The sequence below is a fragment of the Liolophura sinensis genome, chromosome 11 (assembly GCF_032854445.1).
Source record: "Liolophura sinensis isolate JHLJ2023 chromosome 11, CUHK_Ljap_v2, whole genome shotgun sequence".
NCBI classification, from domain to species: Eukaryota; Metazoa; Mollusca; class Polyplacophora; order Chitonida; family Chitonidae; genus Liolophura; species Liolophura sinensis.
The window spans coordinates 1,202,675-1,274,763 of NC_088305.1; the positions used below are offsets into that span (position 1 = coordinate 1,202,675).

The 72,089-nt window shown below is 40.0% G+C and overlaps 1 protein-coding gene across 1 annotated transcript; it reads right to left on the minus strand.

The window, feature by feature from the left end:
• Positions 1-18,279: 18,279 nt before the first annotated feature.
• Positions 18,280-40,992, minus strand: LOC135477791 (tRNA (cytosine(72)-C(5))-methyltransferase NSUN6-like). Its single transcript, XM_064757994.1, has 10 exons — positions 40,919-40,992; positions 39,504-39,608; positions 38,711-38,804; positions 36,133-36,292; positions 34,855-35,015; positions 33,117-33,157; positions 30,811-30,940; positions 26,836-26,993; positions 20,894-21,019; positions 18,280-18,752 (listed from the first exon to the last, which is right to left on the minus strand). Exons 2-10 carry the CDS (start codon positions 39,540-39,542, stop codon positions 18,591-18,593), a joined length of 1,071 nt encoding a protein of 356 aa, XP_064614064.1. The 5' UTR covers positions 39,543-39,608; positions 40,919-40,992; the 3' UTR covers positions 18,280-18,590.
• Positions 40,993-72,089: the final 31,097 nt, after the last annotated feature.

The window sequence follows — 72,089 nt, forward strand, 5'->3', positions numbered from 1 at the left end:
ACATGTTAATTGCTGTACAATGTGAGTGTAAGAATCTTAAAATTGTTACAAGCTATAACTTAAAGTGTTAGATTGCAAGGCTTCTTAAAATTTATAATGTTAAACGCCCCGTGAAGGCTATGATCTTAATGTGGTCCCCGTCGTATAACCGAAATATTCTTCAGTGCTGCGTAGAACACCACTCAAATAAATACATAAAATGAAATTAATTATTTAAAATTTCAGTAGACTTAAGACTTTAGACTTCAGTAGATTTCACTGCCCTCGAGAAGTGTTACATACAGTGTGTTCGCAATTGGAAAGGACCATATTTTTACAAGGTTTCCTCAAAAAATAATTTAACAGGTATTATGAACTAAAGCGACAACATGTTTTAGAAGCTGTTTTTATTCAGCTCTTATAGAAATTTTAAAAATCAAAATTAACTTAATAGACTTGTTCGTCATTATCGTCATATGTATTAATCAATGCGTTCTGTAAGTAATATATTTGTAGTTAAAATATGAATTAAGAGTTTTGGACGTAGGACAAAAATATGTGTGTTGTAACACGATGAATACTGTGTTGTAAATAAAAGCATCCTAAATATAGTCTGAAGGGCATAAATTTTTATTTTCGTGATACTGAATAACCGCGATGACGCAGTTCAATGTAAACAAAATCGGGCACATTGTAATCAGTTTTAACCTCTCAGGCTCAATTTATTTTAGTAACCCGAAAAAGCAACTTTTCCCGCTACTGTTTTGCCTTTTAGCCATATGAGCGCAAGGTACGAGTGAAGCGACATCGTGTTTCCCGTTGTTTTCCTACAACAGCCATTATTATAGATAAAATGCTGAAGCCTTAAAGTACTCTGACTGCAAGTTTCGATTTCGAGATTAGGCCTACACATACAAATATAAATCAGGTGTTGGTCTTATGTACAGCATTGCCCTTTAAAGGGCAAGATTAATTTCGTCACCCTGCATGACGTCATGGGGAAACATTGACGTTTATAGGCCTGAACTTCAACACCTCCCGCCCTCCACGCCCCTTCCGCTCGCCTTTCAACACACAGGCACCACTTTAACGCACGTGTTAATTTTCGTGTGATATCACATGTAGGTCTAAAGATACAGTTAGTCAGCGGTAATTAAGAACACGTGATCGACTTGCTCTGCCTGAATTTCGTACGATAATTCGTGATTATAATCAAGGCCTACTCCCATGTCTCAATGTCATAGTGCGATAGCTCGTGGTTATAATCGAGCTTGTGTACTCATTACGCGATGCCATACATTCGGGCTGAACTGTCGTGTAGCACAATCGCTTATCTGAGGCAGTGCGGAAGAACCCTGTTACAGTGTATCTGTAAGCTGCGTAGGCAAATTGTCAATAAAATCCAAAAACCTTTCTCTTTCTGACCTATAACTCCTGACATTTACACATGTCACAATTACCCCCCACCCCCACCCCCCTCACCCTTTTTGTCCGGAGATCTATATTCTTTTTTCATTTTGCTTGCCTTGCGTGGTGTATACGCTCAGGACGTAAAAACTGAGCAAGTCACGTTTCCCAACTACAGGCACAAACACAACTGCAAACCACAAACTCACACTGCTGTGCTAGGATTACCGCGGACACGACGAGATAACTACTCACAGCTGAGGAAATAGTACATGTACTAAATGGCATTTTATTGCCTAAGCAGGTCGCAGCAAGGAGCACATTACATACACCCTAAAGATTCCTTCGTCGTCACATGACTGAAAAATTGTTGAGCACGTTAAACCCCAAGCACTCACTCACTCACTCACTCATTCACTCCTAAGCAGGTCATTTCTGAAAAGTTTCAGTCGTGAGGAGACGCACAGTGTGGGTTCAATCCCGGCTTTGTACAGACAGTTAATTTCCCTTTCACTGCTTATGGGGGCCTTGATGACAATATATAAGCCGTCGACGACGCTCGTGTGTCCGTTTGGGCGATGTAACTTTCGTTGAAGAGCACTCTCCTGCCATGAATACGATGTGCATATCTGTGCGTAACATGTGGGTGAGTTCGTCATTAACTTGCCAAATGTGGTTGGTGTACGCTACAGACACTCCGGATACTCCTACCCACCAATATGGCGTTAAGGAAAATCAAATAAAATAAATCCCACTTGTCGGAGGTTATCTGTCCATATCGATTATTATCATAATATCCTCCCTAGAAAACTGATTGTCAGACATCTTTTGACTAAGCACAAATTAAATAAATAGAATCAATTTCTGCGAGTCATTTATACGTATATAGCCTTGATATCTTCATAATGTGACAAGTGTGAACATGTTATTTTTAAGACATTATGATATAATGTTGGACATTACTAAAGTGTTAACTTGCGGTACAAATATATATATGTATACATTTATTTTCCACAACTATGCGTCATATACAAAGACAGACAGTAGTTCCAGGACAAACGTGTTTTCTTAACATTAATAGTGACTTTTTATTTAATTAATTTTATTGTTTTTTTTTCTCACGCAGTACTCAAGAATATTTCGCTTATACGACAGCGGCCAGTATTATGGTGAGAGCAAACCGGGCAGAGCCCGAGGGAAACCCACGACCATCCTCAGGTTGCTGGAAGACATTCACACGCACGGCACAATAGAGGAGTAACCCAACATCATATAGCCTATCTACACGTCTACATAGCCAGGAAATGAAATCTGAGTGTAAATAACACTTATCATGTGATTTAGACCACGTCAGGCTACATGCATAACGGTAACACGTCAGGCAACATTCATAACGGTAATACGTCAGGCTACATGCATAACAGTAACACGTCAAGCTACAGGCATAACGGTAATACGTCAGGCAACATTCATAACGGTAATACGTCAGGCTTCATGCATAACAGTAACACGTCAGGCAACATTCATAACGGTAACACGGTAACACGTCAAGCTACATTCATAATGGTAATACGTAAGGCTACATGCATAACGGCACTACGTATGGCTACATACATAGCGGTAACGCGTCAGGCTACATGCATAACGATAACACGTCAGGCTACATTCGTAACGGTAACACGTCAGGCTACATGCATAACGATAACACATCAGGCTACATGCATAAAAGTTACACCTCAGGCTACATGCATAACGGCAACACGTCAGGCTGCATGCATAACGGTAACATGTCAGGCTACATGCATAACGGTAATACATCAGGCTACATTCATAACGGTAATACATCAGGCTACATTCATAACGGTAACACGTCAAACTACATGCATAACGGTAACACGTCAGCCTACATTCATAACAGTAACACGTCAGGCTACAGGCATAACGGTAACACGTCAAGCTACATTCATAACGGTAATACGTAAGGCTACATGCATAACGGTAACACGTCAGGCTACATGCATAACGGTAACACGTCAGCCTACAATCACAACGGTACTACGTATGGCTACATGCATAACGGTAACGCGTCAGGCTACATGCATAACGATAACACGTCAGGCTACATGCATAACGGCAACACGTCAGGCTATGTCCATAACGGTAACACGTCAAGCTACATTCATAACGGTAACACGTCAAGCTACATTCATAACGGTAATACGTCAGGTTACATTCATAACGGTATCACGTCAGGCTACAGGCATAAAGATGATACCTCAGGCTACAGGCACAACGGTAACACGTCAGGCTACATGCATAACGGTAACACATCATTATTCTCATTCTAAATAAGAATAATAATTAAATTCACAGTACGGTGTTAAACACCAGTGAAATAAACAAATTAACAAAATGACAGAGAGATGCTATGGTCATAAATTAGAACTAAATGGTCTTTTGGAGAGTGCGTTTTTTTTTTCCTTTTTCACAGCGGAGATATTTCTCATTTTCAGAGTATAATAGCTCTGTCAGTTCCACCTCTCATTTGAACAGCATCTTAACGTTTACTTATTTATGTGCCTTGATGTTTAAGGCCCTATAATACTTAAATATGTTTCACTTATATAAGACGCCTACGAAGTTTGTAGGGTAGGGGAAAAAAATGGAGTGACTGGATGAAAGCAAAGTGATGTGAGTAAACAGCCCTAAAAATCTTGTTGACATGACATTTTGAACAAGGAGGAAATTAAAATCACAGCCTATATATCGTCAAAAGGGAAAAGTTGTACTTTATAGACATAAACCCGCCTTTTTCTCAGTGTGGAGTTCATGATTTTCGTTCCCAGAATACGTCCTCGTAGTTTATTTATTTATTTGATTGGCGTTTTACGCAGCATTCAAGAATATTTCACCTCTACGACGGCGGCCAGGATTATGGTGGGAAACTCGCGACCATCCGCAGGTTGCTGACAGACTTCTTGCGTGGCCATGGATGGGATGTGCCATGTTAAAACAAGAGGAAACATGTCACGTCACTCGTACATCATGACATCATCACCGGCCCCGATAGCACGTTTGGTAGAGTGTCCGTTTGGAACGGTAGATCAAGGGTCGATTCTGGGCCGGGTCACACCTAAGACTTTATAAGAGAAAGTTGTAGCTTCCTCGCTTAGCGTTCTGCATTAAGGCGATAGTGCAGCGACTGGTTGACCTGTATCAGTATAATGGCTCGGGCAGGGCAACTTACTTGCCTTCGGTAAATCGTCTCAGTGAAGCAGCAAAAGTTAAAAGAGCGGTGGAAATCCGCCCTGTCCTTCGTCGTCATATGACTGAAAAATTGTTAAGTACGACGTTAAACCCCAAGCACTCACTCACTCACTCGTACCTCATGCACATATGGTTAAGGGACAAACCAAGATTCGGGTATGCTTTTAGTCTGGTGTTGTCTGTTCTTTCAGACCACTTCAGTGGCTTAATGGATAGAGCAACCGCCTCCAAGTCCGAGACCCGGTATCAAACCCGGTTCGGGTCATACCATAAAAAAGGTACTAGATGCTGCCTCACTAAGAGGTTAGGGCAAGGAAGCAGGACTGGCTGGCCATGATACTTCAGCGGCGGCTGCATTTGATGGGATGGACTCTCCCTGTCACAAGAAGACACAGTATATGTTTACACACCTATGGACTCCTCGTCGTAATATGACTGAAAAATTGTCAAGTACATTCGTTCATTCATTCCTTTCCTTTAACAGAACTATTTTGGAAACGATTGTGTTCTATGACTATAGTATTATTTCAGTCACTCGGCCCCCAGAGATCTGGGCTCAGTCCCACTTGCGTCGATTGTGGATTTTTTCATCTCTCATGCTTCCATTATGGCCAGAAGCCTACTCTACAAAAATTAATCTGTTAATTTTAACAGAAAGTCTGTTGTCTGAGTGGTGTTGATAGAAAGTCTGTTGTCTGAATGGTGTTGATAGAAAGTCTGTTGTCTGAGTGATGGTGGAGTGCATTCTGTTGTCTGAGTGATGGTGGAGTGCATTCTGTTGTCTGAGTGATGGCGGAGTGCATTCTGTTGTCTGAGTGATGGTGGAGTGCATTCTGTTGTCTGAGTGATGGTGGAGTGCATTCTGTTGTCTGAGTGGTGTTGACAGATTAATTTTTGGAGTGCACAGTCCGCTCTTGTATGGTCTAACATGAAATTTCCCGGAGACGTGGTGACGAAGAAAAGACGAAAGGGAAAGTTCGATGAAAAGTTGACAAAGGCGATTTTCCCCAAGCATAGAGAGATGTGAATAATACGAAGAATACAGCGCTGAATTTAGCTATACACATGTGTGGTAAAGTCTCCAAGCGAAAACATAATAGCAACAGTAATCAGATATAGATGTAATAATGCACAGATTATTGTCAGTCACGAAAACTATGTCTGACTTCTGGCCAAAACATGCAGCGGCTCTTAAAAAATAATAATCTGTTAAATTTAACAGAAAGTCTGTTGTCTGGGTCATACCAGAATGTATTCTGTTATTGCAGCAGATTATTCTGTTAAATATAGCGCACATATTCAAGATAAATATTGTAAAAGACTAACAGGATATTATGTTGAGTGTGACACAGTGTCATATTATAATAACAGAATACGTTCTAATAATACTGACAACAGACTGTTAAAATTAAAAAAAAAAGTTTTGAGTGTGGAAAATTTAAGCGAGGGCAAGATCTCACCTTCCATCACCCTCCCCCACCCCCCGCCATCACCCCGGAGATACGTCGGAGAGTGTGACTTTGTGTGTGGGTGAACACTTGTTCTTCAGGCTATATATCAAGATCTCTTTTTATTTTTAGATGAACGTTCGGCCGGAGTGTGCGTGGAAAACCCCGTGACGTAGCGGATACTGCGCTATTTAACCAGGTCGTGATACACAGTTTCTATCGGTCAGTTGAGGCCGAGGTCGAGGTTGGGGGTGTTGCTGTTGTTGTTAGACTTCTTGGATAAAGCTAAGCCATGCCCATGTGCCACAGGTATTACCGGGAAGGTGGTAGACCGGAGATCCGATCCCCAGATGATAAGACTCCTTTCTTAAGCTTTCCCTCTTCACCGCCAGACGTACCCGCCGTGAACGATTCATACTCTGTGTCTGTATCTAACAGCCTGCAGACTTTGTCTCTCAACGCATCCACCTGGCTACGCAATAACAGTTTGGCAAACTTCACGGACGGACTAAATAATTACGACTCCAACAGCGGAGGTTGGCTGCACTTTAACGACATTCAGCTGATTAAACTGGGCATTTTGATAGCTGTGATAGTGGTTTTGCTGCTGTCTGCTTGCAGACTCGTTATGAAGACATTTTCGAAATTTGCCGATTCAGGTTTGAAGGACGATGGGGATTTTGCTTGACGACAACTCCGGCGACGCGTTGCTTAGTGTTTACAACACCCTATGTTGTTTTGACACTGTGTTTACCCGAAGTCTTTTTTAGTCCGGGATCACGTCGTCTATACTGACATTGAGTGGCTCCCGCTACCACAAAAAATTCAACAATCTAATCGGAGAAAAACAAATGGCAAAAGTCATTCCCAGGAATTTATGTTCGTCCCTGACACCAGTTCAAATGTAGCTGTATTTTGAAGTGTTCTCCATCCTCGCACATGGATGCTTTATGCTGAAAGATGAACTCGGCAACATATCATCAGTTCATTAGGTGTTATATATCTGAGAAATTATTATCATTCAGAGAGGTTGTGATAACTGTGCCTTTTTTCTGTAGGCCTACACCAGATTTAAATATATTGCTGTGTATCTTACCGGAATGATTTCGTGGCCGAAGTGGATAGCATGCCAGCGCGGTGCAATGGCCCATACAGGAGTCTCTCACGAATTTGTCGCTGTGAGTTCGTCCAGCTCATACAGGCTTCCTCTCCGGTCGTGCGTGGAAAGGTCCGTTAGCAACCTGCAGATGGCCGTGGGTTTCCCCCGGGCTCTGTCCGGTTTCCTCCCACCGTAATGCTGTTGTATAACTGAAATATTCTTGAGAATGGCCTAAAACAATAATCAAATAAATAAATAAAAGGTATAGTATGTTATTATGTTGGTGCCATGCTTTTCTTCCGGTTTTGACGTGGTGTTAATCTAATACCGTGATGTTACATGTAATATCTATGTAATTATTCTGCCCCAGTGTTAGTGCCAACAGTTTAACACGTTACACCGCGTTATGCATAAGTCGAACATGACGCTAGATTACGAGATATTGAATATGTATAAAGTCGAACATAACACCAACATGTAAAAGTGTTAATTTGACATACGATAGCGATAGACATATTCTAAGCATTTTGTAAAAGTGTTAAATTTCCAAAATCTTAGTAGGCGTTAATCTAACATTAGAAACGTTGTTTTCTTTTTTGTTTTTTCGTCCTAATTTCGTACTTTGTATACTTTCTTAATTGGTTCTTTGATGGTCTGTGTTATACGTCGTTTTGGAAATTGGCCGCCTTTCGGTTATTGACCTAGAACGTCTTGATTGTTTGATCGGTAGTATACAAATGTCTGTTTTGACGAACAGATTACCCCCTCCGCCGCTACCAAAATATTGGGCATTTCCCCCGCTACCAAAATATTGGGCATTTCCTCCGCTACCAAAATATTGGACATTTCCGCCGCTACCAAAATATTGGACATTATGATAGTTATGTATACATAACATTTAAATTTTAACGGATTATGTACAGATGGATTTATTTGAATTAGAGGTCAAAAATTGATACTAGTACGGAGTAAATCGTGAGGAAACCTCGATTATAAAAGATTTTATCGTCAGTGCTATGTAATAAGATGGCTTTATCTGGATATCGTCGTTAAATTCAGGATAGTGGGGTTGAAATTTAATGTAATACATAATATGACGTTACCCACCAATTATACCGTACCTCTTAAATGGGGAACGTAATATATAGCGTCACTGTCTTAGCAAAATCACCGTTATATAGTGTCTGTGTCTCAGCAAATCACTGTTATATTGGGTCATTGTCTCAGCAAATTCACCGTTATATAGGGTCATCGTCTCAACAAATTCACCGTTATGTAGGATCATTGCCTCAGCAAATTCACCGTTATGTAGGGTCATTGTCTCAGCAAATTCAGGAAATTATTCAGGGAATCTCTTTCAACCTTCTATGATATGTGCTCGATTTACAGATATCACCCTGCACTTTGGAAGAGTCTTTTGTGGCAGAAAGTTAGAAAACAAAAATGGCCTTTATTATAATCTGAAACTGTTCCTATGGTTAGGTGTGGCATCATTTTTTTCAGCAAATAGATCGTACCAGGCAATCGTCAGAACGCACATCAATAGGCATTTAGAGTTTGTCAAGGCGTTTGGGTCAAAAATTACCCGCGGCAATACGTTTTCCTTCAGATATGTTCCTTAGCATTTCGTCCGTCGATTTACGTCGATCGGTAGCTTAGAAGGCCACGTGGGGCCCAGATTGCCGGATAAGCTGACGGATTTGGGATCAGGTTTGGCTGAACATAGCCTTGCCAAACCTAACGTCCGAGCAATCTCGAACTAGATGTACGGTACATACATCTAGCACCCGTGCATCGTGTTTATTTATTTATTCATTTCATTGTAAACAGTCCAACAAAGGTAAGTTCCCCTCAAAACGTCGTTTGATATCTCCCTTGATATGTACCAGATCGCAATGAAATTGCGTACACCATCCCAGTAATCCGGCGGACGTGGTATATCAAGGATTAACGTGCAGGTACAGTTGTGCACTAATATCAAACAACGTTTTGGGGGAAACTTACTTTTTTGTATTGTATAGTGTAACGCCTCACTCAAGAAATTTACTCTTGTACAATGATGGTCAGCTCTCTGGGTAGAAGAAACCGCAGTGCTGGGGCGTAAACCAGCAACCTTTGGCTCGTTACTGCTGAACTTTCCTATGTGACGTACAAGACTTGGTACAAGACAAGAAGTATTTAACGAACTTTAGACTGTACAATGCCCCGCAAGCTTTGAGGACGGAAGTGTGTGGTACATTTTGCTCGTGATCTTGTTTAAAATTAAGTACAGTCCATGACGTCATCACGATAGAGTCATGCTTGTTGATGTCTTATAGTTGTTTCTTTTTTTTTAAATTTTCATTTTTTACTTTAACTTTTATTTTCTTTCTTGAAAACGCCGTTACTGCATGTCTGTCTGCCAAACGCTGTATGTTTTTAGGAATACAGAATCCACGCCGCATGGCTGACTGGCTGGCTAACAGTCAGCAAGAAATAAAATGTTCATTATAATGATCACGAACAAACAGTCTTCTGAAATAAATACAAGCACTGAACAGATACATATTTAGTTATCGACAAATAATATTCTAGCATGGTACACGGCTTGAATACTGATTTCACTTAGTCGCCTAGATCGACTGAGAACTGTTGACTGCTTCTCTTTGCATGATTCCATTTTCGCACTTTATATACTTTCTTAGCTCTTTGAAAGTTTGTGCTATACGTCGTTATGGGAATTAACCTATCAATTATTGACCCGGAACGTCCATCTTGGTCGAAGGCTTGTATAGGAATGTCTGTTTCGAGGCATAGATTCTGTGTTTTACGAGAATGCACGGGTACATGTTAATTGTGGGCGTATTGTGTTGTGTTTTGTTAACCAAACCATTCCGTAGATGTCACACACTTTTTAAGTAAACAATGTACACGTGTACACACACGTAATGTCCCAATTCAGTTGGTACAGTGTCTGCAGGGATTGACAAAAATAAAACCTTGTACAAATCAACTTATAGTGCTTCCCCTTATTTTAAATGCATCGTACCTTTCAATACGTGTCTTTTTCTTTACACGTATTCATTTGACTGGAGTTTTACGCCGTACTCAAGTACATTTCGCTTGTATATACGACGGTGACCAGCGCTAAGGTGGGAGGAAACCGGAAAGAGCCCAGGGAAAACCCACAACCATCCGTAGTTTGGTGCATGCTTGTTGTTTTAATTCTGCAAAACACTGCTTCGGAACAAGGACATCCGTGAGCTCTGATTGGCATACTGGTTTCAACACTTACCTTGCAAACCAGGGTCGAGTCATACCAAAGACTTTAAAAATAGTACTTGTTGCTGTCTCGCTGGGCACTCAACTTAAGAGGATATGGCAAGGAAAGAGGAATGGCTGGCCCGGAGTCAGTATAATGTGATTGAGCGGCGTGCCATGTCTGGTGTCTTCGGCCTTGGTCGGCGCTGTCAGAAGAAGACACGGTATATGTAAACAAACCTTACAAATCTTCGTCGTCACATGACTGAAAAATTGCTAAGCACGACGCTACATATATGTACACCTACAGGACAAAAACCTTCATGATTAGCATGGTTCATAACTCACACCTTACAACCCATGGTTAGTATGGTCCATAACTCACACCTAACAACCCATGATTAGTATGGTTCATAACTCACACCTAACAACCCATGATTAGTATGGTCCATAACTCACACATAACAACCCATGATTAGTATGGTCCATAACTCACACCTAACAACCCATGATTAGCATGGTTCATAACTCACACCTAACAACCCATGATTAGCATGGTTCATAACTCACACCTAACAACCCATGATTAGTATGGTCCATAACTCACACCTAACAACCCATGATTAGTATGGTCCATAACTCACACCTAACAACCCATGATTAGTATGGTCCATAACTCACACCTAACAACCCATGATTAGCATGGTTCATAACTCACACCTAACAACCCATGATTAGCATGGTTCATAACTCACACCTAACAACCCATGATTAGTATGGTCCATAACTCACACATAACAACCCATGATTAGTATGGTTCATAACTCACACCTAACAACCCATGATTAGCATGGTCCACAACTCACACCTAACAACCCATGACTAGTATGGTCCATAACTCAAAACTAACAACCCATGATTAGTATTGTGCACAACTCACACCTAACAACCCATGACTAGTATGGTCCATAACTCACACATAACAACCCATGATTAGTATGGTCCACAACTCACACCTAACAACCCATGACTAGTATGGTCCATAACTCACACCTAACAACCCATGATTAGTATGGTCCATATCTCACACCTAACAACCCATGATTAGCATGGTCCGTAACTCACACGTAACAACCCATGATTAGCATGGTTCATAACTCACACCTTACAACCCATGGTTAGTATGGTCCATAACTCACACCTAACAACCCATGGTTAGTATGGTTCATAACTCACACCTTACAACCCATGATTAGTATGGTCCATAACTCACACCTAACAACCCATGATTAGTATGGTCCATAACTCACACCTAACAACCCATGGTTAGTATGGTCCATAACTCACACATAACAACCCATGATTAGTATGGTCCATAACTCACACCTAACAACCCATGATTAGTATGGTCCATAACTCACACCTAACAACCCATGATTAGTATGGTCCATAACTCACACCTAACAACCCATGATTAGCATGGTTCATAACTCACACCTTACAACCCATGATTAGTATGGTCCATAACTCACACCTAACAACCCATGATTAGCATGGATCATAACTCACACCTAACAACCCATGATTACCATGGTCCATAACTCACACCTAACAACCCATGATTAGCATATTCCATAACTCACACCTAACAACCCATGATTAGCATGGTCCATAACTCACACCTAACAACCCATGGTTAGTATGGTCCATAACTCACACCTAACAACCCATGATTAGCATGGTGCATAACTCACACCTAACAACCCATGATTAGTATGGTCCATAACTCACACATAACAACTCATGATTAGTATGGTCCATAACTCACACATAACAACTAATGATTAGTATGGTTCATAACTCACACATAACAACCCATGATTAGTATGGTCCATATCTCACACCTAACAACCCATGATTAGCATGGTCCGTAACTCACACGTAACAACCCATGATTAGAATGGTTCATAACTCACACGTAACAACCCATGATTAGCATGGTTCATAACTCACACATAACAACTCATGATTAGTATGGTCCATATCTCACACCTAACAACCCATGATTAGCATGGTCCGTAACTCACACGTAACAACCCATGATTAGAATGGTTCATAACTCACACGTAACAACCCATGATTAGCATGGTTCATAACTCACACCTAACAACCCATGATTAGTATGGCCCATAACTCACACCTAACAACCCATGATTAGCATGGTCCATAACTCACACCTAACAACCCATGATTAGCATGGTCCGTAACTCACACCTAACAACCCATGATTAGCATGGTTCATAACTCACACCTTACAACCCATGGTTAGTATGGTCCATAACTCACACCTAACAACCCATGGTTAGTATGGTTCATAACTCACACCTAACAACCCATGATTAGTATGGCCCATAACTCACACCTAACAACCCATGGTTAGTATGGCCCATAACTCACACTTAACAACCCAAAATAAGTATGGTCCATAACTCACACCTAACAACCCAAAATAAGTATGGTCCATAACTCACACCTAACAACCCATGAATAGTATGGTCCATAACTCACACATAACAACCCATGATTAGTATGGTCCATAACTCACACCTAACAACCCATGATTAGTATGGTCGACAACTCACACCTAACAACCCATGGTTAGTATGGTCCATAACTCACACATAACAACCCATGATTAGTATGGCCCAAAACTCACACATAACAACCCATGATTAGTATGGTCCATAACTCACACATAACAACCCATGATTAGTATGGTCCATAACTCACACACAACAACCCATGATTAGTATGGTCCACAACTCACAACTAACAACCCATGACTAGTATGGTCCATAACTCACACATAACAACCCATGATTAGTATGGTCCATAACTCACACCTAACAACCCATGACTAGTATGGTCCATAACTCACACCTAACACCCCTAGTATGGCCCATAACTCACACATAACAACCCATGATTAGTATGGTCCATAAATCACACTTAACAACCCATAATTAGTATGGTCCATAACTCACACCTATCAACCCATGATTAGCATGGTCCATAACTCACACCTAACAACTCATGATTAGTATGGTCCATAACTCACACCTAACAGCCCATGATTACCATGGTCCATAACTCACACCTAACAACCTAACAAGATTTGACTTCGTTTCATCTAAAAAGAAAAAAAAAGAGTGGGTCATTTCAGACACAGGTTTTAATTTTAATGTTCTTGAACAGTTCGCAGAGTAACTTTGGAAGGTAAGATTAATTTATTTTTTGATTGGTGTTTACGCCGTACTCAAGAATATTTCACTTATACGACGGCGGTCAGCATTATGATGGGAGGAAGCGTTCGACCATCCGGGCACACGACGGGAGAGGAAGCCAGAATGAGAAGAACGTAAAACTATCAAAAACTCAGCAGTTTGACTTACAACACCAGCAGATATACGCTGTACAGCCACATTTATGGCCGTTACATATTGTATTCCTTATCATTACTGGCGGGGAATAGGAATTAGTGTAATTAACTCGTACTAGAACTGACAGATGGCGTTTATGTTACATCGCCCAGTTTCGTTGATTCTGTCTGAGGAGGAGGCAAAAACACAAGTAGCATGCTCTCTTGAAACTTCCCCTTCCACGCGTGCCTCGGCGAGTCTGTATTGGCAGTGTGCCCTAAACAATATAACTAGGTAAGCTACGTGTAGTTTACATTTGCAGTCTTTCCCTCGTAAACCCATGGTCTTGCCAGATGTCTCATTGTGTGTAAACTAGTCATCTCTCTTACTTCACGATGGTTTACAAAAGACTGTTCTTTTTGAAGATCGGCTGGCTATCAGACAGTTGCTCTCTCTCAATGGCATTTTGTCTCTTCAGGCGGCAGATCAAACGTGGAGTAGGAGAGATCTTCTAAGTTGGTCTGGAGCGGTCTACACATCAACTAAAGGCAATCGCACAAATCCGTGCTGATGTAAAGGCGCTATTACAGTCCCGTGGTCACGCGCGCGATATAAGACCACACAAAGTAAAACCAAATCAGCGACGACGGTGTGATTGCTGGCAAACGGTCACACGTAACCGGAGAAGCACGGCCTCTTTTCAGTTTACCTCAGCTGTGTCAGCTAGGGTTTTATTCTAAGTGTAAGTGTTTAAATAGTAGCAAATTACGTCCCCTTAGCACCATGACTTAAGCATAATTAAGCGCAGTGATATTACCTGGTCTAGATTGATACTCAAAATGCTGTATTGCCATCACATTTAAAACACATTAAAACAGTCCAGAGGAAAACGATGGTCCATATCAGCGATCTTTGGATATGTGATTGAGGGTGGAACTGCATCACACCATTGATCCTACATGACAACAGGTAATTTCACGCACATTCTGAAGGAATTCCCATATATCGTTTGATCACTGAGGTCGCTGGATCAAATCCCACTCTCGCTCATTCAGCTGCGGTCTTGCCATGATTCTGCCCGGTTTCCTCCATCCATTGTACTTGACCGTTATAAATCCAAACAGTGGTATACTTTAGGTGCGTGGTAATTATCAAAAATCTGGCGTCGAAATCAGCCGTACATGCAAAATATTATTTTGTTAATTTTAACAGAAAATATGTGACCAGAGTGATCCTAGAATATATTCTGCTATTACAACAGGTTATTCTGTTAAATATAACACACACACTCAATTAATTCAACAAAAAATTCTTTTAGATTAACAGGATATTATATTAAATATGACACGGCATTGTGTGATAATAACACAATACATTCTACCATCACCCGGACAACAGGCTCTCTGTTAAAATTAACAGATTCATTTTTTCAGTGTATTAATGCCGTGAACCATCATGGATGTTCCGTGTCAATACCCGAAAGACCATGCAATTTCCAAAACAACAGTCAGCATAATCCAACAACTAAGAAAGTGTACAAAGCAAGAAATTAGGTTGGCTTCAGACAAAGCGAAGCCTTTAACATGCGTTCACACCCTCAGGCCTATAAATATATGGTGTAATTATTGAATGAGCTGTTTCTCCTAAAGTCCAGTATACCGCTGGCTCAATGAAAATAAAACTTCCAGCCGGAACATTAAATTGTTCTCATTGAGTTTTCATTAAATTGCTCCCATAACCATGTTGGGTTGTGGCATTATTACATAGATGTCATTGGCGAAAAAAAAAAGTTATGAGAAGTTTGCCTTAAAAAATTTTGTAAATGTCGTCCCCATCTGGTGGTCAACGTTTATACTACACACAAAGATCTTAATTAAGTACCACTTTGGTTTTCACTGCGGAAATTGCGAATGATTGTGAAACACGTATAACAAACGACAACAATACGATAACAAACACCTATTTTTATCATCGCTGGTTTGGAGCTGAAACAATTGCTTTACAAGGACGGTTCTGGAGTGGCCAGTGTTGAAGTAGTAGTTGCAATTACTCAGTATAAACGTCATTTGGTATGTCTTACAGCGTTTTACATCGATATCAGGCGTATCCGCCGTGAGCCTGGATGACAGCCTGAACCCTTCTCCTCATACCACCTGTCAGCCTCCTGATATTCTGTAGGGGAAGTCGCTGCCATTACTCGTGTAAGGAACTTTCCAATTGAGCCAGATCATGCACAGGTGGATCCCTGGCTTGCACACGACGATCGCCTGGTCCAATTGCACGAGGAATGGCAGCGATACACTACATCTTTTGTTACAGAAGAACATTAATCGCATGTGTACAAAATGCGACAGTTAAGTTGGTTGGTGGGGGCGGGGACGGTGTATTTGTGTAAAGTTATTTGTGTATAAATTGCCGCACAGAAACACTTAATCTGAACACATCCGTTGATCGTCCGTTAGAATTCTTGCTTCCGTATTTTGGCAAGTGAAATCAGTTCTGATTGAGTCTGATTGGTTGTATACTGAAACGATGATTCTCACTGAGTGTTTCTCACTGAAACGAGGACTCTGATTGGTTGTCTACCGGAACTGAAAATGGCCATATACTGAAACATTGTTTCTCACTGAAGTTTTCTGTTTCTGATTCCAGGAGGGGTTATTGGAGCCAGAAGCCGGTGTTACTTCAGATCTACAAACCGACCAGTCAGTACAGTTTGAATCGGACACGGACAGCGGTCCGTTTAACAAAGTTGTCGCAATGTTGTCAGGTGACGTATGTAAGTATGTATGTTTTGGGTTTTACGTCGTACTTATATTTCAGTCGACGAGGAGTCATTACGTGTGGGTACATAAATCTGGGACCAATATAATATCTGCTATATTAGTCCCAGCATATACTGAGTTCATTCTGCCAAAGTTCGTGTTGTAGCCACGGAAGTATCATGCTGAAGACACCAAACATGACACCTCACCCTCACATTACTGTGACACCCATTCAACCAGTTATGTTTCCGTGCTCTAACCTCTTAGTGCTGAGCGCCAAGCGAGACAGCAGCAAGTACTATTTTCACAGGGCGGGTATGAACCCGCCCAAGTTGGATCCCCGGGTCAACCACGGCGATGTACGTCTTCACCATGTCATGTATATGCTACCATAGACGTCAATCCAGGCGCAAATTACTAGGGCTTCGTGAAACTGGCCCCTGAATATTCAACTCCATACCATATATCAGCCTCACTATGTCCAGCGGGGAGCAGCAGTCAAACCAACATACAAGAAACGTAACAAGTTCAAAAAGAATCAATTACATTGTCTTTATTTTCTGGTGCCAACTGTGCGCCAAATTTCAATGCTGTTCGAACTGACGTGAACTGAACGATGAACAATGCTGAGCATTAAGCAAGGAATAGTCATTTAGCAAGGAATCAAGATGGTCATTTAGAAAGTCTTAATGCCCACCCAATTCTGGCATGAATCCCGGTCAACTGTTTACGGTACGGAAACTCAAGCCAGGTCAATGTCCCAACTACTGACGAACATGAACCAACCAAAACAGAGGAAAAGGCCAAAAACACGAGTTTGATGAGTTATTTCCCATGGAGAACGCATGAACCAAGTTTCAATTCAATACTGACTATGAAACTATTGAGAAAATTTTGGAAAATGTGCAAAAAGTAGAGAAAAAGAGCCAGGTTTTTTCCCACAATTTACAAAATGGCACAAGATTTTAACATAATCTGACAAGCTGTGTACAGCTTCAACTAAATACAATGAACTACCATTTCGAAAAACATTGGAAAAACTCTTTTGGACTAAAGGACGAATGGATGAACAGATTGATGGATGAACAGGCTAATGGATGAACAGGCTCACTGATGAACAGAACAACGGATGAACAGGCTGACTGATGAACAGAACGACGGATGAACAGACTAATGGATGAACAGGCTGAAGGATAAGCAGATTGATGGATGAACAGGCTGATGGATGAACAGATTGATGGATGAACAGACTAATGGATGAACAGGCTGATGGATGAACAGAACAACGGATGAACAGGCTGACTAATGAACAGAACGACGGATGAGCAGGCTGACTGATGAGCAGAATGACAAATGAACAGACTAATGGATGAACAGGCTGACGGATAAGCAGATTGATGGATGAACAGGCTGATGGATGAACAGATTGATGGATGAAAAGGCTGACTGATGAGCAGATTGATGGATGAACAGGCTGATGGATGAACAGGCTGACGGATAAGCAGATTAATCCATGAACAAGCTGACGGACGAACAGAACGACAGATGAACAGGCTGATGGATGAGCAGACTGATGGATGAACAGGCTGACGGATAAAGAGACCAATAGATGAACCGACCAATGGACAGACGGGCATACATGTACACTGGTGCACATCTTTAGCAGGGGCTGACAGGACACAAAATTAACATAACCATCACATCAACTAAAAAAAAGAGGTTGTTTTTACAGGCTGTCAATGCAGAAAACTTATGCTAATGTTTAATAAACCATTTTTACCCCTAGTGGTTAATTCTGAAGAGGGAGGGAAATGTAACAGCTGGCTCTATCTTAATCATGGGCAATTCCAATCTCACTGATTATTATTTTCCCCGCTGTCAGACCTAACTGTACATGTGATATGGCTAAGCCAATCAGGCATGTTTTCAAAACATCAATTTTTTATTCCTATATGTCATATTAATGTTATCGTTTCCTTCTAAATTTGGCAAGGAAAAATCCTATGGTATCAGTGTTCCAATCTGAGTGTGTTTTCACAGAAGCTCCTGGGTCAAACCGCTGCAGCAGTTGTAGTTGTTCTCTGGACAGTTTGGTACCCTCCAGGCCTGGCTGACCTACATAGGGAGTCTGCAAGAAAAAAGTACACATCAAGACAAGGGACAAAATAGCAAAGTACACATCAAGACAATAGACAAAATAGCAAAATAGCAAAGTACACATCAAGATAAGAGACCAAATAGCAAAGTACACATCAAGACAATAGACAAAATAGCAAAGTAGGCCTACACATCAAGATAAGAGACCAAATAGCAAAGTACACATCAAGACAAAACACAAAAAACTGCAAAGTACACATCAAGATAAAATACAAAATAGCAAAGTACACTTGCATACAAGAGACAAAATAGCAAGGTACACAAAAATACAAGAGATACATACAAGAACACATCAAGACAAGACACAAAATAACAAAGTATACATCAATACAAGAGACAATACAGCAAAATACACATAAATACAAGAGACAAAAACAAAAGGTACATATCAATACAAGAGACAAAATTGCAAAGGTACACAACAAGAGACAAAACAGCAAGACACACATCAATACAAGAGACAAACTAGCAAAGTACACATCAATACAAGAGACAAAACAGCAAGGTACACATCAACACAAGAGACAAAATAGCAAGGTACACTCAATACAAGAGACAAAACAACAAGGTACAAATCAATGCAATATGCAAAGTAGCAAAGTACACATTAACACTTGAGTCGAAATAGCAGTACACACCAACATGGGGGACAAAATAGCAAACATTTAGAGTACAGATAAGTTGAAGAGACAAAATGGCAAAGTCTTCCCCATTCCCGTATTTTTATTCTACCATAGGACACCTGTCATATTCCTGTTACCTGTTCAATAAAATATGATATTTGTCATTTATTATAAGCAGCTGAAGTTATATTACAAATATTTGTAGATTTTTTACCTTACTTTTACTATTATGATGAGAAATATTATCTCAGATTTAGAAGCAAAGGTTATCAAAGAGCTTGCCTATACGAGACGCATGAATGCAAACTTCAATAATATATTCAATAACATAAGTAAACTGAGTAATCTGTGGTAATTAATATACAAACAGAGCATCAGTGATGGACCATCTTTAATTCTCATGCCCCTGTGCTTTATATACATATAAAACTTCAGGTCAATAGGCCTACATCTAGCACTTTTTGAGATATCACCCCTAACATTTACTTTGACATTAATACTAATACACACGACACAAGTAAGTCATGAATTTTGTAATTTGCCACACTTAATACGCAAACAGCAGATTAATGACCTCATATCATTGTGCAAATCCTGAGCTCAATACATGAAGTATTTCTTAAAATATCACCCCTTACATTTTGTATTATTACATCAATAATAATAATAATAATGATTCAAACACACTGTATTTAATCTGCACACAGTGAATCAATGATGGAACATCCCCTTCATGTTACTGTGTTCTATATATGTGTAAAATCTGAGCTCAACACACGCACTACCTATTAAGATACAATACCTGAAATGTTTAACACTGCTTTCCTTGACGCTGATGCTTGAAGTATGACATACTCTACACCTATACTTTGTACAGGTGAACTATAAATTGAACAGTATATCTGTGTTCATTCTAATAAAGAAAACACAGAATTTAAATTTTTTTAATTTTACTCAGTTCGGGCTATATTGCAAAAAAAAAAAAAAACTTTAGGAAAATTTCTCTTCAATGTCAACTTAAACATATAGAGCAAGTGTCAAGGGAGACCACCTCAGCTTCATGTTGCTGATCAAGAGTTTTCCCCCCTCCTTCATCATGGTTGGTGCCAGACATAAACATACTATTGATGGTTTAGGCCGCACTCAAGAATATTTCAATAATATTTTATTGCCAAGGTGGCCAGCACCATGGTTGAGGGGAAACCAGGCACAGTCTGTGGAAAACCCACCACCATCCATATACACAAATGGAATTTAGAAATCTAGCTTCGTGTTTGTATTTAGTGATCAAATTCTAATGTGACAATATGGTCAGAAGAGACCACCGTAAAATCCCCTGCTTCAGAGACATTTTACTTCATTAAAAAACAAAACCAAAAAATCAGACAATTTTCCAGCACAGTGTTCCAAAGCCTTTCTGACACACATTTCATGTTTCTGTTTTCTTTCCCTTAGAATATTTATAAGATTATAATATTTCTCTCGTTACCTGTTGCTCAAGCTGTAGGTCAGGGTAGCTCTTCAGAACCCACTCCACTTGACCCTCATTCTCCTCAATGGGTAAGGAACAGGTACTGTACACCAACACTCCACCAGCCTTCACTAACTCAACACCCTGTCAACAGATACACATGGAGTCATATCCAACACTCCACCAACCTTCACTAACTCAACACCTTGTCATTAGATACACATGGAGTCATGACCATCACTCCACCAGCCTTCACTGACTCAACACCTTGTCAACAGATACACATGAAGTTATAACCAACACTCCACCAGCCTTCACTGACTCAACACCTTGTCAACAGATACACATGAAGTTATAACCAACACTCCACCAGCCTTCACTAACTCAATGCTCTGTGAACAGATACACATGTAGTCATAACCAACACTCCACCAGCCTTCACTAACTCAACACCCTGTCAACAGATACACATGTAGTCATAACCAACAATACACCAGCCTTCACTAACTCAACAACCTGTCAACAGATACACATGTAGTCATAACCAACACTCCACCAGCCTTCACTAACTCAACACCCTGTCAACAGATACACATGTAGTCATAACCAACACTCCACCAGCCTTCACTAACTCAACATCCTGTCAACAGATACACATGGAGTCATAACCAACACTCCACCAGCCTTCACTAACTCAACACCCTGTCAACAGATACACATGTAGTCATAACCAACACTCCACCAGCCTTCACTGACTCAACACCCTGTCAACAGATACACATGAAGTCATAACCAACACTCCACCAGCCTTCACTAACTCAACACCCTGTCATCAGATACATATGTAGTCATAACCAACACTCCACCAGCCTTCACTGACTCAACACCCTGTCAACAGATACACATGAAGTCATAACCAACACTCCACCAGCCTTCACTGACTCAACACCCTGTCATCAGATACACATGTAGTCATAACCAACACTCCACCAGCCTTCACTGACTCAACACCCTGTCAACAGATACACATGAAGTCATAACCAACACTCCACCAGCCTTCACTAACTCAACACCCTGTCAGCAGATACACATGTAGTCATAACCAACACTCCACCAGCCTTCACTGACTCAACACCCTGTCAACAGATACACATGTAGTCATAACCAACACTCCACCAGCCTTCACTAACTCAACACCCCGTCAACAGATACGCATGTAGTCATAACCAATACTCCACCAGCCTTTACTGACTCATCGCTCTGTCAACAGATACACATGGAGTCATATCCAACACTCCACCAGCCTTCACTGACTCAACACCCTGTCATCAGATACACATGGAGTCATATCCAACACTCCACCAGCCTTCACTAACTCAACACCCCGTCAACAGATACACATGGAGTCATAACCAACACTCCACCAGCCTTCACTAACTCAACACCCTGTCAACAGATACACATGGAGTCATATCCAACACTCCACCAGCCTTCACTAACTCAACACCTTGTCAGCAGATACACATGTAGTCATAACCAACACTCCACCAGCCTTCACTGACTCAACACCCTGTCAACAGATATACATGTAGTCATAACCAACACTCCACCAGCCTTCACTAACTCAACACCTTGTCATTAGATACACATGGAGTCATGACCATCACTCCACCAGCCTTCACTGACTCAACACCCTGTCAGCAGATACACATGAAGTCATAACCAACACTCCACCAACCTTCACTAACTCAACCTGTCAACAGACACACATGTAGTCATAACCAACACTCCACCAGCCTTCACTAACTCAACACCCTGTCAACAGATACACATGTAGTCATGACCATCACTCCACCAGCCTTCACTAACTCAACACCTTGTCATTAGATACACATGGAGTCATAACCAACACTCCACCAGCCTTCACTAACTCAACACCTTGTCATTAGATACACATGGAGTCATGACCATCACTCCACCAGCCTTCACTGACTCAAAACCCTGTCAGCAGATACACATGGAGTCATAACCAACACTCCACCAGCCTTCACTAACTCAATGCTCTGTGAACAGATACACATGTAGTCATAACCAACACTCCACCAGCCTTCACTAACCAACACCCCGTCAACAGATACGCATGTAGTCATAACCAATACTCCACCAGCCTTTACTGACTCATCGCTCTGTGAACAGATACACATGTAGTCATAACCAACACTCCACCAGCCTTCACTGACTCAACACCCTGTCAACAGATACACATGAAGTCATAACCAACACTCCACCAGCCTTCACTAACTCAACACCCTGTCATCAGATACATATGTAGTCATAACCAACACTCCACCAGCCTTCACTGACTCAACACCCTGTCAACAGATACACATGAAGTCATAACCAACACTCCACCAGCCTTCACTAACTCAACACCCTGTCAGCAGATACACATGTAGTCATAACCAACACTCCACCAGCCTTCACTGACTCAACACCCTGTCAACAGATACACATGTAGTCATAACCAACACTCCACCAGCCTTCACTGACTCAACACCCTGTCAACAGATACACATGTAGTCATAACCAACACTCCACCAGCCTTCACTAACTCAACACCCCGTCAACAGATACGCATGTAGTCATAACCAATACTCCACCAGCCTTTACTGACTCATCGCTCTGTCAACAGATACACATGGAGTCATATCCAACACTCCACCAGCCTTCACTAACTCAACACCCTGTCAACAGATACACATGGAGTCATATCCAACACTCCACCAGCCTTCACTAACTCAACACCCTGTCAACAGATACACATAGAGTCATATCCAACACTCCACCAGCCTTCACTAATTCAACACCCTGTCAACAGATACACATGGAGTCATATCCAACACTCCACCAGCCTTCACTAACTCAACACCTTGTCATTAGATACACATGTAGTCATAACCAACACTCCACCAGCCTTCACTGACTCAAAACCCTGTCAGCAGATACACATGGAGTCATGACCATCACTCCACCAGCCTTCACTAACTCAACACCCTGTCAGCAGATACACATGAAGTCATAACCAACACTCCACCAGCCTTCACTGACTCAACACCCTGTCAACAGATACACATGTAGTCATAACCAACACTCCACCAGCCTTCACTGACTCAAAACCCTGTCAGCAGATACACGTGGAGTCATAACCAACACTCCACCAGCCTTCACTAACTCAACACCTTGTCATTAGATACATATGTAGTCATAACCAACACTCCACCAGCCTTCACTGACTCAAAACCCTGTCAGCAGATACACATGGAGTCATGACCATCACTCCACCAGCCTTCACTAACTCAACACCCTGTCAGCAGATACACATGAAGTCATAACCAACACTCCACCAGCCTTCACTAACTCAACACCTTGTCATTAGATACACATGGAGTCATGACCATCACTCCACCAGCCTTCACTGACTCAACACCCTGTCAGCAGATACACATGTAGTCATAACCAACACTCCACCAGCTTTCACTAACTCATCGCTCTGTCAACAGATACACATGTAGTCATAACCAACACTCCACCAGCCTTCACTAACTCAACACCCCGTCAACAGATACGCATGTAGTCATAACCAATACTCCACCAGCCTTTACTGACTCATCGCTCTGTCAACAGATACACATGTAGTCATAACCAACACTCCACCAGCCTTCACTGACTCAACACCCTGTCAACAGATACACATGGAGTCATAACCAACACTCCACCAGCCTTCACTAACCAACACCCCGTCAACAGATACGCATGTAGTCATAACCAATACTCCACCAGCCTTTACTGACTCATCGCTCTGTGAACAGATACACATGTAGTCATAACCAACACTCCACCAGCCTTCACTAACTCAACACCCTGTCAACAGATACACATGTAGTCATAACCAACACTCCACCACACTAACTCAATGCGTCTTTTAGCCATGTTTATTAAGTTTCATACTACACAAGTAGTGTAAAATCAAAGACTTCATTGATACTTAATATTTCGACACACAGTTTGGTGATCATCAGGGGAGGAAATCTTCGTTTTTACACTATGTGTATATTACATAAATCTTGTCACTGGCACTAGCAGATTACAGACAAATATACACCCAAACACCCAATTCTTCAAGACTTACATATTACATATATTAAAAACAACATGATTTTTTTTGAAAATACTGAATTGGCTAAATACAGTGCATATACAGACATTGCTAGATTTGTCCACCAGAACTATGATAATCATTCTATTTTTCAGTATTTATTGCTAAGATAATAGCTGGGTAACAGGTGGATGACACATAAACAAAGCCCAGTGCACACGGACAACATTTGTTCTCAAGAATGTCATTTTGTGGTGCAGGTAACAACACGTCTTCACAATACGGCCATGTGTGGGCAACTGTATGTACATCAAGAATTCCTAACCAACTGGTCTTCACAATTTGGCCCATGTGTGGGCAACTGTATGTACATCAAGAATTCCTAACCGACTGGTCTTCACAATTCTGCTCGTGTGTGGGCAATTGTATCTACACCAAGAATTCCTAACCAACTGGTCTTCACCAATTTGGCCCATGTGTCGGCAACTGTATGTACATCAAGAATCCTAACCGACTGGTTTTCACAATTTTGCCATGTGTCTGGGAACTGTAGGTACATCAAGAATTCCTAACCAACTGGTCTTCACAATTTGGCCCATGTGTCGGGAACTGTAGGTACATCAAGAATTCCCTTACCAACTGGTCTTCACAATTTGGCCCATGCTGTCGGGAACTGTAGGAACATCAAGAATTCCTAACCGACTGGTCTTCACAATTTGGCCCATGTGTGGGCAACTGTATGTACATTAAGAATTTTTAACCGACTGGTTTTCACAATTTTGCCCATGTGTCGGGAACTGTAGGTACATCAAGAATTCCTAACCAACTGGTCTTCACAATTTGGGCCCATGTGTCGGCAACTGTATGTACATCAAGAATTCCTAACCAACTGGTCTTCACAATTTGGCCCATGTGTCGGGAACTGTAGGTACATCAAGAATTCCCTTACCAACTGATCTTCACAATTTGGCCCATGTGTCGGGAACTGTAGGTACATCAAGAATTCCTAACCGACTGGTCTTCACAATTTGGCCCATGTGTGGGCAACTGTATGTACATTAAGAATTTTTAACCGACTGGTTTTCACAATTTTGCCCATGTGTCGGGAACTGTAGGTACATCAAGAATTCCCTAACCAACTGGTCTTCACAATTTGGCCCATGTGTGGGCAACTGTATGTACATCAAGAATTCCTAACCAACTGGTCTTCACAATTTGCACATGTGTCGGGAACTGTAGGTACATCACAAATTCCTAACCGACTGGTCCTTCACAATTTGGCCCATGTGTTGGCAACTGTATGTACATCAAGAATTCCTAACCGACTGGTTTTCACAATTTGGCCCATGTGTCGGGAACTGTAGGTACATCAAGAATTCCTAACCAACTGGTCTTCACAATTTGGCCCATGTGTTGGGAACTGTAGGGTACATCAAGAATTCTGAACCGACTGGTCTTCACAATTTGGCCCATGTGTGGGCAACTGTAGGTACATCAAGAACTCCTAACCGACTGGTCTTCACAATTTGGCCCATGGGTCGGGAACTGTAGGTACATCAAGAATTCCTAACTGACTGGGTTTCTTCACTAGAGTCTTCAAAAGTGGACAACAAATGTTGCCTGTCTGCGGTGCTAGATATTCTGGATGATTTGAATACAGAGATCAGAAAATCCTATTTTCAAGAGAAAACGTTGTTTGTGTGTGTGCCGGGCTGAATGGCTTTTGCTACAGTTACGTGTACATGTACACACAAATCTAAAACATGATGTGCATATGATCATCAAGTATTAACATAAAGCTTACCACTGCTAAAAGTTTGCGCTGGTATTTTGGGTATGACTTCAATTCCTTTGCTGTCATTTTATTCCTGAAGGAAGGCCTCTGTCCTAGTGCACTACACGGAGCGTCCACCAGGACTCTGTCAAAGGAACATGCTGTGAATGGTGGTCCTCCGCCAGCATCTGGTAAAGGGAAGCAACTCCATGTCATCATGTCGCAAACCATGCATGCAAATGAAACACTGGCTGAGTTTTACCCACACAGTTGCAGAGTCAACGTGTATGATGCTGTCCAACTGGACCATCATAAGTCAAGGAAACAGTCACTGAGTTCAGTGATTTCAATATCTCAACTTTCATTTACTTATTTATTTATCTGATTGGTGTTTTTACACCGTCCTCAAGAATATTTCACTTTAAATATGCAACGGCAGCCAGCGTTTTGGAGGGAGGAAACCAGGTCTCAACTTTCAAAAATTAACTCATAATTAGGAGAAGTGTATTTGTCTATACATATGAAATTCACAAATGCCATCTAGTTCAGGGATTGGGTCATTAGTTTTGCAAAAGGATTATGAAAGCTGCTCACAACATTCACACAACGAAGGACGATTCACACAACGAAGGACGATTCACACAATGAAGGATGATTCACACAATAAAGGACGATTCACACAATGAAGGACGATTCACACAATGAAGGCTGATTCACACAATGAAGGATAATTCAGACGATGGCTGTAGAGGACAACAAAGAATGCTGATGATAACACAGTTTGAAGTTTTAATTAATCGGCAGAAAGCCATGTATTATTCTCAGGCTCTTCTCAGTCTCCTCCCACCATAATTCTGTCCGCCGTCGTATCAGTGAAATATTCTTGAGTACAGCATAAAACAAAAATGAAATACATAAATAAATAATTTATCATTTATTTTACATGCTCGAAGCCTTTATAATCCTGAAAGGAAATAATAACACTATCTAACTATTTCAGCATGGAATCGAATCACTTGGACAAGGATTTCATTTATATATTTATTTATTTACTGGACTGAGATCCTACATCATACTCACAAATACTGTATTACCATCAGAAATCATTTTTAATGAGTGAACGAATTCGTTGACAGAATTTGGTGTATACATTACTGACTGGTGTTTAATGTCACAATCAAGACTTCAAATTATAGGGGGAGGAAACTGGAGCACTTTGTAATGAGCCTCAGACTTTGCCATCCAATTTTCACAAGAATAGTGGAGGATAACATGGGCAGCTCTGACATTCCAGGCTGTCCAAGGCTATACATAAACTAGCAGCTTACAGGATACATGAAAGGCGCTATAAAACAAAGAGTCAGTATGGTTCTGAAGAAAACAGAGAGTCAATATGATAGTTCTCCATACATCTTAAGCGCAGAATGTGTGGGTGTGGTCAAGGCTCTCCATACAGTCAGTATGGTTCTAAAGAAAACAAAGAGTCAGTATGGTTCTACAGAAAACAAAGAGTCAGTATGGTTCTACAGAAAACAAAGAGTCAGTATGGTTCTGAAGAAAACAAAGAGTCAGTATGGTTCTACAGAAAACAAAGAGTCAGTATAGTTCTGAAGAAAACAAAAAGTCAGTATGGTTCTGAAGAAAACAAAGAGTCAATATGGTTCTACAGAAAACAAAGAGTCAGTATGGTTCTGAAGAAAACAAAGAGTCAGTATGGTTCTACAGAAAACAAAGAGTCAGTATGATAGTTCTCCATACAACTTAGGCTCAGAATGTGCGGGTGTGGTCAAGGCTCTCCACACAGTCAGTATGGTTCTAAAGAAAACAAAGAGTCAGTATGGTTCTACAGAAAACAAAGAGTCAGTATGATAGTTCTCCATACAACTTAGGCTCAGAATGTGTGGGTGTGGTCAAGGCTCTCCATACAGTCAGTATGGTTCTAAAGAAAACATAGAGTCAGTATGGTTCTACAGAAAACAAAGAGTCAGTATGATAGTTCTCCATACAACTTAGGCTCAGAATGTGTGGGTATGGTCAAGGCTCTCCATACAGTCAGTATGGTTCTAAAGAAAACAAAGAGTCAGTATGGTTCTACAGAAAACAAAGAGTCAGTATAGTTCTGAAGAAAACAAAAAGTCAGTACGGTTCTGAAGAAAACAAAGAGTCAATATGGTTCTACAGAAAACAAAGAGTCATTATGGTTCTGAAGAAAACAAAGAGTCAGTATGGTTCTACAGAAAACAAAGAGTCAGTATGATAGTTCTCCATACAACTTAGGCTCAGAATGTGTGGGTGTGGTCAAGGCTCTCCATACAGTCAGTATGGTTCTAAAGAAAACAAAGAGTCAGTATGGTTCTACAGAAAACAAAGAGTCAGTATGATAGTTCTCCATACAACTTAGGCTCAGAATGTGTGGGTGTGGTCAAGGCTCTCCATACAGTCAGTATGGTTCTAAAGAAAACAAAGAGTCAGTATGGTTCTACAGAAAACAAAGAGTCAGTATGATAGTTCTCCATACAACTTAGGCTCAGAATGTGTGGGTGTGGTCAAGGCTCTCCATACAGTCAGTATGGTTCTAAAGAAAACAAAGAGTCAGTATGGTTCTAAAGAAAACAAAGAGTCAGTATGATAGTTCTCCATACAACTTAGGCTCAGAATGTGTGGGTGTGGTCAAGGCTCTCCATACAGTCAGTATGGTTCTAAAGAAAACAAAGAGTCAGTATGGTTCTACAGAAAACAAAGAGTCAGTATGATAGTTCTCCATACAACGTAGGCTCAGAATGTGTGGGTGTGGTCAAGGCTCTCCATACAGTCAGTATGGTTCTAAAGAAAACAAAGAGTCAGTATGGTTCTACAAAAAACAAAGAGTCAGTATGATAGTTCTCCATAGAACGCAGGCTCAGAATGTGTGGGTGTGGTCAAGGCTCTCCATACAGTCAGTATGGTTCTAAAGAAAACAAAGAGTCAGTATGGTTTTGAAGAAAACAAAGAGTCAGTATGGTTCTGAAGAAAACAAAGAGTCAGTATGGTTCTAAAGAAAACAAAGAGTCAGTATGGTTCTGAAGAAAACAAAGAGTCAGTATAGTTCTAAAGAAAACAAAGAGTCAGTATGGTTCTAAAGAAAACAAAGAGTCAGTATGATAGTTCTCCATACAACTTAGGCTCAGAATGTGTGGATGTGGTCAAGGCTCTCCATACAGTCAGTATGGTTCTAAAGAAAACAAAGAGTCAGTATGGTTCTACAGAAAACAAGGAGTCAGTATGATAGTTCTCCATACAACTTAGGCTCAGAATGTGTGGATGTGGTCAAGGCTCTCCATACAGTCAGTATGGTTCTAAAGAAAACAAAGAATGATGTTGCCAAAAAAAAGAAAAAAAAACTTATATGCGAGGTATATTTTATATTTCTTAACAATCCCTCTTTTTTATTCATATTTTCTGTCATTGGTCAGAAATGACATTATCTATATTAAACATACTGGGCACAAAGAACCAGCTTAGCACCTTCAACCCATCAGGCTTTCTCCAACACCTCCTTCTACCTCCACCCCCCCATGCCCCACCCACCCCCCATCCCCCAACAAAGTTATTCTGACAGCTATCACCACTGACGTCACCACAGCAGGGTACTTATTCTCCTGACTTCAGAACCTTAGGAAAACTGTAGTTTACAGCCTTAGGTAAACTGTAGTTTACAGCCTTAGGTAAACTGTAGTTTACAGCCTTAGGAAAACTGTGGTTTACAGCCATCTTCACACCACAAGCAGAAACCTGAGAACTACATGTACTTCTATACATCAGGCCACAGCATATACTCCATATTAAGAAATTAAAATGAAATATGAAATAGCACATCTGAATTTGTTACCACAAATAGGGCACTGTGCCCTATATAGGTGTATTTGTTGTTGGGGGGCAAGGGGGGGGGGGAGTGACAGGGTCAAACTATCTCAGACAACTGCATGGGCATTTGCATACATAGGACTGGACCTTCACATATCTGACCTGCATCCTCACACAATGCTTTTGACGCATCCCACACGTATCCTTCCACACAAGATAGTCCCCATCTTTGACAGTTCTGGTAAATTTTCTGCACTTTTTGAGGTGACTTGTCTAGTGCAACAACACGACCCTGCAATGAAACAGAAATGTGATAATTTATATGTACTGCACCACAGCAGTGTGATAATTTACACCAACACATGTGTGATAATTTTCTACAAGAGAAGTGTGATAATTTACTACAAGAGAAGTGTGATAATTTACTACAAGAGAAGTGTGATAATTTACTACAATACAGATGTGATAATTTACCACAAATAAACAAATAAATATGATAATTTACTACAACACAACAATGTGATAATATACTACCATACAGATGTGTGATAATTTACAGCCATAGAGATGTGTGATAATTTACTACAATACAGCAATGTGATAATTCAAAATAACACAGCAAAGTGATAATTTACCACAATACAGCAATTTGATATTTCTCTACAACACAGAAGTGTGGTAATTTAGTACCATACAGATGTGTGATAATTTACTACAATACAGATGTGTGATAATTAATAAGAGGAGTGTGATAGTTTACTACCATACAGATGTGTGATAATTTACAAGAAAAGTGTGATAATTTATTACATACAGATGTGTGATAATTTACAAGAGAACTGTGATAATTAACTACCATGCAAATGTCTGATAATTTACAAGAAAAGTGTGATAATTTACTACCATACAGATGTTTGATAATTTACAAGAGAAGTGTGATAATGTACTACCATGTAGATGTGTGATAATTTAAAACAATGCACGTGTCATACATTATTATAAGAGGAGTGTGATATTTTACTACAATACAGATGTGTGATAATTTACTTAAATACAGCAAAGAGACAATTTACAGAAATTAAACAATGTGATAATCCACAGACATACAGCAATGTGGTAACTTCATGAAATAAGTTTGACAAGTTACTGAAAGTTGAATAAGTTTGAATAATTTGTTGAAAAACAACCATTTCATAATATATTGAAATACATTACTGAAAAATATTGCAGTTTGACAACTGACTGATACACATAAGAGGCATAATGCAACAATGACATACACAAACATGATCGTTTGCTGAGTTTGTTACATGTTTTATGAAACCTGTGATCGTTTCATCAAACAAAACTAGTTGAGGTAATTAGCACAATCAGCCATACGGGTAAGTGTATTAAAAAGTAATTTGGACATTTTTTTACTAATGCATGATCATCTATTCTACCCCCCCCCCCCACCCACCGCTGTTATTTGCGGGGCCGTGTGCAAAAATACATATTAAACACAGATGACATTTCAAACAACATCAAGTGTGGCACATAACACATACCTCCCCAAATAATATCAGTTCATGTTCATCTACAAATGAGAGAATTTGAACCTGTTTACTTGTTAAATTCACTTTTATGATTTACATAAACGTGAACTTACAGAATTTCCTTCAGTGATAAAAGTGTTACTACGCATGGTTTCTAGATATCGGTTTGGTTTTTACATTTTTGATAATTTAGACCCAGACGCCATGACTAGGAAAAAAGTTTGTTTTTTTGTTTCATGATATTCCAGTCTGAGCTCAGCGATATGACGTCAATAGATGTACAGTGGAATTTTACATTCCTGCATCACACAACAACAAGACATGACGTCATACATACATGTACGCAGCTTGGAAATGTCTAGGTCAACTTCAATGGAATAAGCTTGCCATTGATTGGTCAAAAATGCATGACGTCTGTGGAGGGAGTTACAAAGAACAGCAGCAAAAAAGCTGCATGAAATATGCCGTTTTTGCCTTATTTTCTTATGTTTTCACGGTAGAATAGATTTTAACACTTGTGTTGTGGTGTTTGTTGTGTAACCTGATAGCTTGTTTTTGTACCGAGTCAAAATCCAAGAAAGCACATCGGGTGACACAACAAACACCGCTACAGTAGTCTTAAACCCTTAGTTTAACTTCTATCTCTACCATTCTTTTTATGCGATAATTTGCATGTGACCTAATGGTTAGCAATTTAGTATGGCACAATGACCCAGGAGCCTCTCACCAATGTGATTGTCGTGAGTTCAAGTCCAGCTCATTCTGCCTTTCTCTCCAATTGTATGTGGGAAGGTCTTCCAGCAACCTACGGACGGATGAAATATTCTTGAGAATGGCATAAAACACCAATCAAATAAGTAAATCACAAGTGGCATCGGGTGGTTGGATTTTTCACCGCGACTGATGTATGGCTTACACTAATGCATGTTTTACCTCATTTTTCATCAGACAGGCAATGTGCGAAGTTTTTCCACCTGAAGTATACAAAAGATTAGAAGTGTTAGTGAGTTGATTTCCAGCCTAAACACTCTGTTCACAGGTGTATCATACTCTATAAAAATATTCAAACAAAACATAAGTATCAAAACATAAGTATCAAAACATAAGTATACTTCACTCCTACAAAAGTAAATCCTGCTCAGCAATGACCACATAACATAAAAAGAAAAGACAACAAATAATATAATTATTCAGTTATTGCAGAAATAGGGTAAAGAAGAGATCTGAACGATCACAGAACATTTTTTCTGACATTCTTGATAACTAACTATATATATAAATCTCTTAATCTGAAATTCTTATGAAGCCTTTCGATACGCCATGTTAGAGCAATCGGAAATGTGATGTCTCGACACTCGTACGCGGGGGTTTAGCCAGAGGGGTATCTTGGAGATGCCCTAGTTCTCGGCAGGCAAAATTAACATGGGAGAGATAGGGAAATGGGATTAAATAAGGGAAAGTTATGCTTTCAAAACTTGGGATACTTTTTCGATGCACATATACATTTTGTGTACTGTTGCCAGGGCTCAAAGTTCTCCATACAACCTAAGCTCAGAATGTGTGAGTGTGGTCAAAAGTTAACATACATGTACCCACAAATAAAATATTTTAAATATTTATTTATTTATCTGACTCATTTCACTCAGATGATGGCAGACAGTTTTATGGGTGGAGGGTACTGGAAGGTTAAACCACTTACTTTTGGTAAGATAGTGACAAGCTTTCCCAGATGTGAGGTACAGATATTTCTACTATTAGGGTGAAAGACAGTTAGTCTCCAGTGAACATAAGACAGCATAATTTGTCGGAGTTATCACTGTCAAGCACTTATTGTGCCCACAAGCAACAGGCAGTGAAAGCATGGGGATGTAAAAATCACCTGTCCCAGGTCAGTTTTGAGCCTGCATCCACTTGCACCTGGTATATATGAGAACACTACACCACAACCCACTCCTCACTTTAAACCATGAACATCTATTTATGTGATTGGTTGGTGTTTTACACCGTACTCAAGAATATTTCACTTATACCATGGCAGCCAGCATTGTGGTGGGTGGAAACCGGGCAGAGCCCTTGGGAAACCCACAACCATCTGCAGGTTGATAGCAGACCTTCCCATGTACGGCTGGAGAGGAAGCCAGCATGAGCTGGAGTTGACCTCACAGCGACTGCATTGGTGAGAGGTGCCCAGGTCATTATGTTTCGGTAGTGCGTTAACCAAATGGGCCACAGAACAACATGTACATGAACACCTGGCTGTCACAATGACGAACGCGTACACGAACACCTGGCTGGCACAATGACGAACACGTAAATGAACACCTGGCTGTCACAATGACGAACGCGTACATGAACACCTGGCTGGCACAATGACAAACGCATACATGAACACCTGGCTGTCACAATGACAAACTCGTACATGAACACCTGACTGGCACTGTGACGAACAAGTACATGAACACCTGGCTGTCACAATGACCAACGCGTATATGAACACCTGGCTTGCACAATGACCAACGAGTACATGAAGATTTTTCTGGCACAATGATGAACGCGCTCTCCCTGAATATCATTAACCATTATAGTTATTACTTTTCAGTCACATTTCCAAACTCTGTTAACTGATGGGGAGGGCATAAAAAAACAGAGGAAAGAAAAGCCAAAGATTTACCTGGTGCAGCACACATGTCCAAGATGAGTTCTCCTGGTTTGGGGTCGAGTACATGTCCACATACAATAGAGGGGAGATTCTGAGCAAATACCCGGTCAAGGAGAGTGTCCGCTAAACAAGGTGCTTGGTATAGAGGTTTTGTCATCTCAATACCTATCCCACTGTTAGAGGAGGAGAAAATGATAACTGTTTACATATTGAACAGTTTTGTCATTATAAACTGAAGGTCGTGTAGCATTCCTCTCCGGCCTACATGGGAAGGTCTTCATGGGAGGGTCTACATGGGGAGGTCTTCAAGCAAGACCTGGTCGCGGGTCTTCAAGCAAGACCTGGTCGCGAGTCTTCAAGCAAGACCTGGTTGCGGGTCTTCAAGCAAGACCTGGTTGTGGGTCTTCAAGCAAGACCTGGTTGCGGGTTTTCCCCGGGCTCTGCCCGGATTCCTCCCACCATAATGCTGATTGCCGTTGTATAAGTGAAATATTCTTGAGTACAGCGTAGAACACTGATCAAATAAATAAATAAAATAAAACAAAAGTAATGTTTAAAATCTCAACAGAAGGCACTTAAACTGTCACCGACAAGACAAATAAATACTGGAGACATGTCTGCCTGCAGAAAGTTTATTTATCTGATTGGTGTTTACCTTGTACTCAAGAATATCTCACTTATACGAGGGCGGCACAGAAAACTTAAACGAGGCCATCGTCTATAACCAACCATAAGGGCTTAACTTGACATACTGAGCATGCTGTGGTCCAGGCAATCTGCAATACTGTCAGCTTTTGGTAGAGTGAATATCAGGTACATGTTAGAAACTTGTATTGTCAGGAGCATCTCGTGTGTAGTACAAGGCTGGCATAATTCATACACATTTGTTATCAGCCAATCAAAGTTTCCCATTTGTCATCGACCCTTTAAAACAGGTTAAAACATAAAGCATTGGAGTTGTGTGGACAAGAAATAAAGTTTTTGTAGAAATGTGAGTCTAAGCCACATTTCAAATTTATGTTTAAATATTCATGAAATGCAACTGTTAAATATTGCTTGTGAGTGCTCTGTGCTTAGAAAAATACTGGTATATGTAATATTACAGATTAATAAAAATAAAAGGTTGGATATAGATATTTATCTTTTTTTAACGCATATCTGCCACCTCATGATTTTAACTCCTGTTTATGCATACCACTATGGTACTTTCTGTTGATCAGCACTTTGGATTTTTTCAAAAGTGATGTGAAAAGCTGGGATCAATTTGACAAAGAACGGTATAATATTTACCTGAGATTTGTACCTCCATTACAGAAGAGCTCATCACGTCCAAGACGAGCCAGACCGTTCCCAACAAAGGCTTTATGACCTGAGTAAATTTTACTTAGCCCCTTCAAACAGGCCCCATCTACGTCCGTGTAAACTGATACCTCATCTCCTCTTCTGACACCTATTTCATGACAGCAAACAGATATCCAAAATTCTGCTTCAGTGATTGGATATACATGAATTCACAACATGAGTGTTCAATATGCGTTGTTACCAATGATGACAGTGCACACAATCAAAGTTTTCTTTAGCTGTTCATGGACGAGACCCCAGAAGATCTTTTGGTGTAATTACAACATGAATAAATTGAAATTAGACTATTTATTTACTGCTGCGGATGGTCCTGAGTTCCCCTGGGCAGAGAGTCCAGTTTTCTCCCATCATAATGCCAGCCGGCATTGTATAAGTGAAATATTTGGTGTACGGCGTAAAACACCAATCAAATATGTAGATAGCCTGCCACTATAATGCAGGCTGCTATCGTATAAGTGAAATATTCTTGAGTACGGCGTAAATCACCAGTCAAATAAATAAATAAATAAAACACCAATCAAATAAATAAATGAGTTTATTTACTGTTCAGTATTTCACCTAAAATTTTCAAGTGACACATTTTGCTTGATCATTCCTCGACCTTATAGGGCCATCTAAGAGGTTTTTTCGTGAAATTTTATTAGTTTAACTTCTTATCGGAAAACTTTTAGTGCTGGTGTGAAAAGTATCATTTCAAAGGCCTTTGAGTGCTTCTGACAGTGCATTCTTACATACCAAACTTTAAGTGGAATTCCAGTTATTTCAGCACTGTGTAAAGCTGTATACACAAGAGTTTTTCACTAGCACAATGATAGCCATGGGTATGGATGCAGAATTATGCTCTTCACTGTGCAAACCTCCTGACTGGAGAAGCTACAACGGTGTGAAGACCTGTATGTCTTAAGGGCAGGGTTAAATGATAAGGACTGAGTCTAAATAACTTTCCTAAATTGTAAAAAAATTGCAATGTAATAAACCTGCTGTCACTGGTTTCGGAGGAGAGTACAGAAACAAAAGTTTTCTGCTGTTTCCAATTTTGCCTTGTGTGATGTCGTGCAAGAACACTTGGCGTCACCCATCACTGACTTATAGCAACAAATGACGTCACACTTTCAAATGTGCATGACGTCATTCCAGCATCACTGCCTAACTCAGCATCACATCCACCTGACTAATCGTCACATCCACCTGACTCATCGTCACATCCACCTGACTCAGCATCACATCCACCTGACTCAGCATCACATCCACTTGACTCATTGTCACATCCACCTGACTCAGCATCACATCCACCTGACTCAGCATCACATCCACCTGACTCAGCATCACATCCACCTGACACCTGACTCAGCATCACATCCACCTGACTCATCGTCACATCCACCTGACCCATCGTCACATAAGGAATATCATCACATCACATCAGGAAAATTTTATGGAAACTGACAAAGATTTTGTTTTTGAGGATTCTTCCCTTCTACCAGTTAAAACGTGTTATTTGTCATAAATATTTTTGATCCATGGTGTTAGCTTTGTTCCCTAGGGTGCCCTTCACATTATTTAACACTCCGGCCTGTCTTCTCTTACAACTGAAGTAACACCTTAAAGATGCATCTAAACTAGAGAATTTGAACCAGTGACCACTTTAGTGAGGGACAGACAGATCGCGAGTCAGCATAGTTACTTGTACTAATGACATCAACAAAACTGTCTCCTCCTAAGGGTCATTTTTGAAAATAAAGCAATTAATTGTTAATGACCACCCTTGTGTTTTTCTCAGGCTGTTTTCTACTCTTTTTGGGGAAAACATATTATTGAAGTTTTACGGCATACTCAAGAATATTTGACAAATACAACGGCAGGCAACATTATAGCGCGAAGAAAGCAGGAGGATCCCCGGGGCAAAGCACGATCATATTCAGGTTGCTGGTACATTTTTTGCCACGTTCGATCTGACAGGGAGCCAGCATGGACTAAAACCCACAGCAAAAGCATTGGTGAGATGCTCCAGGGTTATTGTGCTGCCCGAGTGCTCTAACCACTAAGTCACGCAGGCCCTGAAAACATATTAACATCTGCCATGAAAAACTTTGAGATGACCAGAAATTATAAACGTATGCTTGGGTTTTTATGTCGCACTTAAATATCTTCCAGTCACATGAAGATGAGGAGTCATCATGGTTATTTGGTGTGTTTTTGTTGTAAAGTGATTCTATGCCACCAAAGTGCTGCCACCTCTGAAGTATCATGCTGTGGACACCAGATAATGAAACCCCACCCAGTTATATATCTTAAACTGACAGCAGGGAAACCAGTCCTCTTTGCTCTAACCTCTAGGTCATGGATGAGTGCCGAGCGAGGTAGCAATGTGAACCATTTTTGCTATCAGTTGATCCCAGTTCTCCCATCTTTGAGGCTGGATCAATACAAATCTTTCTGGTAAACAATATAAATCTTTCTGGTAAACAAACATCATCATTCAATAGTCCTTTAATGCTAACCTTACCTGGATGACATCCCATAATTCCCTGAGCAAACACATCAGCTCCTCGAAGCACAGCCATGCCACAGAACAAATCTACCACAATCTCCTTATCATGCTGCAAAAAAAAATAAATAAATAAAGGTATATCATACTCAACAATGTTTCGTTTAACGACGATCAGAAGTCATTAGGTGTGTGTACATATACTGTGTCTTCTTGTGGCAGGGCAAGTCCCTGCCGTCAAAGTGTTGCCGCCTCTGAACTGTCTTGCCAAAGACACCAGACATGACACCGCACCCAGTTACATTAGACAGACACAGGGCGAACCAGTCCTGTTTCTTAGCTCTAGCAAAAGGTGAGTGCCAAATGAGGCAGCATCAAGTACAATTTTGGAAGTTTTGGAATGACCCAACCCAGATTTGATCCAAGGTCTCCCAACATGCCCAACGAGGGCGGACATTTTAACCACTGGGCCACCCAAGCGTCGAAGGTCGAAGCAGAGCATATATATTTCTATACCATTATCATTTCTTTATCTGGCGGGTAATTTACACTTAAATATTTTATCACATTTGGCATGCTCTGTATGTCAAAGCAGTTCAGAATTACACCAGAAGAAAACTTCGAGATAAGAAAACTTTCCAGCCTACAAAAATTCGGACCAAATCTACATAGTCTGTTTTCCATTTTTGCCTTTACGGTGACAAATTGGAGGAAAACTGGTTATGAAGTACCTGTATAATAGTACAACAGAATGTTGGGCCTGAGTTGCCACTGAGCTGGAAAAGGTGCACCATTGCCTCTGCGTACTCACATGGTGAAGGCCCTCTACAGGCCCTCTGTTCTGTACCATCAACACGTCAGGAATCAGGGGATGTAACTCAATAACAGGAGGATTCCAGCCTTTTCTGTCATAGTCCTGTCAAAGACCATCAGACACATACAAGTATCTACAACAGGGCATCCATTCCACAGTGTATCAGAAAAAAAGAATATCAGACAATCTTGATTCTTAAAAAAAACAAGCTTTAAAGATTTCCGTTGTTGATATCCATGCTTTTTCACAATATTGTAAAAGTTGTGTGCATGTGTAAACAAATCAGCGATGTAAACAAACCAGCGATGTAAACAAACCAGTGATGTAAACAAACCAGCAATGTAAACAAACCAGTCATGTAAACAAAAAAGTGATGTAAACAAACCAGCGATGTAAACAAACCAGCGATGTAAACAAACCAGAGATGTAAACAAACCAGCGATGTAAAGGACAGATGGCTCCCTCATTGGCTGACAGATCACAGATCGCAGATCAACAGATCACAGATCAACAGATCAAAGCTTTGCACTCCACTCACCACTGTGCAGTATCCTCTATTATTGATAGATTTTATTTATTTATTTATTTATTTATTTCATAGGATTTTTACTATGCACTCAAAAATATTTACAGCTCCACGGTACAGCACTGTTTCCTCTTACCACTGTTTCTACTCAACATTGTACGCCACTGTTCCACTCACCGCTGTTTCCACTCACCACTGTACAGCACTATTTCTACTCAACATTGTACGCCACTGTTCCACTCACCGCTGTTTCCACTCACCACTGTACAGCACTGTTTCCACTCACCGCTGTTTCCACTCACCACTGTACAGCACTGTTTCCACTCATCATGGCACAGCACTGTTTCCACTCACCACTGTACACCACTCCTTCCACTCACAACTGTACACCACTGTTTCCATTCACCATTGTACACCACTGTCTCCACTCACCATTGTACACCACAGTTTCCTCCACTCACCACTGTACAGTTTCCTCCACTCACCACAGTACAGTTCCCTCCATTCACCACAGTACAGTTTCCTCCACTCACCAATCTACAGTTTTCTCCACACACCAATCCACAATTTTCTCCATTCAGCACTGTACAGTTTCCTCCACTCACAATCTACAGTTTCCTCCACTCACCACTGCATAGTTTCATTCATTCACCAATCTACAGTTTCCTCCACTCACAATCTACAGTTTCCTCCACTCACCAATCTACAGTTTCCTCCACTCACCAATGTACAGTTTCCTCCACTCACCAGTCTACAGTTTCCTCCACACATCATTGTAGAGTTTCCTCCACTCACCATTGTATAGTTTCCTCCTCTCAGCAATCCTCTGTTTCCTCCACTCAACAATCCACAATGTTCTCCACTCACCACATCACAGTCTCCTTACCTGTTTCACAGTTTCCTCCACCAGCTTGAGTGTGTCTGTCACAGTGCCCGCCTGGGTGTTGACCCGCAGAGTACTGTAACTAGGGGGAATGGCTAAAGCGCAGAGGAGATCAAAGAAGTGATCTTCGCAATACTGGAGGCCATATTTACCCAACCTCTGAAACAAAAAGATAAAAAAAAACATATCAATTTAACCAGACAATTAAACACATATATCACCACTAATTTAATTATACTGTTTTTAATATTTTTTAATATTTTTTAAATTTATTTGTTTGTCTATTTATCCATTTTCTGTTCATTTTTTGCTCGAAGCAATAAACTGTTCAATGTGTAAAATATTGACACGTTTTACTTATCTACATATGTGTATATGTATTAAAGTCAAAATTCACCTGAAGGGAATACACGTGAACATGTGCACACAGACGAGAAGCTTGTAGTAATCATAAGAATAGCTCTTGGTGGATGCAACACATAATGTCTAATGCCGTATTCAAGTCTTCCTCACTTATTTCATGTTGCACAGTTTTATGAGTGGAGAACCCCTAACCTTTGGCAAGTTACTGACAGACTTTTCCACCTTCAACGTACAAATATGCACAACATATTGCTGGAGGACAAGTGCTCTTCAACGTTTCTGAAAGTCAGTTTTCAGTTTTGACACCAATGTTCCACAAACAGTGGAAATGAGGGAATTTACAAATTTCCTGTCCAAAGGTTTTCATACCATAATATTTATTTATTTATTTGATTGGTGTTTTACATCGTACACAAGAATATTTCACTTATACATGTATGACAGCGATCAGCATTATGGTGGGAGGAAACTGAGCAGAGCCCGGGGGAAACCCATGACCATTTACAGGTTGCCAACAGATCAAGCATGTGCTGGACTTGAACTCACAGTGACCGTATTAGTGGAAAGCTCCTGGGTCGTTGCGCCGTACTGGCGTGCTAAGCCCCTCAGCCATACATACCACAATATGTATCTCTAATACACTTAAAGCATATATAAAGGAAACCACAAATATCCAACAGCTTTTTTTTTAACAAGTCTGGTTTAATTTTAACGTCTTGTGACATGTCACCTTACAGCTAGTCAGTTTTTATGGATGGAGGAAATTGGAGCTCCACAGAGGAGTGAACTGCCTGTCATTGATATATCACTGACCAACTTGCTCTTGTAGGACACAATGACGAGTATGACTGACAAACTTCGTTTTTTATGACACACTGATTTTCACCTGCAAAGCCAGTTCTTAGTTTGGGCCAAATACAGCTATATAAATTTGGACTGGTCTCATGTGCAGCCAGGCAGCTGGATACGAAACTATCCTTTCATTCCATTATGCTTTTGTTGTTGCACAATCGCGCACTGGCTAGTTTTAGTACCCTTGACTTTAGACGTGTTAGATGGTTCAAACAGGGCACATGAGCCAAAGCTGTTGATTTGATATGGCTGACCTCCACAAATGAGGCTAGAACAGGTCAGCCGTTTCGTATCCAGCTGCCTGGCCGTGCTTGCACACCATTAGATGTCGGCCATTTTGCAAATGAGACGTCAGCGGAGATGGGGACATTAATAAATATGGATGGGTATTCACCCTTTAACAGTCAGATGCGCGAGAGCCTTAAGCATTGTAAAGGAGTTGCTAGATGGGTGCAGTAGGTTAGTACGTAATCGACTGTTTTCCAAAATTTCACAATTCATCCTACCGGGCTGAAGGGGACTGATCCACGACTCCGGGGGCCCTACGAGCTTTGTCATCCATGTGGGCAGAAGGCATATGATCTCTAATTAACGGTCTAACTATCCCTCAATGTCAACGCTAATGTGTACAACTCTAAACGGTACGGTTGTTTGTTCCAAGCTACATGTACATGCGTTGATATGTTTACCCGATCGTTGACAAATGTTGTTCTCAGCAGCTCTTGTACATCTGTGTTAAGCTGGATTAGCCGTTTCACATTCGTTTCGCTGCTCATTTCCATGCACAGGCGGTTCAATCCATCAACCCTGTACGTCGTATACCCTATCTTACAGTATATATGAAGAAGTACACGTATGCAACGATGGGTTCCAGCGCTCGTAGTGTTTTCATGATCAGAAATCGAAAGCTAGCGAGGAAAGTTTATGACTTGTCGTCAGAAGAGCGTACCAGAGGGGAGGCTACTCGTGCGAAACTATACAAATGGAAACGTCTAGGGACAGTACAAAATATTTATATTCAATATTATAGAGAATATCGGCAACTAGTAAAACTATAGCTGACGTTTCGAGTGGAAAACCAAGGAATGAGGAGTCAAAATGGCTTCTTCCGTACGAAACCGTGGCAGAAAACAAAGTAAAACAGTTACAATTCAAACTTCTACCCAATATATACCCATCAAGACAGTTATCATGTACATACGATATTTGTGAAAGTCCTTCATGCTCTACACGTGGCAAAGAAATTAATAAAATAAAACACCATTTTTGTCGTGTGTAAAGCTTCAATCCTTTTGGATGTTGTTTTCTAATTGGATGTCTTCAGCTCTAAACACGGAGATAACTCTCACCTCTGGTCATATTCGGCTGTTTTGATGAAAGAAATAGCAATGATAAAATCTTGAACTTTTGCATTTTGTATGCTAGGTATTTCATTTTCATGAGATACCACAGCGAAACCTTAGTGTATTTTACGGGCTTTAGGAGCTACGTTCAGAATATAGAAAAGATTATGCGGAAACTAAATGGGTACATTTTTTAAAAATCCCATAGGCCTATTATAACAAAGTTGTTATTGTGTTATATCATAGTACTGCGAGTTTTTTGACTTGGTTCATGTTGTGTTACTTTCTATTTTCCCGTTTTAGCAATAGCAGAATGTTTTAAGAAGGGTTAGTGTGAGTACATTTTGATGTAAAAAAATACAAGACAAATAAACCTATACTATCAGACCAGTTTACCATACATGTAGTGTATGCAAGTGTGCTAGGTGAAAGTGTGTAAAGCCACGCCCTCTACGCCTCTAGATCACGTGACATTGTACGAAGCAGTTTAAAGTCTATGCACAGTCTATGGGCAAACGGTGTAAATCTGTAAATGTATCAAACAACAACGCATTTAAGCCCAAATTGTACTTAAGAGTTTATATCACATTTCCCCAATACAAATAAAAGCGTATTTCCACGAGGTGAAGCAGTACACCAGACTTGTTAATGTCACATAGGCCTAGTCTTGTTCTCAGAAGAGTCGGTTATATATCAGCCTCAGTTCCGCTCTATGATGTATACGTACCTGGGATTAGGGTATACATCTATGATCAGTCGTACCCAGCCTAGGATATGTGTACCCAGGGATTGTTAAGTAAGATAGGCCCCACCATTCGAAGTAAGAATTTATATCGACGACACCATTACCAAAGTTCCCATTGATTACAACTCCTATGTCGCCATCTTTATTGAAGGAAATGGAGAAGACGCTGACAAATACAACTGGCTTCACGGAAACAAGTAGGCCTATACGACCGTGAAGCCTATACGACCGTGAAGCCTATACGACCCGCTAGTCTCACTCAGTCTGGTCCTATATACACAGCAAAAACTGACTGGCACATACATGTTGAAATAAAAATGGCTGTTGGACCACTCTAGTAGACATGTTACGCGTTTTCTATAAAACACCAATGTTTTGGAGAAATGATTTACTTGAAACGTCACTGTTATAAAAAGGACCTCAGCCTATGTTTTAATGAAAGCGTATGCGTGTATTATAATCGTCCCACCATTACATTTAACGCGTTTGTGGATAAGTCATCTGCTTTCAAATAAAAACAGCTAGGCGTTTGCACATTAATGCGTGTGTTTTAATAAACACGTCATGCGTCGTTAATATTTGCAGTGTAGTAAATATTTACGAATAATTGGTACACCTTCTTGTTCTTCTTACTTTAGAAAGATAATGATTAACCTGATGGGTTAGAATGAATGCAAGAATGCTTGGGGTTTAAGGTTATATTGCACAGTTTTTCAGTCAAATGACGACGAGGAGTCATTAGGTGTGTGTACACTGTGTCTTCTTGTTGCAGGGCGAGTCCATGCCGCCAACGTGCTGCCGCCGCTGACGTATTATGCCGAAGACACCAGGCATGACACCGCACCCAGTCACATTTTACTGATAACGAGCCAGTAAGTCCTGTTTGCTCGCCCAGTGGTGAGGGCCAAGCGACTCAGCAACAAGTACAGGTACCATTTTTAACGTCTTTGGTATGACCTGACCCGGGTTTGATCACAGGGGCCGTTTCCACAAAGCCGTTTCAGACAATCAAAATTTGAAAGCTCTTCAAAATAAATAGTTTTCGGTGGAAAAAATTGAAATTTGGACGCATTTGTCTTAAGATGACATTGATGAGGTGAACAAAAGCCCCAAAACAATGCTTAACGTGGTATTTTTAAATTTTGGCGTTTTAAATGGAATCAGCCCCAGATCTCCCGACTTAATTCGAGCACAAATGCTCACAACTCCATCGTATTTTTGTTAGGCTCAATCTTATTTACCTGTCCTCGCTCTTTATGTTTGTATCTGTTACCCTTCCATGTATGTAAAAGCGTTCAGTATGTTGACATCGTCAATTTTTGTAAGCTTGTTAGCGCAAAAGTCACTGTTTTGTTTGATTTTCTGTCAAGTGTTTTGCTACGACGTTGTCAGTAAGTTAGGCTGTGTTAACTCAATTAGACACGCTGTATATGGTTAATTGTAAACATGCAATAGGTACACATACCTGAAAACAGAAGTGAGGAGTTTTCTGGTATTTGGCTACAGTCCACAATTAATGCTTCGGGGAAGGGAAGGTAACCCCCTTCTATTTTAGACACACTTTCTTTGCTCCTTTGGACTGCCCTTTTTCGTTTTTTATCCTTGTTAAGTGGTATCATTTTGTAGCAGAGGCTTCAAAGTTTCATTCTAGGTATGAATTTGTGAGAATCGTGGCGGATGCACACTATGCAAAAGTAGTGAAATGTCCTGGATCACTGGCCTCGGGCTGCATGGGTGGGTTTGGCTTCTATCAGCTGTTTGTTAATTTTGTGAAAAATATCATCGGTTAACCGCTATCGGGAATTTGACTGCACGTGTCTCAGGGGAAGATGTCTCTGAGGCCCGGGGCGTTCGGAGCTCGCAGATTTAGTTACAGTGCTGTGAGGCCAAATGTTAACATGTAAGTACATGGCAACTTAATTGTGAACTGTGGCCATCTGCCATAACTATAGTGTAATACAGTGTAGTTTAAAAATGAATGTAACATGTGACTCATTTAATACACTGCCAGATGTTATTTGACACCAGTAGGCATGTAGTGTTGACATGGCTGCTACCTCGCCAAACGCGGTCGGCTTGTATCCGTATATTCCCATGGTCAAGCACTTTGTACTGTGACACCTACTGAAATCGTTCGGATTTTTTTTACTTTTCTTCCATTTTTTTAAAGCCTTTTGAAAGCTTTAAGAACTGTGAAAAGAAAAGTTTTTATTGGATGTTGTTGAAATTTGGCGATTTTAGGAACAAGTTTACGAGGCAAATGTTGGCTGTTTTTGGTTAACTTTGGTCTCGTGACATAGCGGCCATCTTGGATTTTGATTAAAACCTTTAAAAATCTTCTTCTCTAGAAACAACGAACGGATTCTTTTAATATTTAATATACTTGTAGAGTGATCCCAGTTAGAACAAGATGGAAAAAAATCTTGGTCATGCACAGAAAACTTTGGAAGCTCGCCATCATGCGTCGAACTTTTGACGTCATAAAAATATCTAAGTTTGATAATGTTTTCATTCTGGTGTATTTGCAAAGGCTGATTCCGAATCTGCTGTCGGAGTTTGCCTGTCCTTTTTTGGGAAATGGTCAAAAACCTTTTCTCAGTCACGTAATTTCAGTGGCCTATAACACGCAAAGTACGAAAGCTACAAATCTGAGACTTGCACCAAACTGTAGCCCAAGACATGTAGTTTCAAGTACACGCCAACGGGTTCGAGCTACGATCTATATTCTGGCTAGAAATATTTAAATGACGCCACCCTACGCCAGAAATAGAAGTGTAAGCCTGTGCATTTAACATAGACTTTGGAGGAATGTATATTACTGTACATGTGCTGCAGATAATCTACCCTGTCAGCCACCTGTCACACAAACCAAGAAATGAACATCTCTCCCTCCTGTTCACAGCTATCAATTGACAATTTTCAGTGTTTGCACGTAAATCCAGCCCTGTTTGCAATGCATCATGGGTCATTCTCAACAATCCCGACGTCATTCCCCCATACCCTCTTACTATCAGGGATATAAGTCCAAAGCCATGGCGAAGTATACGAAAAATGTCTAGCCACACATGTACCTTGAGTCATGACGAGCCAAAAGCTTGTCACTCTATAAGACCAAATTCAACCGTTAAATAAATATCGCGGTTTCCAGTTTCTATTCAGGTCAAGAGCTTACATGCGCGTAAGGTTAAGACGGGCTTTGGGATGCCGCGCAGAAAAGTAACTACGAAACCGTACGCCTTGGCTTTGGACTGAGGATCTTTTTTAAGGAAAACAACACACAACACTGATTATTCCTTTTAACTATTTAGACCAAAATTTCATATCTTTAGAGCCTCCTAATATTTCCTGTCACCTTCATATGCACTCTGTCCTCGTTCACTCTCAAAACTGAACTGAGCCCAGGCTAACCAGATGGGACACTAGAGTGGGGTGGTTACACACCATGTGTACATACACCTGGTGTGTACACACCGAAAATGCACATACTTAAGCGGGTCCGGTGATAGCTAAGGCCTAACTCGATCAAGACGCTGTGTTAGTTTTCAGCACTAGACGCAGTGTATATGATATCTGGTAGTGTGGGGTTCAAACCCAGGTGATTATTTTTCATTGTTGTCATGCTTTTCCTGTATGTTGCCTGTACTTTTAAATGCTGTTTCAATTTGTACATGCAGGCTAAATGCGTTGGATTTTCTATTGTCTATGTATTTCGGCAGATGAATAAAGCTATTCATCGTTATGTGTGATAGCATCTATTTTCCAAATCTTAATTTTTCCGATAATGGCAAATTAGTTCAGTGCATTACTTTCATAGTGGTTTTCGCTGTAAGGAAGGTAAGTGTTATCCTTCAGGTATGTTAAAGCATTCAGTAAGTTGACGTCGTCATTTTTCAGTCATTTTGTAAGCATGTAAGAGCAAAGGTAACAATTTTTATAAGCCTACAGTAGGTACCGTACGTATAACTTAAGACGGAAGTAATGCGTCTGTCTAATATCTATACCGTAGCTGTAGCGTAATAAACAGTAGCTTAAGAGTGGACGTATCACGTGACTAATTCGATCTACTTTTAGAGGTTATTTGACACCAGTGTCCATGGCATGGCTGCTGCCTCGCCCAAACGCTGTCGATCTGAGTTAAGCCGTCGCTTATTTGCCTGTTGGGGCCTCCATGGCTCAGTTGGTTAGCGCGCTAGAGCAGCGTAATAACCGAGGGGCCTCTCACCAATTCGGTCGCTATGAGTTCAAGTCCAGCTCATGCTGGCTTGCTCTTCAGACGTACTTGGGAAGGTCTTTCAGCAACTTGCGGATGGTGGTGGGTTTCCCCTGGGCTCTGCCCGTTTTCCCTCCACCATAATGTTGGCCGCTGACGTATAAGTGAAATATTCTTGAGTATAAGGCCAAAAACACCAATCAAATAAATAAATAAATATTTGCCTGTCTTTGCTCTGTTTGTATGTGTTATCGTTCCAGGTTGTGTAGAACTGTCACACTTATGGATGGACCCAGTCCAAATTTAAATCAGAGGAAAGCAATATACATCATGCAATCGCAAGCACGCCAGCCTTGTTCCCTCAGTGAAAGGACCTGTAAACCCCACTCCGGTTATATGAGCACAGCTATTATACAATTACCTCCATAAAATAATGGTAATATCTTGTCAGCGTTGCATTATTTTATTTTATGTTTTACATTTATAAATGGTGCCTGGCCAAATTGAACTCACAAAAAGGAACACTGGTGTAAAAAAAAAGTGCTCGTCACTTCAGCGAGAACTTTTTAACTTACCGTGCTGCTGTGTATATTAGCGCACCATTCGTTTTATGGATATGTTATGATAAAAAAATAAAAATAAAAAAATGATAAGGAGCATGCAGTTCGATTCATATTCAAAAAGAATATGAATGGTGAAATCAGTATTCAAATCGTGTACAATGCTACATGTACATACTACATGTACATGCAGGAATCCTAAATGCCGTTAACAAGATGGCCAACGAATACATCGGAAGTGCGCATGAGCGGTGACACATGGAACTGAAGATGAGGAAATATTAGAGCTACAAAGATTAGGCCATGCCTCGTGGGGGAATTAAATAAGACCTGGTATATAAAATGCTGTAAGTTATACCAGAGTGTTGCGTGGGTACGCAGCCTGATATTTCGCCCAGATGATCAATATTTTCATGAGCCCGGAGGACTGCGAATGTTGAGATCCATTGGGCTTGAATATTTTTATTCTTAAAGTTCTTTGGTATGACACGACCCGGGTTTGGCACATGAAACACGGTAGTAGTATTCTTCATAAAAATTTGTTTATTTTAATTTCTTGCAATACAAACAATTAAAGGTTGTGACCAGACCTCTGAGGAGACCAAAGGTAAGTGTAATCGAGCAATTGCAAAAATACACAGCAGCGGCTTGTTCGTCAACAAATGGGTAAAGAATATTTGTACTCTATACTGTAACGTTGTAACTTTTGTGTACCATGCTTTATTCATTTATTTCATTGGTGTTTTACGCCGTACTCCGGAATATTTCCCTTATATGACGGCGGCTCCATGCTTCCTTCGGTGCGTCTTGCAGTATCCACTCGACTTGTATATAGTATAGTGACTCGCCGAATGCGACTTGGCTTGTAGCAATTGCTCGCGTTCGACTCGAACCACAGATTCTTCCCAGAATATATCACAAAAAGAACAAAATGGCTACTTGATGGGAATGAGTGAGTGAGTGCTTAGGGTTAATGTCGTACTTAACATTTTTTCAGAGAGCATGTAATGTGCCTCCTTGTTGCAGGACAGATTTCCATCGCTCTTTCATCTAGTGCTGCTTCACTGAGACGACTTACCGAAGGCAAGTAAGCCGCCCCATCATATTAACCAGTCGTTGCACTATGTCCTTAATGCTGAAGACAAAACGAGGAAGTTACAACTTCCTATTTTAAAGTCATAGGTGTGACCCGACCCAGGACTGACCCTGGATCTACCGCCTCGAGCCGCGGGAGCTTTACCAACTGAGCCATAGGGGCGACGACACACTGATTTTACGTGGCGCAGCTACATGCAAAATAACAAACACGACACAAAGTGAAACCACTACGAGGCGGATTTGTTATTGGATAGGCTGTAAACGAATAGGGGAGTTTTGAGGTCGAACTTTTTTGTCGTTAAAGGTAAAAACAGCCTTACTATGTCATGTGAAAATGTTAGGCAACCATTGCTGACATTAATTTATACCCATCACGTATCTCGTTGTGTTCCAGAAGCACAAATGACAGCCCTTTACTTCAGAAACATAGCAAGTTCACAAACAGTCAGCTTCCCAATTTTCTCCATCGTTCGCCTACTCTGAATTACTTTTTGTGACAGTAAATGTTACAGTAAATGTTACAGTAAATGTGATCAGTTATGGTGGCCTAATATTATTAACGGATCTCTTGATACATGCAGTATGGTTTTTTCTGCCTTTAACCATAAAAATGTTCAAACTCTGAACTTGTCTATAGTAGTGTACAACTCATGATCACTCATAAACGGCAAGGCCGCGGAAAAACTTTCTAGTTGGTGAACACTAACAAGTAGGTTGAGAAAAACTGTGATACGCCATAATCATAACTGTTCAACCCCAAGTCAGAGGCCACACTCTTCACCCGTGACAAGGGGTGTGGAGGGTAGAACAGGCTTCTGCCATCAAGGAACCGAATCCAGCGTGACATGGCACTGCGTATAGGCCTGCCTACATACACCTCTAGCTGATCAAATCCACATCGTAACACCTCCCCATCCCATCGCCACACACAAGTTTGTACTTATTTAATTGGTGTTTTTCGCTGTAGTCAAGAATATTTCACTTATACGCCGGTGTGGTACGTTGGGAGTACCACATTTCAAAGTAGATATACTACAAACCACACCGTGTAAACGTGGCTATACCTGCATTCTGTAAGACTGACCCACAAGGACCAAGTGATGTTCTTAGTATTTATTTATTTAATTGATTGGTGTTTTACGCCGTACTCAAGAATATTTCACTAATACGACGGCAGAGCCCAGGGGAAGCCCACGACCATTCGCAGGTTGCTGCAAGACCTTTCCACTTACGGTCGGAGAGGAAGCCAGCATGATCTGGTCTTGAATTCACAGCGACCGCATTGGTGAGAGGCTTCTGGGTCATTCCGCTGCGCTGGCGCGCTAAACAACTGAGCGATGTCCTTAGTAACATACGGCGTGGGTGAAGACCGTTGTCCTCCAAACGCTATAGCATAGGAAAATGCCTATTTTTGAAACACTGCCAGCGATGGAGTATTCGTTGGATTCGTATAATATTTGGCTTTCAAGATAGTCTGAATATTTCTGCCCAGCTTTGTGATAGTAAAACGAATGTAGGGATGACAGTTTCCATTTATCCAGTGAGCGGCGTTTCGGCATAGGCACCAATACTGTTATCAAACATAATAGTCAGTTGATTAGGGCACACTGTAATATGTGACTTTTTGATCGGCTTATTTCAATGGCTTCCATCAGCTTTCTTGCTGTGGTGTTGGTTATATTAGTTTTCAAGGGTCTGACTCTTGACCAGTCAATTGTATGGCAGGGTTTTAACTTAAGGTGATCTGATATGCCAAAGTCCTGGAATTTTGGTGCTCCTTGGTCTCAAATGGTAACGGCCGAGAGGTTTCTCCAATGCAGTGTTGATTACATGACCATTTAACTTCAGTGGGTCGTTTTCCTGAAGCATTCAAAAGATTTTCAGAATGTTACTGCTACAAGTAGAGTTACACTCCCCTTCATCGGCAAAACTATCAATACGATAAATTCTCATTCAAGCGCTTTTCATCCAAAACCTACTGCCAGTCTGTAAACCCAGCTGTACCATGTCTTACACGCCTTTTGTTCACTTTTGTGCGAACCTTATCAGGAGCTCTTAATTCAGTGCAGTGATTATGGTATATGTCTAGTCTACGGCATGGATTAGCAACGGTGAAGTTCAATTTCCTTTGAAACGTCCAAATGACGACATTTTCTGATCCGCATGCGTGTGAAGGGAAAGATAACTCTCTTAGAAACACTTCTGGGAGGGGTCGATCAATGTGAAACAGAAATCCGTCATGACTATCATAATAACTCTCCTTGTGATCACAGTACCCTCTGGGCCCCATTTTGCACCCATGGGGTGCATTGGGTAGAGCGTGGCGGGTAATAGCATACGTCATCTTAGGAGCCGTCCTCCAGAATGTTATGTTTATACGATCAAATCCCTCGCCCAGAAAGTTATCCGCATTCACAATGAACACCAGTTTGTTCTGAAGATTATCCGATGCGTATTTAAATAGATCACGGTAGGTTGGATTAGTACCGCTGTTCTCAAACTGTATCTTTGTTTCGTTTATGGAGAAATCCTGAGCAAGTCGCATTCTCAGATAATCCGGTTGATCGGAAAATAAGTAGACTTTGGCAACTCCCACACGACGAAGAGTTTGTCGTAAACAGTCGACGTATTCCTTTTCACGCAGTTTGACAAGTGTGCTGTTTGTTACGTTATATCCTTGTTTTTTCCAGGCCTGTGTTTGCAGGAGGGGGAACACCATCATCACGTGTAGAACGTTTGGAGCGATGGGCCATCGAGATCGGTCAAAAGGCTTTACAGTCGCATAATTTTTTGCTTTGGGGATAATGCCCTGTTTAGTGTTAGTGTCCGAGAACTTCTTACTGACTCGGTTTAATGGCTTTCCATTGGCTGTGGTTCCATTTGATATGTCTTCACTGCTCGTGTCAACCGACTTGACGTTGACTAACACGGTGCGGTCCGCCCCATGTATGTAATTCCAGCCAATATAAACAGCCGACATCAGAACGACAAAACCTATCTGTCAACGAAACAAAAAGAGACGATATATTAGGGATTAGCATGAAAGGTGTTCAGCATTTTGACGTCCTACAAAACATTCTTTATGCAAGTGGCAAAATGGACAGCGCTTAACTGTTGGACTAAATCTGTAGAATTTGGGAGCTGTGTTAGCAACCTGCTGATGATCATGGGTTTTCCCCGAGCTACATCCTGGTTTCCTACCTCCATAATGTTAGCCGCGGCATCGTTGTATAAGTGAAGTATTCTTGAGTACGGCGTAAAACACCAACCATTTACATTAAATGAAGATACGTGTTTACGTTACATTCTATGAAATTCGTTGGCGATCACTCCATGTTGGGTAGGACATACACTTTGCGATCGACGAACGTGTGAAAATAGGTGTGGTAAATGCCATCAGTCACTTACCAAAGGTCATGTGGTATACTCTTGTGGATGTGGATTAAAATTGGTTAAATTTATGTCATCAGTAAATCCGATCGCCTGAACTGTATTAGTGAAAAGGATCTAGTACGATAAGGCGGAGAATCGGCCCCAGAGAGGCACGATAAGGGAGTTTAAATTTCAAAATCCAAGCACAGTTCTGTAAAGGATGTGGTATGGTAAGACGGGGAATCGGTCTGTGCAAGACACTGTGCACCTCACCCTCGTAAAGGCCACTTCGTTTTGGAGTCCCGTTTTACGCCTCTTTTCCTGCTGTATAGCAAGCTTGGGCCTATAATACTCCAAAAGTGCACTGAAGCGAGCTCATGTCAGTGATAGCGTTATACATGCTATAAAATCGACAATGGTAGTCTACTCCAGTCACACCGATATATCTTTTTTTGTATCACAGACACTGCAGAGTGGGGAAACATCACTGCACCACAATTTTCCGCAAAGTTTTTTTTAGCAAGGCGTTAAACATCAATAAAATAAATAAATATATAACAAATGTAACTTTCAGTCTTATACACACGTCATACACACAGCATGATAAGTTAATGATAGACGACCGCATGTCCTCTCAACCAGGATTCACTTACAATATGATTTCGATACAGCTGGCACATGTTAGTATACCTTGACAATTACCGATTCTGATTTACGATAACACTTATTTAATTTAAATTTAAAATTTTGGCCTACATCTTTACTGACGCAAAAGGTTTCAAAGAGAAAAACAACCAGTAAGATTCGAACTCTTTCTTAAAAGAGTGTCTGCTCTCTTGAATTACTTCATTAGTCCATTGTACTATGAGGCATTCCACAAAGGCTTACAAAAATACGAATTTTAAGCTTCGTAAATGCAACAAAAATGATCACATTATAAAGTTGTTACACTATGGCGTTCAACGCCAATTCTATACATGTTTAAGCAAAAAAAAAAATTCAAATAAAAAAATAAATAATAAAAAAATAAAGAATTAAAAAACTGGAGCCCTCGAAGAGATGCAATACTGAATAACCCCTTAAAGGGCTTATGTTTTATTCCCGGGCGGATGAAATGAGCTCAGGATCTTTCGTATCATTTGTTGACATTTTATTAGTTTATCGAGGTGTTTCGCGTCATTGTAGAGACTACTCATACAACGGTTGTATTAGGGAAGGGAGGGTATGACCTAGTCATTGTGACAACTGAAACCGGATTGTAAACCGATCACAAAGATCACGAAGACCAGGGTGGTTGTCACGTGACTGATATGGCGTGATCATGTACAGCCATTTAAAAGGGGCAATCTTCCCTTCGCCAATAGTCGTTACCTGGTTTGCAAAAATGGACAAATTAATGGTCTAAATACATGCTATGATTTTTTTTACCCGTTGTTGTTAGCTACTGAATCATTATGATGCAGAACTCATAATAAAGGCAAAAAAAAAGTTATCGACTTTTCCATCGACCGTTTACACACACAACTTTTATGTACCTATACGGGTAGAATTTGGTCTACGATTGCGATCGTGCAGTGTAATTTCAAAAATTTACAGCTTCCTTACAATTACTTCGATCAAGCGACGCAACTTATTGTTATAATCGATTCTTAAGAGAGCGGGGGAGAAGGGACAGAAATTCGTCATGAGCCAGTGTACACCTACTGTTTTTAGTTTCCTCATCTTCACGTTTTGGTTCAGGTGCTGGTGATTGGCAGTCAGTCTGAAACAAGTCAAACAGTAAATGGTAAATCTGAAACAAGTCAAATAGTAAATGGTAAATCTGAAACAAGTTAAACAGTAAATGGTAAATCTGAAACAAGTCAAACAGTAAATGGTAAATGTATGGCAAACGGAATCTTTCCTATCCGTATTCTAATTTGTGTCTTCCCTGGTCAATGCTCCACGGTAACCTGACTATATACTTGAGCAATGTACTCATTAGTGGTACACCTCTCTCGTTGATTCTTGGTGAAGTCTAAGACTCCATACTGCTTGTAACTGTCTGGTTTATTTAGACCAACCAGATTGGAAGTTTAAACAATCCAGCAAATTACGTCCATATACATGTAATACCTTCTACGTGACTTGATTCTGCTCACCTTTTTCATTTAATGGTAGTGTTGTGTGAGCTATAATAAATGTTTCACTAGGCCTACAGCATGATAGTGTCAGTTTTTAGGTATGGGTAAAAATCCGGATACTCATGCACCCTGATCTTATTTATTTATTTATTTATTTGGTACTTTAAACCGTACTCATGGATATTTCACGTATACGACGGCGGAGGGCCCCCGTTCTGATCTTACCTGCACATCAATTTTTTGTATTAAGGATGCACAAAAACGAACTCTAAAGCGATCATCATGGTTTTACAGGTAATGACTAAATTTATGAGGAAAAACGAAAATGGAAAAAATCATGTCTGAGCAACATTTTATATGTCTTTTTTTCTCACCTATCAGCGCACAACGTATGTGATATCTGAATAACATATCTTGTACATTTACACTTCTATTTTTTAAACACCCCCACCTATTCACCTCAAGCATTCAGAACTGGTTTAATCAAAGTGTGTCTTTTTCCCTGAGATTTTTGTGAAATATTTTTCAACTTTATAATATTCTAGCAATTTATTATGAATGCCTGGGGCCTGGTTCATTTTTCCAACAATTAAAATTTTAATTATTGATTTATTTGATTGGTGTTTTACGCCGTACTCAAGAATATTTCACTTATAAGACGGCGGCCAGCATTATGGTGGGTGGAAACCGGGCAGAGCCGCAGGTTGCTGACAGACCTTCCCACTGACGGCGGAGAGGAAGCCAGCATGATCTGGACTTGAACTCACAGCGACCGCATTATAAATGCTTTTTTTTAACCTGTCAGGATTACGTTTAGTTAGAAACTATCGTTTATCCATTCTTCAGTTTTTTTTCTCCAACAGTTCTTGACAATGTTGGTATTATCCTATGTAATAATTTGCACTGAAAATCACTCAGTTTTCTATACTGAATACAATGAAAAATAGAACATAATATAAAATTTGCCCAATTTATTTCTTAATTTAAGATTATATTCCAATTTTTCATGAATAAAATGTTTTTCATACGTGGGTTGAACATGTCCCAAAACAACGATTTATTTAATTTTAGTTTCATTTTAAGTTGAAAAGATATCGGAAAAGCGAGAAGTAATCAACAATATTATCTTTTTCTACAGCTTTGGGTCCATGATTTAGAAATGTTTGTAATTAGATGTATAGTCAAGGTATGTAACTTTAATCATAAACATTTTCTTAATTTGTTGAAATAGTGGAGCCTGTAAACCCAGGACTGAACCTGCATCTATTGCCCTCTAAGCAAACGTTCTACCAACTGAGCTATTGGGGTCGGTCCCCAAGCTTTAAGGGTGTCTTTCCAAAAAGGTGTTTTTCTTAACTGATTGTAACATATATTTGATATAACTATTTCTCGTGTTGTTTAATATTTGATAGTTTTAATTAATAATATATATATTCACTGCCAGTTTTGTTCCCTAAAAATTATTTTTTAATCCATTTTATCTCTACTTATTGTAAACTGTAAATATTTATATGGAAGTTAATCATTCGTATGCCTATTCTAGCATACTCATTTGTCATAATCTGGATTTTCATACGTCCAACGTTCCATAAAAATTTATAAATTACCGTACTGATTTCTTCCAGTGTGTCATCTGGTGGGTTTGACAGAGAAATAAATAAATGTATCATCTTAGATAGGGCAAGGGTTTTAATCACAGTAATCTTTCTTAGTAAGGTTAAGTTCCGGATTTTCCACATCTGTAATTCTATTTTAAGCTGTTCTATTCTTACTAAATAATTTATTTTTCACATATTATTAAAGTCGACTGATGAAAAAGTATTACCTAGTATATTTATGTGTTACAGTTTAATTTCACTCTTTTTAGATGAGCTCCAGACATAGACCCTATCCAGACTGTTTTTGTTTTTGCCACGTTTATTTTTAGGCCCGAGTATTTAAAAAACAAGGAAATTCATTCTAATGCTGCAGCAATAATCTTCTGAACCGTCGAGAACTGACTGTGTGTCATTGGCAAACAGGGTTTATGAGTTTGTTCTCTGTACTGTTAATGGCTGTGTCTTTTATGTTTTAACATCTGATCATATAGCCTAGTATTTCAGCACATAGAAGAAATAGGTAAGGTGAAAATGGGTCACCCTGTCTACACTCATGGTTGATATTGTCCGTTATATGTCCGTTTTGTAGCACACTTGTGAAGATATTTGTGTGAACTGTTTTAACCCATATCCTAAAGTCTTTCTTCCAAAATTCAAGGATTCTATGGACTCTATAATATCTTATACCTAACGTATATTTTTAGGGATACACCTGCCTGCTATAATCCCCCTCAGGTCCTCGTGTATAATCTTATCTAATACTATTTTAAGGCTACGTGCATACATGCACGGATAAGTTTGTAACTTAGTAAAGCTATAGGTCTCCAGTTTTTTAGACTATCTCTCGGTTTATTTGGTTTTGGTAAACATGTAATTATCCCTTGTTTCTGTGTAACTGGGGTTTTCTTGGTAAATGTGTAATTATCCCTTGTTTCTGTGTAACTGGGGTTTTCTTGGTAAACATGTAATTATCCCTTGTTTCTGTGTAACTGGGGTTTTCTTGGTAAACATGTAATTATCCCTTGTTTCTGTGTAACTGGGGTTTTCTTGGTAAACATGTAATTATCCCTTGTTTCTGTGTAACGGATAATTCGCCTTTCTTGAAACTCTCATTAGCTGACCTTAAAACAAAGCATCCTACGTCTTTCCGGAACATTTTATAAAATTCCACCGGAAAACCAACCGATCCTGGGGTTTTCTCGTTTTCCATTGACTTCAAGCCAGTGCCTAGTTCCTTGTGCGTGATTTCGCCTTCTAATACTTTACGTCCAAGTTTTTAAGTCTGTTTAGTTTCATATCTTTTAATGCTTCTTTAATGTTAGCTTTGTCTCAACAAGTTGATGTAGCAGTCTACAGGGTGTTATAATATATTTTCTGCTCTTCTAAAATATCTGATGTTTTAAATATTTCCCTCCCAATGTCTACTGTTCATTTTGTTAGTTTATTTGTGTTTTAATTTTTAAGTTCATTTGTGAAATTTCTTTTTTTCTAATCACATAAAAAACTTTGAAATCCTTTCTCCATATCAATCCAGTATGCTCTTATTCTAGCTATAACATCTTCCAGTTCTTTTCTCGCAGTCTTTCATATTCCGCTTTTGTGGTACTTATTTATTTTGCCATCGTTCATGTTATGATAATCTTTTGAGCTTCATTTTCTAATTTGTCATATTTTCTAATTCAGTTTCCCTTTGTTGTCCATTTTCTTCTTTATTCATGCATATTTAATTGTTTCTCCTCTTATCTTCATTAACAAGACCTCCAAAAACAATGTATTGTCACTAGAGAGTTGCATTTCTGCTTTAGGGATAGCTCTTATCTTTTGTCTGCAGTCTGGCAGGAGACAGTACTCGTCTACTGCAATATTTATCACAGAATTCACGAGTGTTTTAGAACATAGCAGCTCCATTTCCAGTAGCCCCCCCCCCTTTTCGTTTAGAAACCTACATTTTAATGTAATAACCGAATGATAGCTCTGATATCGGGGAATAATTTGTGCATCAGTACATATGTTATCGATATCTTTGCAGGCGATGAGCAATACTGATATCGCCACGTGTCGCGGACACACGGAGTTTACTGTTTAGTATCTCAATTACGTTTTCGTCTGATTACTGGAATGTTTCATCAACACTTCCTGTATTCCGTAAATTCTGATACTATCTTTTCGTGAGTACTGCTTGAGATCGTTCTGTTTTGACTGTAGCAGTATTAACTACCTGTTTACGATGCTGAGCTTATCCTGATCTTTTTCTTGTTGCAGACTGAGTTCCCTTATATCCTCTCTCAAACTATCATCGTCGTTCTGTAAGTGAAAAATCTGCGATTCATAATGTTCTATAATCATCGTTAGTTTTGTTACTATCTTGGATTCAGTTTTAGCTAGCTGGTCCTGAAGTTTTTCACCTGTGACAATGCTGTCTAATGTTTGCATGATGAGATCAAGCTGCTCACTAATACCTGTACCACCTTTCTGCACGTCCGGATCTTCCACGAGAACCTGAGCCGGAGGTGCTGGCTGTTCCTCCACGCTACTCTGTGAAGAAAAGTCTCTCCGTTTGTGGCGTTTCTAAGATTGAGGTATTCTCGTGTGAGCTCTAGTATAGTCTATGTTTCAAACCAGAAATGATCACTAACCAGTTACAGGGGAGTTTCTGTCCCAGGACTGGTCAGTCACGAACTTGAGCTTGACTATGATGCCAAAGAAAGTCCGTGCACTAGCCCAATACTAAGCAAACCGGTTTTGGCTTCACCGTCGACGAGGGCAAGTAAACAACTGAGTACGTCACCGTGACCGTGCTTGGTTAGTGCTGGCTCAGACGCACTGAATGAAGTTATGATGTATCAAATAACGAACGCATTTTCCTAGTCAGGATGTAAAATGAACAGATTTTCCCACAACAATTGGCTCCTGTGAGGTTTAAAATATCCAGATTTAGATAGTCTGGAACCCTGTAAGGCATGGCCATGTCCACAGTTGATTTATGCCTCTCACTCTCTGTCCGCCAAGACCGGCTCCAATAGCACAGTTGGTAGAGCGTAGGGAGCGGTAGATCCAGGAGGCACATTACATGCGCTCTAAGGATTCCTTCGCCTGAAAAATTGTTATGCACGACGTTAAACCCAAACACTCACTGACTCTGTGCGCCATTGTTGTACGCCTGGATTATACGTTCAGTAGTAATATCGGGACTTACAGCTTCAGTAGTTAATTACCTGCAAATAATGTTTTTATGGACAATGTTTATGAGTTATATGTTTCTGAAATTTCTCTGGAACCAGTATAGTTGCAGACTGACACAGACTGAGGTTACGGATTATGCACAAAATATTTATTTATTTATTTATTTGATTGGTGTTTTACGCCGTACTCAAGAATATTGTGTACAAAATACATGCACATTATAACATTATCTGTACTATATGTAGTTGTATCCATTTAAGCTTTCAGATACACAGACATGTATCTCTCTCTCTGTATCCTTGTTTCCATAGTAACATGGTTCCATGGAAATGTTTATCTATTATTTTCCTATTATTAAAAGTTCCATTCCTGATGTCTTTTGGTCCGCTTTTATTTTCTAATTGCATTAATTACGTTATTATATGAAAACATTAGCTCACAGCAAAACAACCGTGCGATTGGACATTGGTTGGAGTACAATAGTGGTGAACTATTCAGGGAGAATGGCTGTAGATCTTGTGAGAGATCTGTTTCTTTGCCACATTTTAATTCCGTTTTGAACATTAGTTCAAACGTTAATATTGAATGGTTAAATAGTGCACACTTTTACAGATCTTCCTTTACTGGTGCGAATGAAGACATTCAATTCCACAGTAGAACAAGCTAAGCACCGTTTCTCTACACGTTTAGATGATGACATGTTAAAAGTGGAAGTGGGCGGTGCATGGAGGTTTCCAGTTGCTTTGTCCATAGGTATCAAACATGCTTAGCACACCATGTGTTTTGGAGGTAAAGATGTTTAGGATTCCAAGACAAAAAATATTTTATGCCCTCGACATGTTTAATGCCTCCACATTTCAACCTAACCCCGACCCAAACAAACGCCTTTTTCGTTGTCTTACAACGTGGTTGTCACTAGGCTGTGCTTGACATTCGACATGTGGATTAGTTCGACAAATCTGCTCTTAACCAATGTTTATATACTTGCGAAACTTCGTAAATAGAGTTCTGAAATCATGGAGGAGGGGTCAGTTCTAGCTCCACGTTGAGACAAGCACCATTCAGAGCACAGCAATGCTTACATAAACACACAGCTATTGTAAAGACGAGGTTGCTTTAGCATGTTAGAGTGACGTCAGTTCATTGCTGAATCTATATTTCACAATAAACATCTCAGAACTGGGTCAGCCACCAACAAATGCAATAACCTTGTCTTTGCAACTAACCTAAGAGCAGTGTTCAATGTACGTTACCAACAGCACGGGAACTGCTCTCCAGGAGCAGGAAACAGGAAATCAAAGGTCTTTGGCTTAGTTATATAGAAAAGGGGATATCCTCTCTATAATGTCAAGTAAGACTTAATATCCTTGAGACCTTTCTGAAACTGAACAACACAGGATTGCTGGACTAACGTATTTATTTATGTATTTATTCCACAGTTGACAAATTCAGATATGTACATAACAATCATTTGGTACGTTAAATATAACTGTAATGAGTAATCAAGGTAATACAATTTCAATTACAGCCTGATAATTATTTAAAACATTTTAGCGCATTCAACAATCATTTAACATACAATTTAAATGAAAACATTTTAGGCTTTAAGCCTGAAAAACATTAAAAGTTTTGAACAGTGAAGAGATAACATTGTTATCTCTTCACTTATCTCTTCACTTGACGTTAATCCTTGACATACCACGTCCGCCGGTTTACTGGGATGGTGTGTGCAAAATTTCATTGCGATCTGGTACGTATCAAGGGAGATATCAAACAATGTTTTGGGGGGAACTTACTTTTGTTGCACTGTTTATATTTGCACTAGAAGTTGGTCTTCAGAGCTAACAAATGGATCTACCTGGATTTTGACTATTTTTATAGTTTTTATTATTCATAAATATTATCATAATTTAGATTAAATGCCCATGTTTGGATATAAACAACAAATTTACATTCAAATGAATTTATTAGACAAGCTTCACATCCTTATTTAGAACATTATTATGCAACAACGATGAGTACCGAAAGGCGGTCCCAAATACCCGCCTCACAAAAATATTGTCAAATACTTTTTCTCCTGAAAGAAAAACTCGAAAAAATGAATGAAAGGATAAAGTTGTTATTGAGTGTCAAATAAATAAATGTATGTTTCTTTTAGCTGCATTGGAATTCATTCCTTTTGAGGCATTGCGGAAATAGTTACTTTATTCTAGAATGATGTGACAATCTGCATCAACATGGTACAAAGGACAGAATCTCTAAATGTATAAGTCTATGTCCATATAGATCTTTCATTTTTCTTCACAACCATTCATTCCATCGCATTCACACCTGTCAGGTGTATTACCAGCGAAGTAAGAAGGCAGATGTGCATTGCTTTATCCGATTCACCCTTTCTTGGAAAGTACTGTTATTTGTGGCACTGCACACAGTACACAGCTTGTACTGCACACATACACAGCTTGTACTGTACATTTACACAGCTTGTACTGTACATTTACATAGCTTGGACTATACATTTACATAGCTTGTACTGCACACATTACACAGCTTGTACTGTACATTTACATAGCTTGTATTGTACATTTACATAGCTTGTACTGTACATTTACATAGCTTGTACTGTACATTTACATAGCTTGTATTGTACATTTACATAGCTTGTACTGTACATTTACATAGCTTGTACTGTACATTTACATAGCTTGGACTGTACATTTACATAGCTTGTACTGTACATTTACATAGCTTGTACTGTACATTTAAATAGCTTGTACTGTACATTTACACAGCTTGTACTGCACACATTACACAGCTTGTACTGTACATTTACATAGCTTGTACTGTACATTTACATAGCTTGGACTGTACATTTACATAGCTTGTACTGTACATTTACATAGCTTGTACTGTACATTTACATAGCTTGTACTGTACATTTACACAGCTTGTACTGTACATTTACACAGCTTGGACTATACATTTACACAGCTTGGACTGTACATTTACATAGCTTGTACTATACATTTACATAGCTTTGACTATACATTTACACAGCATGGACTGTACATTTACATAGCTTGTACTGTACATTTACACAGCTTGTACTGCACACATTACACAGCTTGTACTGTACATTTACACAGCTTGTACTGTACATTTACATAGCTTGTACTGTACATTTACATAGCTTGGACTATACATTTACACAGCTTGTACTATACATTTACACAGCTTGGACTGTACATTTACACAGCTTGGACTGTACATTTACACAGCTTGTACTGTACATTTACACAGCTTGTACTATACATTTACATAGCTTGTACTATACATTTACATAGCTTGGACTGTACATTTACAAAGCTTGGACTGTATATTTACACAGCTTGGACTGTACATTTACACAGCTTGTATTATACATTTACATAGCTTGGACTATACATTTACACAGCTTGGACTATACATTTACACAGCTTGTACTATACATTTACACAGCTTGTATTATACATTTACATAGCTTGGACTATACATTTACACAGCTTGGACTATACATTTACACAGCTTGTACTATACATTTACACAGCTTGGACTATACATTTACATAGCTTGGACTATATATTTACATAGCTTGGACTGTACATTTACACAGCTTGTACTATACATTTACACAGCTTGGACTGTACATTTACACAGCTTGGACTATACATTTACACAGCTTGTACTGTACATTTACACAGCTTGTATTATACATTTACATAGCTTGGACTATACATTTACACAGCTTGGACTATACATTTACACAGCTTGTACTATACATTTACACAGCTTGGACTATACATTTACATAGCTTGGACTATACATTTACATAGCTTGTACTATACATTTACACAGCTTGGACTGTACATTTACACAGCTTGTACTATACATTTACATAGCTTGTACTATACATTTACACAGCTTGTACCGTACATTTACACAGCTTGTACTATACATTTACATAGCTTGTACTATACATTTACACAGCTTGGACTATACATTTACACAGCTTGTACTATACATTTACACAGCTTGGACTGTACATTTACACAGCTTGGACTGTACATTTACACAGCTTGTACTATACATTTACACAGCTTGGACTGTACATTTACACAGCTTGTACTATACATTTACATAGCTTGTACTATACATTTACATAGCTTGGACTATACATTTACATAGCTTGGACTGTACATTTACAAAGCTTGGACTGTATATTTACACAGCTTGGACTGTACATTTACACAGCTTGGGCTGTACATTTACAAAGCTTGGACTGTAGATTTACACAGCTTGTACTATACATTTACATAGCTTGTACTATACATTTACATAGCTTGGACTATACATTTACAAAGCTTGGACTATACATTTACACATCTTGGACTATACATTTACACAGCTTGCACGGCATGGACTATACATTACAGTGCTGCACGGTTTGCATTTCCCATGACGTAGCTTGAACTATGTATTTCACAGCTTGGACTTTACATTACGTAGGTTGGGCCACATATAACGCATCTTGGACTACACATTACACAGCGCGGACTACACATTACACAGCGTTTATTGCTCATCACAGGGCTTGGTTTGACAGGTACACCCGTCATGCTATAAACAAGTAATCTTATGCCTGATCAAACTTTTTTAAGTACATAACCACCCCTGTGCTGAGAATGCCAAGGCCTAGAAGGCTCCACACCGCGAACGTGCCCCACGGCTCAGCGATACAACCCTCACAGTGAAGCTGCAAGAGAAACATCACTGTGGCCGTTAGCATGAGCAGGAAGCAAGGTGCGACCTTCCGCCGTAATGTACACACACACCTCGGCCTCGCCTTGGCTGCCGTCCCCGCGGTGGCGGCTCTGTCAATCACACGCCGCTGGACGCCGATCTGGGACCGGTGGTGGAGAACCACCTTGGAAACCCCCAAAACAGTTGTGGAGGCAAGAATGTGACCCGATATAAAGATAATGTAAACCACGGTGAATAGATAGTCCCGGGGATACATAACGACCCAGGAGCAACGCTGCACAGGTGTGAAACGCCTCTGGGAGGATTCCTGAAGTATGAACGCTAACGTCGAGGCCGCGACTGAGGCAATGGTTATCGCCCACATAACACAAAGGGAGATAACTATGCATTTACTGGAGACAATCATTTGGCTGCGTAACGGGTTAAAGACGGAAATTTTCACGATGATTAGGCTGAGATATCCACAGAGATGGTGACCGATGAATGCAAACATCTGCAGTCCTAGAAAGACAAAGCAGCTGTATCGAGTCAAGAAAACGTGACTTTCGTTCATAGCCAAGACGGCGCATATTGGAAGCAAAATGGCGCCGGCGACGATCTTGCCGATGACTCTGTTAATGGCGTCCCACATTATCCTTTCATTCTTCTCGTACTTGGCTTGTCGATACAGTACGACAGAGGAGATCGTGATAATGCAGAATCCAAGAACACAATAGATCGTTGCTATGGATATTGTTATTGTCGTATCAATTTTGCTGATAACTTCTGAAACAGCAGTGTCGGAGCCAGATGTAACGTTCGGCTTTGGTAGAGAAATGTTCATGGTGATCGTTCCTGTTGAATCATTCAGCTTCTTCCCACAACCATTTTGATCTGGTTTAACGTTAGTGACAGTAAACAACAAAAATGAAAGGAAATCCGTGACTTTTTTTCTCTAAATTCAAACTTATGAACCTTTGTCGTGTGTTAATTCCACATCATCTTCGCGTTGTCAAGCATTTTTCGTGGACAACTACAGATTTCAGTCACACAATAGGTCTTTGCCAGTAATTTCTATACGTGTAACTGACAAGTGTAGAAGCAACAAAGCTGATTGTTTCACGTGATGTAATGTTTTGATATATGTGTCCCAGTGTCCCATCTTTCAACCCCAAGCTTCTTCAGTCGCAAAGTCTTGGTCGACAGATAGAGAGCAAGCAAAACATGCACAGACTCCAAAATACTCTGGTCACAAGCAATCGTGTCGTTCCACGGAAAATGATGTACTGCAAATCGATCATGCTTGAATAGGCAAACAGGAAAGCGCATTACGCGTTGTGTCAACAATGGCATGTTGCATCATCTGGCAACTTCAAATGGGTGGTTAACTGCTACTCGTGCTCTCCAACAGCGTTATTAACGTTGCTCTTGAGCTGTATTTCCTTCACCGGTCTGACGGTATTGTTTTAACACACCAAAATTTCTTTTCCTTACTGCGCAATTTCGGATGTCACAGGAAGTGGCGACAGGAATGATAACGACACCTTTAAAGATGTTCAACAACTGGTAATTTAAACTACGATTAGCCTAGGAGCAAAGGCAGACGATACATCCGAGGTAATTTCACAAGAAGTGAAAGGAATTCTGTTTGGTCCATGCTTACTCACGTGAAAGATAATAGTCATCAGCCCACTCTTACGGCTGATCTATGACTATAACACTTTTGTCCACCTCTAGGAACTTCAAACTGATATGCCCAGAACGTACCTTTGAGACAACCACTGAGTGCTTCAGCCATGTCACAAGGCGCTAAGTGAATTGTGTACCTTTATTATCGTTGATTCCACGTTCTGATCGCATGTCTTGTTCATCACTGGATACAAATCAGAATCTAGGTGTCAAAAGAGACATTCGTATACACCAGCCGTCAACCAGTATGAACGTACCAGGTCAATAATCCCAAGGCCAGTTCCCAAAACAACTTTCAACACAAATCACCAAAGGATTTAGGAAGTATATAAAGTCTTAAGTATGATATTAAGACGGATTTACACAAAGAGATGTAGTGAAACATTTCGAATGATGCCGGAAAGACGCAAGGAATGTCCTAGGCGAATGAATGAAGTCTGTATACAAAGCGAGTACCATGTTAGAAGGCACACCAGTGAAACAGGTTTGTTGCTGGCAGCATTTGAATGTGGGTGCTCTGATATTTTCTGATAATTCAGGTCGATGTTGTTATCAGGTGAAAAGCTGAGCAAACAACGTATTGATATCACGATAGGCTCCACGGTCGTCAATAAATAACCATAATGATTCCCCTTCCATGTGGCTTGAGTAGCCTTCGTACCAGGCATATTGCTTTAACAGACTTTTTGTGGGTAAGATAACCTTCTGCTCCTGGTGGAGGGGGCGAATGTTTATAAAGTCATAAAAATGGTGAATGACTTCATCCATGAAGCTATTTTATACGATGAAAGATAAACAAATTTATTTCCATTTATAACACATTTAAGGTAATAGGTAGTAGTAGTAGTAGTATCTGCTCTGATTAGCAAGGCCTACAATGATTTTGTCTCTTGAAATTGCCTCAGACGCATCAAACCGTAACACCTAGTGATTTAAGTGTTAGCGCAGTGCAATGACCCAGAAGACTCTCTAATGGCTTCCTCTCCGGTCGTGCGTGGGAAGGCCTGTCGACAACCTATGGATAATCATGGGGTTCCCACGGGTTTTGCCCGGTTTCCACTCACCATAATATTGACCGCCGTCGTAGAAGTGAAATATTTTTAAAAACTGCAAATGACACCAATCAATGAGATAAATAAATTTTCTATAGCTATGGACTATGGTTACACATGCGCAATTCAACCAGCATGGATCCAAGATTTGGAGTCGATGTGAAGGCTGAGGTGGGCATATATTGGATGATAATACCAGTAGGCATGCAGAGGTGAGCAAGGCACATGATAGATAAGGGTTATAAATATGTACTCGTTTGAAACACATCTCAAATCAGAATCAAAGAAAAAAAATTGATAAAGACTTTCATCACTCACACACACACCATGGGCTATCCCGAAACTACGGTGACTAGACGCCATAACCTCATTCCCATCAGCTGAAATTCCGAAAACAGTGGTCAACCTATTTTGACATTTTTGATGGAATTATTTATTTATGTGAATTATGTTTTGCGCCCTACTCAAGAATATTTCACTCATTTGACGGTGGCCAGCATTATGGCGGGAGCAAAACGAGTAGAGCCACCCAAGACCCAAGACCATTCGCAAGTTGGTTTTCTCCTATCCTCAGCAATAGATCCAACAGTTGTGAAATCGATTGAGCGAACGCTGACCGGAAAACAGAAGGACATACATCCAGAGATTCTCTTTTTTATGGTTAGATAGCTTGTTATTTTTGTGCTGATAGGGGGCTCTTAGTAGTAAATGTGATCGTTTTCCGGATCAGTTGAGATATTTGGCAAATATTTCAATCCGGAAGAATTCCATAGATAATCTCACAAGTGTGTGAGCCAATGTTGAACCATCAATGTTGTCTGGGGTGACCATTATAGCCACTAGTTTTACAGAGGTTTTCCTCTGAGATCGGTTTGTCATGTGCCCAGCTCACCTTCCACATTAACCGCTCTGAATCCTTACACAGGTATTCACTAACCTGGAACTCGGCCCTGATGCCTGCGATGCCCCCAAAGTGTCCAAGCTGTACGCCTCTAAAACAGGTTTCCTGTGATCTTTACGTAATTCTGAATTCAAGCTATCACATTGTCAGAGAATAAGAAAGATAATGTCGTCGCAATTAACACACATGTAACCAAGGCACCCACGCGGATTGCATCCCGCCACGTTCGAATCACGTGACTGCTTTGCTAAGCTGGACTCGTGTCAAAACAAGATAATAATTAAAATAACCTATCACGCTGTGAACCCACCTTGGTTTCGGTTTTACACCACACGTTTGGAAATATACTACAGGGGATGCTCAAGGGGTATTAATTCAGTAATTGAGACAAATCTCTTAATTATCACAAAGCCTTTCTGAAGTAGACAGAGCAACCGTCGGGGACACATCAACTAATCATTAGAAACCATTAGTTAGAGGCTACTTGTAACTTCACAGCAGAATTAGTTTACCTGTTCTAGTTTGAAGTTACAAGTTGAGCTTCTAACGTTTAACGAATGGTCTATTTTGCTCTCTTCCGTCAGATCATTTCGGACTTCCTTCCTGTAAGCCTTGCTGAGCTTCATCCCAGCGTTAATCCCTTCGTACAATGTCGAATATGCAAGGCGACAAAAATCATTCACTATCAACAAATTATTACTTAAATTTGCCAATCATTGCGTAGTATTGCATCGATGTCCTAGCTGTTCTGAGACATCATTTCATCAGCACACTCTTTGGACCCTTTTTGGTCACTCTTTGGTCACTCTTTGGTCACTCTTTGGTCACTCTTTGATCACTCTTTGAACCCCTCTGTGGACACTCTTTGGACACCTTTTGGTCACTCTTTGGACACTCTTTGGACCCCTCTTTGGTCACTCTTTGGTCACTCTTTGGTCACTCTTTGGTCACTCTTTGGACACTCTTTGGACCTCTCTTTGGTCACGTATCCAAATAAATTTATTTATTATTCATTTGATTAAGAGTTTTACATAGTACTAAGAATGTTTCACTTATACCGCCGTGCCCAGCATTAGGAGGGAGGAAAATCTGGTAGAGCCCGGGGAAACCCACGATCATGCTCAAGTCGTTGGCACACATTCTCACAAACGACTAGATAGGAAGCCAGCAGGAGCCAATCTGGAACTTGATCACACTGATGAGAGGCGCCTGAGTCATTGTGCTGCGCTAGTACGCTAACCACTTGGTCACTCAAGCCCCTAACCTGCTTTTCACCTCAGTCAACACAACAATGTGTAAACAACCCCCAGTATAAGCGTAGTTGTTGTGATGGTGGCTACATGGCTTGGAATGGTAAATTCAGATCTGACAAGTGATAAAACCAATGTCAAGACCCTTTTCGTATGGGCTTCCACAGTACACAGCAAAATTGTGACGTATTATACCAAGTTTCGATCAATCGCATGATTGGAACATATATACACGTGGTATAATGTACCACTAAGTCTTACCAAATCGTATGGCAGAAACAGATACACGTGAAGTATGACTGAAGCCTGATCAATCACCTTACACAGGAACTCAGATACTTATATTACAGTATTTTTTTATTCGCACAAGCGTGCCTCGAGTTGTAAGTTTTTCAATATGAGGAATAATTTTTGAGAACAGCAATTTATCACTTGAACACTCACACAAGCTGACAAAGAATCTTTGCATTCCATTAATATTTTACTCGTAATACGTAGAGGATATTGCACAGTGAAGGTTGAATATGATAAATATTTTTCGAATGAGAGGTGAAAATGATAACCTACGAGACTCAAAACGTCAAGTGGGTTATCATTTCCACCTTTCACGAGAAAAATATTCATTAAATTCTACCTTCTCTGTGCAATATTCTATTTATTATTATATATATTGACAATATCATGATTTTGTCTATTTGAACAAGTTTAAGCAAGGATTTTAGATGTAAACCTTCACATGCTTGTGTACATAGCGTGACGTCGCACATGACGTCTTGTGTGACGTCGTGTCTTGTTGCATGACGTAAGAAATGTTGAAGAAATGTTGAATTCAACGATGATTAAACCATAAAATAACACAACTTTACACACAGTGACGAACAGAAATTAAAGGAGTGGGAAAATGGGCGCCGTTTCATTTACATAAAGTAGGGTTTCATGAACAATTTCCATTAACCCTTATACAATATGATATAATACTATAGTTACTTCCTTTTCCCATGTTCCTGACAAATGTCTCCATCTTTTTTATATTATCATCGCGTGATAAACATTTGTTCAGAAGCGTTAAGTAAATGTAAGGATAACTCCAATAAATATTGATCTATCTTTGTGAATTTTAATAATCAAGATAAACTGTGTATCTCTCGAATGAGTGTGCGAACGATAATTGCGATATGAGTGTGCGAACGATAATTGCGATATGAGTGTGCGAACGATAATTGCGATATGAGTGTGCGAACGATAAAGTGTTTAATCGGATCATATGCTGAAGAAGCATTTCGTGGTATGTTTGAAACTTAATTAGGCGATCACAGACAAGCTGTAATATGGTAATAAGACAAGCTGTAATATGGTAATAAGACAAGCTGTAATATGGTAATAAGACAAGCTGTAATATGGTAATAAGAGAAGCTGTAAACCGGTACCTCTCTTATGAAAATTCTGTTCAAACCGCAACAGATTTCGCGGCCGCGTTGATAAGCAAAAATCCAAATGTGTAAGTATGTCATGGTCCGGCTTCACAAAACGTCTTTTAAAAAGTTTAAGGTATATAATACTATGGTTATGTTGTGTTTAAATCAAACCTATTTTGGAAATACCAATATATATATATATATATATATATATATATATATATATATATATATATATATATATATATATATATATATATATATATATCACTTTAAGCAATTTAACAAACTTACTGACCCTAAATAGGATTCTACTATAACATGCTGAAAGTTGCTTCTAAAGTGATTCTTCCGAGACTTTATGTTCAAATCTCCTGTTCATCGTAGGTAAAATATAATGAAATCACCAGGCTGCCATTATACCAAACATAATGGCGTCATGCCGTCAGTACAAGAATCCTCTTCCCCATTGTTCCAGTGTCATGTAGCTTCTGTTTACTCACAAGTATAAATACTCTTCGGGCTGAGAATACTAAAAACTCTTTCTTAAATTTGCCACGAGCGTTTCAACGCTGTACACTTAGTATTCAGGAGTTTTATCACAAACTAGCAGTTGTCACGACGACATAATGTCAGTCTCC

What these genes read in the sequence shown, in the direction of transcription:
- LOC135477791 (XM_064757994.1), bottom strand. Translation starts at nt 39,542, where the DNA reads ATGGTACAGAACAGAGGGCCTGTAGAGGGCCTTCACCAT. An exon ending in AATGGAGGTACAAATCTCAG is followed by an intron (nt 35,016 to 36,132) that starts GTAAATATTATA and finishes CTCCTCTAACAG; the next exon opens with TGGGATAGGTATTGAGATGA. An exon ending in GGACATGTGTGCTGCACCAG is followed by an intron (nt 33,158 to 34,854) that starts GTAAATCTTTGG and finishes TGTATACTTCAG; the next exon opens with GTGGAAAAACTTCGCACATT.